Source organism: Humulus lupulus, chromosome 4, assembly GCF_963169125.1.
Source record: "Humulus lupulus chromosome 4, drHumLupu1.1, whole genome shotgun sequence".
In the NCBI taxonomy this organism is placed as follows: Eukaryota; Viridiplantae; Streptophyta; class Magnoliopsida; order Rosales; family Cannabaceae; genus Humulus; species Humulus lupulus.
The window spans coordinates 58,976,165-59,048,253 of NC_084796.1; the positions used below are offsets into that span (position 1 = coordinate 58,976,165).

Sequence of the window (72,089 nt, forward strand, 5' to 3'; positions counted from 1 at the left end):
GTTGCCTAGGTCGACCTTGCTTGTAACTTTGAATTGTAATGAATTTTCTAAAGAGTATTTTGGGATCCCAAATGGATAACTCTTTATGCTTTCAATGAATGACCACATTTTTATATTAAATGTCTTAAAAGGACTTTTATTTCAATTTAGCTATACTTTTAACCTAAAACCTCGATTAGCGAGCTGATGACACATTTTTAACTCACATAGTAACGACTCTAAGGAATTAGGGCATTACAACTTGGTATCATAGCAAGGTTTATGGTTCCTGGAGATTGACCGAACATGTACGCTCACTGCCAGTGACACACTCAACTCAAGGTTGGTTGGTAATTAATGAATTATATGCTTGATTGCTTGTCTAAGTTGCCATGTTTGCCTCACTATATATTTAAATAGAGCATGATGAATAAGTTGATATATGCATGATGCTAGGGCATGGCCCCCTTGATTGTTGTATGCTATCTGTGATATGTGGATTTGCTGGTTATGATTGGTTGATGAATTTGGGAGGTGGTTTTGGATGTTGATATCATGCTTGATAAGCGGCATCATTGATTGCAGGCATATTGTGGTAATGTCTCGGTGATCAATCAGACTCCACGGCAATAGGGCCGAGGATGACAACCAGGGTCAGGATTGTTGGGGTTTTATGCCCTAATTAAAACCAAATTTCTATGTAATCTCATTTATTATCAATAAAAGAATAGAAATCATTTTTTGACTTGGTCAATCATTTTGCTCACATATTTTATTTTCATGATTATTTGGTTAATATAAACTTCTATTAAATCCAGAGCATATAGTTAATCGTTTATATAGTGACGTAATCATAGTGGAATATAAATATGATTATATGTTCAAAATAAGTTAGTCCTAAGATTAGTCAGTTCACAAGATTTACACTGACTTGCCAATCTACGATATGATCTACTTACACATTGCAGTGTTATGTTCTTTCCAGAACATTAGCAAGGTAGATAAGATCAGATGTATTTGTTACATAAGACTAGACTGATATTGACAGTTGATAGGATAAGTAAACATACTGTTATTATCTATTCTAGTCATATCATATAGTTGACCATAGGTCAATTCAATCTCAATTCTGAGTGGTTAGCATTCTAACTGATTGTATTATTTGAGTTCTTTGACTTGTTCGTTACCAGCTTACCCTACGAACTAGCCCATACTTACATCTTGGGAACTCGGTAGTATAATTGAGTGAGAGTGTTAATCATAGATATAAACATCTATAGCTTCTGATGAAGAAGTGAAACAATGGTTTCCTTTTAGTTTGGTTCAAGGTGTTAAATGATAGAGATCTCATTTCAATAATTAATATTAGTTTACTGAAATATCATTTACAAGGAACTAAGTGTTTGAAGGATAAAATACAATGAGGGGTAAAATGGTATTTTAGTCCCATCTCATTGTAGACCATCTATAGAGGATTGAGTGACAATTATGGTTGTAACAATGGATAATTAATAACGTATCTATATTGCTTATACAGTGTTCTATGAATTCAAGAGTGCAATTTCGAGTCTTTAGTGGAGTCACGAGGAATTAATAAGTTAGTAAATTTATTTGTTAGATTTATGATAACTTATTGGAATTTGATTTCATAGGCCCATGGTCCCCACTGTACCTTGGATAAAATCATTTAAATAGTCTCAATTAATTGATTTAATTATCAATTAGAATTATCAAAGTTGACGAGGTCAATTTTTGATAGTTTCACAAAGTTATACAATTTAGAGAAGAAAAGAGAAATTATAGTAGATTTATTAATTAAGATAAATTGGTATCTAAATTAATAAATTAGTTTAAATCAAGGTTCAAATTATAAATAATTAATTTGATAAGGGGTTTGAATAATTATTTAATTAATTAAATCAATAGAAAATAATACAAGCCTTGATTTTAAGTCCAACGGGCTTATAATTAAATGGGAAATTTCACGAGCCTAAAGCCCATGATAATTTCGACCTAGGGCTGTTAATTGACTATTATTTTATTGATTTTTTAATTAAATAAATGATCTAATTGAGTCTATAAAATGAATGCTAAGAGAGAGTTGAAAAAACAAGTCAAGTTCAGATTTCTGAAATACAAGATTTTGATAGGTTTTTTATTCTCTCTAAACATAAGTCATTTTCTAAGCCTTATTGTTCTTTTCTTTTCTTCTCTCTGTATCTATCTCTTGTGTTGAGAATTGCCCACTCTAGTCTAGGTGATTCCAATGATACTTTAGAAGGTTGTGAAGAAAATTGAAGATCAATTCAGTTTCTTGGTAACACTCCGCGACATAAATGATACAAGGGTTAGAGAAACTGAAGGAATGACTCATTCATGCCACTGCGTATAATGTAAGTATTCTTATTATTATTATTATTTTTCTTTGAATTCAATTTTAGAAACATGTTTTAGGTTGTCTCATATTAACTTGTTAAATATTAGATCTACATGAAAATAAATAAAGATCATGTATAAGTTTTCCCAACAACTGGCCTCACAGCCTTTGGTAAACTTTATTTTCATGCATGAACATGGTAAAATTGAATATCTGATGTGTTGAGTAATTAAGTGGATTTCATGTTTTTTATGATGCATATTGAATTTTATGTGATTATTAGCATATTTTGGTTATTTTGTTGTGTTTTATTTGCAAATCATTTTTATATAAATGCTTTATTTGATGTAAATCATGGTAAAAAATATTTAGAAAACGTTTTTGGCTTGAAAAATTGCATAAATTTTTTTTTCTCGGTCACTGGCTGCAGATTGGGTACCACAGCAGCTAGTGGCCGCGACCACCATAAACCTTTGGGCGCGGCCAGTGCACAAATAGTGCCCATAATCGTCCCATGGCCGCAGCCACCCACTTTCACTGGCCGCGGCATGCATTAATTTTTTTCTTAAAATTTGATTTTTGAATATATTTTTAATAGGTTAATACAAAAATATCATATATTTTCTATTATTTAAAAATATCCTTTTTGAAATATGATATTTTTGTTGTTTGATCTTTTAGAAATATATATTTTCTACAAAAGATTCAAATTCAAATTTAAAAATAGGTTAACTAATTAATTTTAAATATTTTAATATATTAAAATATAAGAATTAAGTTATCAGATATTTAAGATATTTTTTAATACTTGATATTTTTTTTAATTTGATATTTGAAAATAATATATCTGATTATTCTATAGATTTTAATATTTAAATTATTTGAAATTTGAAAATTTGTTAACTAGATATTTTTAAAGATATTAGAATTTGTTTAACTGTTTAAGCTATTTTTTGAAAAGCAGCAGATAATATTTGTTTTAAAATTGATAACTGGTTAGATTTTTAAAAAGATCACGTTTTTCAAACCAATTAATAAAATATCTTTTAATAAATGAGATTTAAATTAACTTTGGTTAATTGTTGATAAATCCTATTTAAATTAAATTAATATTTTTCAAATTAACCTAAACCAAGTTGATTGTTGATAAATGAAATTTAAATTAACATTTGTTAATTGTTGATAAATTTCATTTAAATTGACTTATTGTTTTTTTTTTGTAAAAAATTAATTAATTCGAAGTTTTGTTAAATTCTAGATAATTAATTGTGATATTTTTTGAAAATGAAATCAATTGTAGTATTTTTGCATAAATTCATAGACTTGCTCATATAGTAACATTATTAGGCCATCCAATTATAACATGTCTGTTTGCATTATATGTGGTATTTTTGCAATTGGGCTTAGATGCATATAGTGGCCCATATGTTTGCTAGACAAATGGATTTTTTCCAAATAAAATATTCATAAAATGATAAGTTTTATTTGGGCCCATTAGAAAATGTAACGTTTAAATCCCTCTCTTGTGGGTGATTCCACTTGTGAATGTCCATTTGCTTTACATGACTATATCGGGCCTAATCAATTAATAAAATGAATGTTTAAATTCCTGTCTTTTAGACCTTGTATGGAAGTAAGGGGGCCTTAGTAGTGAGAACGACATATTGGACCCAACCCTCCTCCATACAAGCCCAATTGCTAAGGCTCATTTACCTGAGTTGGACTTAATTGTATAGGTTCATTATATTAGTTAAACCTAAATATTGATTAGCAACAAATTAATTCTAAATTAATTGAATTTGTTTCGATGTGGCACTTTAGAATTAATAGGAAATTATAGGACTTTAGTTTTAAAAATGTAATATTTTCAATTTTTTGGAGAATCATAGTCATTAATTTTCTAAAAATAAATAATAAAAAAAATATTTTCTTTTTATAATGAGCTTATTTTAAGAACTATATTCGATCTCCACCGTTGGTTTAACAAGGTCAATAGCTTAATGGGGCCTCGAGACGCTTTGATTCGTCCTCCCTACGGAAGGTGTTCATTAGTTATTTTGACAAGGTTAGATTTCGAAAGATAGATAATTATAGGTTAAATTTTACTATACCCACCCCTACGGTGACTACTAAGACTAAATCTATGATTATCGAAACCATGGGTCTAGATCATAAAATAAGAGATTTTGTTTTCTTATTTTGATCGAATAGTAGGTTGTTAATAATGGTGTCCATTACTAAATGAGTTTACAAATTTATTTAACTAGTGATATTTTTTACTCTCGCCAACTGGGACAAGGATATCATAGATTAGTTAAAAACCTAAAGAAATAGATATATGATTATTTTGGTATTTTTTTTCTCATATCTTACATATTTTTTATATATTTTGTGCTATTTCTTGAAGTTTGGTGTGAATAGAAGTTTTATTGAGAAAAAGTGATTGATTTCTATTTTATTGATAATTGGTAGTTTTTAGTATGGTTGTGTCTACTCCCATCCTTTCAAAACTTTCGATGGAGAAATTCACTGGAGAAAACTGTTGGGAAACTTGTACATGATCTTTATTTATTTTCGTGTAGATCTAATATAAAAAAAATTAATATGAGATAACCTATAACATATTTATAAAATTGAATTCAAATAGAAATAATGATAAGAATACTTACAATATACGCAGCGGAATGAATGAGTCATTCCTTCAGTATCTCTAACCCTTGTATCCTTTATGCTGCAGAGTATTACCAAGAAACTGGAACGATCTTGAATTTTCTTCACAGTCTTCCAAAGTATCCTTAGAATCACCTAGACTAGAGTGGGAAATTCTCAAGACATGAGATAGATACAAAGAGAAGTAAAGAAAAGAACAATAAGGCTTAAAAAAAAGAATTATGTTTAAGGAGAATCTAAAACCTATTAGAAAACCAGTGTCTGTCATCTTGTGTTTTTTACTTGTGTTTTCAACTCTCTCTTAGCATTCATTTTATATACTCAATTAGGTCATTTATTTAATTAAAAAATTAATAAAATAATAGCCAATTAATAGCCTAAGGTCGAAATTATCATGGGCTTTAGGCTCGTGAAATTTCCCATTTGATTATAAGCCCGTTGGACTTAAAATCAAGGTCTATATTATTTTCTATTGAATTAATTAATTAAAAAATTATTTAACTACTTTATCAAATTAATTATTTATAATTTGAACCTTGATTTAAACTTATTTATTAATTAAGATACCAATTTATCTTAATTAATAAATCTGCCCTAATTTATCTTTACTTCTCAAAATTACATAATTCTGTGAAACTATCCAAAATTGACCTAGTCAAGTTTGATAATTTTAATTGATAATTAAATCAATTAATTACGACTATCTAGATGATTTTATCCAAGGTATAGTGGGGACCATGGGCCTATGAAATCAAGCTCCTATAAATTATCATAAATCTAACAAATAAATTTACTAACTTATTAATTCCTCGCAACTCCACTAAAGACTCGGAATTGTACTCTTGAATTCATAGAACGCTCTATAACAAATATAGATACACTATTAATTATACATTGTTACAACCATAATTGTCACTCAATCCTCTATATATGGTCTACAATGAGATGGGACTAAAATACTGTTTTACCCCTCATTGTATTTTATCCTTAAAACACTTAGTTCCTTGTAAATGATATTTTAGTAAACTAATATTAATTACTGAAATGAGATATCTATCATTTAGCACCTTGAACCAAACTAAAAGGAAACCATCATTTCACTTTTTCATCAGAAGCTATAGATGTTCATATCTATGATTAACACTCCCACTCAATTATACTACTGAGTTCCCAAGATGTAAGTATGGGCTAGTCCGTAGGGTAAGCTGGTAACGAACATGTCAAAGAACTCAAATAATACAACCATTTATAATACTAACCACTAAGAATTGAGATTGAATTGAAACAATGGTCAACTATATGATATGACTAGAAAAGATAATAACGGTATATTTACTTATCCTATCAACTGTCAATATCGGTCCACTCCAATGTAACAAATACATTCGATCTTATCTACTCTGCTAATGTTATGGAAAGAATATAACACTACAATGTGTAAGTAGATCATATCGTAGATTGGCAAGTCACTGTAAATCATGTGCACTGACTAATCTTAGGACTAACTTATTTTGAACATATAATCATATTTATATTCCACTGTGATTACGTCACTATAAATATGATTAGCTATATGCTCGGGATTTAATAGAAGTTTATATTAAACAAATAATCATGAAAATAAAACATGTGAGCAAAGTGATTGACTAAGTCAAAAAAATGATTTCTATTCTTTTATTGATAATAAATGAGATTACGAAGAAATTGAGTTTTAATTAGAGCATAAAACCCCAACAAACTCCCACTTGTACTAATTGAAACTAATGTCTTAATTCTACTAATCTCATTTCTTTGATATGCTTATCACATGTAGCTTCTGGCAGTGTCTTTGTAGATGGATATGCAAGATTGTCTTCAGATGCAGTCTTCATAACCTTCACATCTCCCCTTGCCACATATTCTTGAACAATGTGATACTTCCTTTCTATATGCTTACTCCTCTTATGAATACGAGGTTCTTTTGAGTTGGATATTGCTCTTTTATTGTCACAAAACAACACAAGCGGTTTATTCATTTCTGGAATAACACCAAGATCCGAATAGAACTTCTTTAGCCAGACTATTTCCTTAGCTGCTTCTGACGCGGCTATGTACTCAGCCTCCATGGTGGAATCTGAGATTGCAGACTGCTTTACGCTTCTCCATATCACAGCTCCATCTCCAAGAGTAAACACTATTCCAGAAGTAGACTTCCTGTCATCGACATCAGTTTAGAAATTTGAGTCGATGTAGCCTACTGGGTTCAGAACACCACCTTTGTAGACTAACATATAATCCCTAGTCCGCCTTAAATACTTCAGGATATGCTTAACTACTATCCAATGTTCCGGTCCTGGGTTTGACGGATACAAGCTCATTATTCCCACTACATAGCAGAAATCTGGTCTAGTACACAACATAGTATACATCAGACTTCCAACTACAGATGCATAAGGAACTTTTCTCATTGCATCTTCTGTAGGGAAACTCATACATGATCTTTATTTATTTTCATGTAGATCTAATATTAAGAAAATTAATATGAGATAACCTAGTACATGTTTCTAAAATTGAATTCAAAGAGAAATAATGATAAGAATACTTACATTATACGCAACGGAATGAATGAGTCATTCCTTTAGTTTCTCTATCCCTTGTAACCTTTCTTTCGCAGAGTATTATCAAGAAACTGAACTGATCTTCTATTATCTTCACAGCCTTCGAAAGTATCCTTAGAATCACTTAGACTAGAGTGGGCAATTATGAACACATGAGATAGATGCAGAGAGAAGAAGAGAAAAGAACTAAGAGGCTTAGAAAATGACTTGTGTTTAGAGAGAATCTAAACACTATCAGAAACTTGTGTTTTTTACTTCTGAACTTCTGTTTTGACTTCTCTCTTAACATTCCCTTTATAGACTCTATTAGATCATTTATATAATTAAAAAATCAATAAAATAATAGCCAATTAACAGACCTAAGTCGAAATTATCATGGGCTTTAGGCCTGGGAAATTTCCCATTTGATTATAAGCTCGTTGGACTTAAAATCAAGGCATGTATTATTCTCTATAGATTTAATTAATTAAATAATTATTTAAATCATTTATCAAATTAATTATTTATAATTTGAACCTTGATTTAAACTTATTAATTAATTTAGATACCAGTTTATCTTAATTAATAAATCTGCCATAATTTTTCTTTTTCTCTCAAAAGTACATATCTATGTGAAACTATCTGAAATTGACCTCGTCAACTTTGACAATTGTAACTGATAATTAAATCAATTAATTGAGTAGATGATTTTATCCAAGGTACAGTGGGGACCATGGGCCTATGAAATCAAGCTCCTATAAATTATCATAAATCTAACAAATAAATTTACTAATTTATTAATTCCTCGTGACTCCACTAAAGACTCGGAATTGCACTCTTGAATTCATAGAACGCTCTATAACAAATATAGATACACTATTAATTATCCATTGTTACAACCATTATTTTCACTCAATTCTCTATAGATGGTCTACAATGAGATGAGACTAAAATACTATTTTACCCTTCATTGTATTTTATCCTTAAAACAATTAGTTCCTTGTAAATGATATTTCAGTAAACCAATATTATTTACTGAAATGAGATCTCTATCATTTAGCACCTTGAACCAAACCAAAGAGAAACCATCATTTCACTTCTTCATCAGAAGCTATAGATGTTCATATCTATGATTAACACTCCCACTCAATTATACTACCGAGTTCCCATGAGTTAAGTATGGGCTAGTCCGTAGGGTAAGCTGGTAACGAACAAGTCAAAGAACTCAAATAATACAATTAGTTAGAATACTAGCCACTCAGAATTGAGATTGAATTGTAACTATGGTCAACTATATGATATGGCTAGAATAGATAATAACGATATGTTTACTTATCCTATCAACTGTCAATATCAGTCCACTCCAATGTAACAAATACATCCGATCTTATCTACTTTTCTAATATTTTAGAAAGAACATAACACTACAATGTGTAAATAGATCATATCGTAGATTGGCAAGTCGGTGTAAATCTTGTGCACTGACTAATCTTAGGACTAACTTATTTTGAACATATAATCTTATTTATATTCCACTGTGATTACGTCACTATAAATTCGATTAGCTATATGCTCAGGATTTAATAGAAGTTTATATTAAACAAATAATCATGAAAATAAAGCATGTGAGCAAAGTGATTGACCAAGTCAAAAAAATGATTTTGATTCTTTTATTGATAATAAATGAGATTACAAAGAAATTGAGTTTTAATTAGGGCATAAAACCCCAAAAAACTCCCGCTCACACTAATTGAAACTAATGCCTTAATTGTATTAATCCTATTTCTTTGATATGCTTATCAAATGTAGCTTCTGGTAGTGTCTTTGTAAATGGATATGCAAGATTGTCTTTAGATGCAATCTTCATAACCTTCATATCTCCCCTTGCCACATATTCTCGAATAATGTGATACTTCCTTTCATTATGCTTACTCCTCTTGTGACTACGGAGTTCTTTCAAGTTGGCTATGGCTCCTGTATTGTCAAAAAACAACACAAGTGGCTTATCAATTTCTGGAATAACACCAAGATTCGAATATAACTTCTTTAGCCAGACTATTTCCTTAGCTGCTTCTGACGCGACTATGTACTCAGCCTCCATGGTGGAATCTGAGATTGCAGACTGCTTTACGCTTCTCTATATCACAACTCCACCCCCAAGAGTAAACACTATTCCAGAAGTAGACTCGCTATCATCGACATTAGTTTGAAAATCTGAATCGGTGTAGCCTACAAGGTTCAGAACACCACCCTTGTAGACTAACATATAATCCCTAGTATGTCTTAAATACTTCAGGTTATACTTAACTGATATCCAATGTTCCAGTCCTGGGTTTGACTGATACCTACTGTCTACTCCCATTGCATAGCAGATATCTGGTCTAGTACACAACATGTGATATATTAGACTTCCAACTGTAGATGCGTAAGGATCTTTTCTCATTGCATCTTCCTCTTTAGGAGTTTGGGGAGACTGCTTCTTTGAAAGATGAATTCTCATTGCAAACTTTTCTTTCTTGTCCAGCTACTTTAAATCCTTCTGGTTGATCCATAAAAATGACTTCGTCAAGCTTTCCATTAAGAAAAGCTTTCTTGACGTCCATTTTCCAGATCTCATAGTTGAGAGCGGTTGCTATGGATAAGAGGATGCGAATGGACTTAAGCATGGATACCAGACTAAAAGTTTCCTCATGGTCCACGCCTTCTCTTTGGGTATAACCCTTTGCCACTAATCGAGATTTATAAGTCTCGATATTTCCATCAACACCTCATTTCTTCTTGTAGATCCACTTGCACCCAATGGCCCTAAGGTCACTAGGTGCTTCCACATGATCCCAGACGGAATTTGAGTACACGGAATCTATTTCCTGTTTCATGGCTTCGAGCCATAGTTCATTTTCAGGGCTAGCCATTTATTGTTTGAAAGACAACAGATCATCATCACTAGTGTCACCAACTACCATATTGGTTTCACCATTCAAACCATAACGAACTGGGTTCCTAGAAACCCTCCCACTACGACGAGGCTCCATGATTGTTTGCTCAGGAACAAAGGTAATTTCTTCATTTAAATCAACCTGCGTCGGTTGGACGTGAAGAGTGGGAATTTCATCATCAACTCGTGTTGATGACGATGGAACATTGGTTGGAGTCAATTCTTTAACCATCTCCTCTAAAACTACTTTGCTGCGTGGTTTGAAGTTTTGGACATAGTCATTTTCCAGAAAAGTAGCATTCCTAGAAGTAAACACTTTCTTTTCTGAATGACTATAGAAAAGTCCACCCCGAGTACCTTTAGTATAGCCAACAAACATGCAAACTTCAGTTCGCGATTCTAGCTTTCCATCCTTTTTCCTCAGGACGTGGGCGGGACACCCCCAGATTCTATAATGGCGTAAACTAGGTTCACGACCATTCCAGCATTCTAAAAGTGTTTTGGGGATTGATTTAGACGACACGATATCGATAATGTCGTTCGCGGTTTCAATTGCATGTCTTCAGAATGAAGTTGGTAGAGTTGAGTAACTAAGCATGCATCTGACCATTTCTAATAAAGTTTTGTTCCGGCGTTTCGCTACACCGTTTTGTTGCGGAGTACCTAGGGCAGTAAGTTGTGATAAAATCCTAAGTTCAGTTAAACGATCTTGGAACTGCATATCAAAATATTCTCCACCCCTATCAGATCGCAAGATCTTTAACGTTTTATCTAATTGGTTCTGAGCTATCGCTAGGAATTTCTGAAACTTTGAAAATGTTTCTGATTTCCTATGCATTAGGTGAAGACATGAGTATCTAGAGTAATCGTCAATGAAAGTGAAAAAATACTCAAAACCACCCCTGGCTTGTACATTCAAAGGTCCACAAACATCTGAATGCACAAGTCCAAGTGGTTTTTTGGCCCTATCACCCTTTGCAGAGAATGGACGCTTGGTCAGTTTGCCTTCTAGAAGAGATTCACAGACAGATAATTCACCTAGGGTGAGTTCCCTCAATGACCCGTCCTTTGTAAGTCTTTGAATCCTATCATAGCCAATGTTACTAAGTCTCAAGTGCCATAAATACGTCATATTATCGTTATCGGTCTTTTGACGTTTATTGGTCTTAGGTTTAGCTACTTTGAATGAATCATTGTTAAGAACGAGGGGTTCGTTAGGTCGCAGAATATAAAACCCATTTTTCAAACATGCAATACACAATTGTGATACATTGAAGGAAATAGATATTGTAAAACTTGTGAAAGTCATAACAAATTGTTCTATTTGAAACATGGAAACTAAAATTAAATTTATACTAAAATTCGGAATAAAAAATACATCTTTTAAAATTAAGTATTTATTTTCGAACTTCAGATGAGCTCTTCCTCTAGCTTGTACTGCAACGAACGCTCTGTTCCCAACTCTAAGCTTTAAGCCGCCTTCGCCCACTTCCTCTCACGATTCAAGAAGCTGTAAAGAGTTGCAAGCATGGTTTGTAGACCCAGAATCATTAATCCAAACAGACTTATCATTCTCTAAAACACATGTTTCTAAGATAAATGGACGATAATCATTACCTTTGTTTTCGCTGCTAGAAACTTGGGGCAATCCTGTTGCCAATGCCCCTTCTCTTTGCAGTGAAAACACTAACCTTTACCTTTCTTGTTTTTCTTGTTCTCCCCCTTAGGCGTCTGTGCATTTGGTTGTGCACTCGTCTTTGCAGCCTTTGCAGGCTTGGAGTTGTTGTTTTGTCCACCTTTCCTCTTATTTCCAGCTTTCGAAGACGAAGCTTGTTTTGCTTTAGCCTTACCTAGATCAGCAACAACAGTAGTAGTCTTATTTTCTCCTCCCTTACTAGGTCCACCCATGATAAGCTCTAAAATCTGAAGCTCGTTCATGAGCTACATCAGACCATAGTTGAGTTGATCATGAACATGTAGACACGGTGCCATTCGAGCATTCACGGTGTCATTACGTATGTGCGAAGACGGTGCTATCCAAGTATTTACGGTCCCATTACGAGCATTGGCGGTGCCATCACGAACGTGTGGACACAGTGCTTGTTCTGGGGATTCCTCAGTCATGACGAAATCAGAGTTGTTACAAATCAACTCTATGTTGATATTCTGCTTCCAATTAAGGAAGTTTTCTCCATCGAAAGTTGAGAAAGGATGGGAGTAGACACATACACTACTTAACTTAAAACTACAAATTATCAATAAAATATAAATCAATCACATTTGCTCAATAAAACTCCTATTCACACAAAACTTCAAGAAATAGCACAACATATACCAAAAATATGTAAGATATGAGAAAAAGAAACCAAAATAATCATAACTCTATTTCTTTAAGTTTTTAACTTATCTATGATATCCTTGTCCTGATTGGCGAGAGTCAAAAATACCACTAGTTAAATAGAGTTGTAAACTCATTTAATAATGGAAACCATTATTAACAACCTAATATTCGATCAAAATAAGAAAACAAAATCTCTTATTTTATGAGCTAGACCCACAGTTTCGATAATCACAGATTTAGTCCTAGTAGTCACTGTAGGGGTGAGTCTAGTAGAATTTGACCTATAATTATCTATCTTTCGAAATCTAACCTTGTCAAAATAACTAATGAACACCTTCCGTAGGGGACGAATCAAAGTGTCTCGAGGCCCCATTATGTTATTTACTTTATTAAACCAACGAGGGAGATCAAATATAATTCTTACTCATTATAAAATTAAAAATAGTATTTTTATTATTTATGTTTAGAAAATTAATGACTATGGTTCTCCAAAAAATTGAAAAAAAAATTAAATTTTTAAAACCAAAGTCATATAATCTCCTATTAATTCTAAAGTGTCACATTGAAACAAATTCAATTAATTTAGAATTAATTTGTTGCTAATCAATATTTAGGTTTAACTAATATAATGAACATATACAATTAAGTCTAACTCAGGTAAATGAGCCTTAACAATTGGGCTTGTATGGAGGAGGGCTGAGTCCAGTATGTTGTTCCCACTTCAAAAGCCCCCATACTTCCATACAAGGTCCAAAAGACAAGAATTTAAACCTTCATTTTATTAATTGTTATTAATTGATTAGACCCACTATAGTCATGCAAAGCAAATGGGTCTTCACAAGTGGAATTACCCACAAGAGAGGTATTTAAACTTTACATTTTCTAATGGGCCTAAATAAAACCTATCATTTTATGAATATTTTATTTGGCAAAAACCATATATCTAACTGTTGACGCGGTTCTTCGGCAACAGATAATTAATAGAATAAAGAGTGGGATTAGTGCTAAATAATGAACCATAATAGATGAATGATCTCAAAGCAAACTGATAACATGAATACTTTTTTAGGTGGTTCAAAGGTTAAAATATTTCTAGTCCACCAGCCAATATTATTGATACCTTTATGATATTCTTTATAGGGTATTTCTTTACAAAATAGAATCCAATCATTTGCAACTCCCAGGGTCTCCATATTTATAGGGAGAGGGCACCTAGGGGTCGGCAAGGGAGGTCATCCTGTGACTTTCTTACCCATCATGTCACTTCTGTGACATTCATGATTAATTCCTAAAACCTGACAACGAAGTGTGGTCTAATCAATAGGTAAGGGGGATAATGGGCCGCACGGCCCAACCCAGTCGTGGGTGCTTGAACACGCACGTTTATGCTGCGTGTCCGAGAATTCAGGGATGGATCAATGCACGTTTACATTGCGTGGTTGACTTTATAAGGGGTCAGAGGTGCCAACCCAAGCTCATATCTCGAGCTTGATGTAGCCTCAGCCCGTGGTGTCCATACTTCTGACTCGACTCCTTAATAATCCCATTGACTTATATTACATCGAGCTAAAGAGGTAGGACCTTGTAACAGCAGCTCCGGGGACATGATATCCACGTGGCTGATATAATTATGCCTTTTCTCAGCTCGCTAATAGCTCGTGGATATTTAGGGCGTACATTTGCCCCCCAAGCCCCTGCTCGTGGCATATGACGTCACCTGGGGCCACAGTGGGGGCTTTTAGGCTCCTTTGTGGACTCTTCACATTCTGCCCATTACGTTGGCGTCGAATACGTGGAGCATCGTGGTTGGTGACGGTACGTCTTCCGAGAACCGCATTAAATGGCCTAGCCTATATTCGACTGTCGTTTCGTCCTTCGAGTAGTGATCCTCGTATCCTACATCAAGGCGATCCAACAACCCTCCTCCTTTGGCCTTTTACGTATATAAAAGGGCTGACCACCTTTCGCATGGGCTACCCGTTCATTTGAAAATTTTCTCATTTTCTCATCTTCTTCTTAGTCTCAAAATCCTCTCTTTCTTCCGGTCACTGTTCCCAGCATTCCAGAAATTCAGGCACGAGAGCTCCTTCGAGACTCCGGTACCAGCAATCCCAGCAGGATTCCAACCCAGACGACCCTTTCAGTCTCATCACAGCAAAACATTTCTGTAAGTCCTCCGTTTGTGCATGTTTTAAATGTTTTCCTTCACTGCTGCTTAGGTAAACTTTCTCTTTAATCGCATGCAGTAGGTTGCTTGTTTTTTGCTGGTATTTTATGCGTAGGTTTTTATCCTAGGGGCATCGACCGTAGGAAAAACCATTTAGGAGCATGACTCATAGGATATACTTTCTGGGGTGATTTTCTGGGTAAAATTTTGTATGCCTGTTTGGAATAACCAGTTCTTAGGGTGCAAAAATCGAGTAGCTTAGGGGACACGCTTCATAGGCGGTTTTGCCTACTGTTGCCTACTGGAACTTTCCTTCCAAGGCAAACTTTTATTTTGACCCTCCTGACACACGGATTCCGAGTAATCGAGGACCCGTTGGGAGCACAGGCGCGTGTTCATAGAACCGCGTGGCCTCACTCGCCACGGGCTGAGATTACCTCAGCCCGTGTAAAGGAAACACTTCGCGCTAAATTCTTTCTTATACTTAGGTCGCCTTTTCTAAATTTTCTTCTTTGTTCGTTAGGCGACCAGATGGGACCTAAGAAGAGCGCACCCAAAAAGAGTGCTGGCAGCTCGTCTTCCCAGCAAACCAACAAAGGAAAGGAGGTGGCCATGGACTCCCTGATTCCCAACTTCGGTCTAGCTGTGGAGAAGGAGGTCGAGGTGGGGCCCGACGCTTTCTTCGAGGCCGAGAGGATCGCCTCGAAGGTCACCACCCAGGGGAAAGTGAATAAAATCTTCCTTTCCCATAACATCGAGATAGGGAGGGGCGCCCTGGACGCCCGACCTCCCCTTGAAGGTGAGCGGAGCTGCGCACTGCTCGACGAGGAATATGCCTCCTGGAGCGACGAGCATCTCAAGGCTGGGGCCTTCCTCCCATTGGACCATTACTTCGCGAATTTCCTAAATTACGTGAAGCTGGCTCCCTTCCAGCTCCCCCCTAACTCATATCGTCTGTTAGCGGGGTTGAAGTATCTATTCCTGAAGCAGGAATGGGAGGTCCCCACACCGGCGGACATCCTCTACTTCTTCTACCTCAAAGCCAGCCCGGAGCAGCAGGGGCGAGGCGACGGGTTCTACTACCTGACCCGTTTTCCAAATTCAGCTGCGGTCATCGAGTTGCCCAGCCACCCCAACGACTTTAAGGACCAGTTCTTTATGTCAACGGAGTTCCGCAACTGCGAACACCATTACTTCAACCGTCCTCGTAAGTACCTTATACTCTTAGCTCGTAAGTTGATTGCTGATTAGCTTCTTTCATTCGTTCCTGACTTAGAAACTATCATGCAACCATTTTCGTGAGGACGGCCAAGTCAGTGACCCTTGGGGGTCAATATGAGACCTTGGCGGGGCTCCCCCCAAGTGAAAAGGATTATTGCCAGCTCGTGTCCGACGAGACGATGCTGGCGTGTAAGTTAATTTCTCCGGGCCAGACTCTGGCCTTGAGGAGATCGCGGACCATCCCCGTTGCTCGCGAGATGGCGCCCATCCCCGAGGAGGAGGCCGCGAGCGAGGATGAGGACGAGGTGCCCCTCGTGCGGCGGAAACGGGCTCCGGAAGTCGCCCAGGAAGTAAATGTGGAGAGGGCCCAGTCTGGGGCAGCAGCCGGCCCCTCCGGCCAAGGTAATCCTTATTTATTTAGGGATTTAGATAGGTCCACTACAGACTTAAGGCTTGCTAGGTTTAATCCCGGCCAAATCGTTCACCGCCACCGAACAGACCCAGATTGCAACACCACTTTACTCCAGTGTGTTGACCAGCTCGTGTTGCGTAATGAAATGGGTTGCCCTAGGGGAACGGTAGTAGTAGACAACACCCTAGCCTTTAGGTTGACCTTCTTTGAGGAGTATGGGACCAATCTTAGGTCGTGGCCCTCCCTCCTGGAGGGTGTAGTAGCTCCAGGTCTTAGGCAGTACGTAGAAGAGTCCAGTCCCAAGGCAGATCCGGACCCAGAGCCTCTTCTAGCTCGCGAAGTCGTTATCTTAGACTCCCCTGTTGAAGCTCCGGGGCCGGAGGTTGTGACCATAGATTCCTCCTCTAGCTCGGAGGGTAGGACCCCTTTCAATACATACTTGAGCTCTGTTTTTTTTTTTTTTTTTTTGCACAAATATTTTTACCTGTATATTAATGCTTTGTCTTTGTTTCAAAAGAGATGTCGCAGGCCAGGGATGACAACTTGCGGGCCATGTTCCATGGGGGAAATCCTCCCTCCGGGCCTTTGGTGAAGAGGCTCCGGTTGACGAAGAAGGCTGTTGGGACATCCTCTAAGTCCCCGGTTAAGGGGAAAAACCCAGGCCCTTCTGCCACTGAAAAGGTGCCTCCACCCCTTCCTGCCGCAGAGAAGATGGCTCCACCTCCACCGCGACCTCCCGTCTCTGCTCGGGAAAAGGAGGCGGCCACTGGGACCTTGCCAACTACGCCCTCGAGGTGCGCGTCCCGGTCAATCCCCGGGCCTTGGAGAAAATCCCCGATGTCTTTCGGGGGACGGTCTACGAGACAGCGAGCTACACCGTGGACCACTATTACAACGCCACTCCGAGGGACTTGCGGGAGATCGAGATGGAGTCTTCATTGGGGATGACCCTCATGGTAAGTAAGCTCTACCATTCGTTTATTTTCATTTGCTTTATTTCTAAGGCATCTGCCTTACACATTTTTTCTTTCTCGCAGGCGTCTTTGGCTCTTCATCAGAGCATATCCCGATCTAGGGCCAGGCTCGAGGAGATGAGGAGCGAGCACCAGACTGCCCTGGCCACCCTTGCGACTGCCCAGAAACAGGAACAGGATGCCAAAGACGCCCTGGCGACCGTGCAGGCTGAACTGGACGCATCTCGACCTAAGCTGCTGGAGGCCGAGTCTACCAAGGTCATCCTGGATGCCGCGAGGGTGGAACTTGAAGAAGCTAAGGCTGCCCTTGCGGCGGATAAGGCAACCTCCACCACCTCCATGGAGAACATGTTGTACCATTGCTGGGCCTTCAACCCGGATGGTGACTTTTCCTTCTTGGGGACGGAAGCGTGGGAGTCCTTCCTGGGGAAGTTCAAAGCTCGCCTCCAACAAGAGGCGCCCTCCGAGACCGGGGAAACTCCGGCTGCAACCGAGCAGGACGGCGAGGTGGTGACTTCAACGGAGCGACCTGGCGGGGCCTAGGAATTTTCTCCTCCTTCTTTATTGTTTATTGATTTTTGTAACTTTATGTGATGAGGTTTTTTAACCTCGAGACAATTGATTTCTTCAACTTTATTTTTAATTGATTTACATATTTTTTCCTCTATCTCATTTCTCTTCTATGCATTTTGTAAACATCCTGTTGACCAACCTCTGGTATGTAGCTCCAGCGTTCTTCAGCCCGAATGACATGACCTTGTAACAATAAACGTTAGTTGGGGTCATGAAGCTAGTGTGCTCCTGGTCTGCTGGATTCATGGCGATCTGATTGTAGCCCGAATATGCATCCATAAAGGACATGAGCTCGTGCCCCGCCGTGGCGTCTACCAGAGAAGTCGATGCAGGTCCGAGAAGTCGATGCAGGTCCGCCATTTCCCATTGGGCTTCGAGACCAACACAGGATTGGCGACCTAGACCGGGAACTTAGCTTCGTGGATAAAGCCGCACTTTAACAGTCGGGCTACTTCCTCTTCTAGGGCTTCAGCTCGGGTTGTTCCCAGGCGCCTTTGTTTCTGGGATTTCGCAGGCACACTCTTATCCAAGTGGAGGGTGTGCATGATGACGCTTGGACTGATCCCCACCATGTCCTCATGAGACCATACGAACACGTCCAGGTTCTCCTGCAGGAACTTAATCAGCTCCGCCTTCCTTTCGTCACATAGATTTTTCCCGAGCTATACCATTCGCGAGGGATTCTGTATATCGATATTTACCTCCTCAAGCTCCTCGATAGCTTGGAGCTCGGATTTATCCTCGCCTATTCTGGGGTCAATATCATCACTTAAGATGATATTTTCCCCTTCGACATTCTGAGGTTTTTCAATCTCAGGATTAGGCACGAGTTCCTAAGATTCCTCATTTCCACCTTGGACGGTCATCGTTAACTGCTCGGGTTTTAATTTTCCCTTCATAGAAATGCTGCAGCATTCCCTGGCAGCAAGTTGATCACCACAGACCGTGCATATCCCCGTGGAAGAGGGGAATTTTAGCGCGAGGTGGCGGATGGAGGTAACGGCTTCAAACGCTATTAGTGTAGGTCGACCCAAAATGGCATTGTACGCGGCGGGATAGTCGATGACCACAAACTCGAGGAGTTTCGAGACTGTCTGAGGTCCCTCTCCCAAGGTGATCACCAGCTCGATCGTTCCTATTGCCGCCGGTCCTTCTCCAGAGAATCCGTAAAGCATCATGGAGGTGGCTTTCAGCTCGGTGACAGACAAACCCATCTTTTCCAGCGTGGACCGGAACAGTAGGTTTACCGAGCTCCCATTATCGACCATCACTCTCCTAACCCTCCGATTAGCGAGCTGCACGGCTACGACCAGAGGGTCGTTATGAGGGAACTGGACGTGGCTGGCATCTTCTTCAGTATATATGATTGGTTGCCTCTCCAATCGCTGCTGCTTTGGTAAATGCTGCTCAGGGACGAACTCCACTCCATTGTGAGCCTTAAGCTCGTTGACGTATCTCTTTTGGGCACCTCTACTCGTGCCAGCCAGATGGGGACCTCCAGAGATTGTGGAAATCTCTCCTCCTATCACGGGTGGCGGGACGTCCTGATCTACCTGAGACCCGGGCTGACTGACCGGGACTTCCGAAGCTAGATGGCCTGCGGGAACTCTATTCCGCGCATACTGAGCCAAGGGTCCAGCTCTGATGAGAGTTTTGATCTCATCTTTCAGGTGCCTACAATCATCGGTATTGTGGCCATTGTCGTTGTGGAACCGACAAAACTTGGAAGGGTCTCGCTTACCCTTCTAGTGCTTTCACTTACCAAATGAATCAACTGAGACTTCCTTGTGAAAACCCTAGATATCATACTTATTATATAGGCAACTTAATGAGCTTTATTTAAATTTAAATTAATTAAAAATAATAGACAAAAAAAAAGTCTTAGGCTCCCACAAATGGACTTGGATCCAATATCTTTGTTTTGAATTTAAATCCAAATTGAGCATAAATTCAAAACTTTTTATTTATTTATTTTTAATTAATTAATTAATTAAATTCTTATTCAAATTTACTAATTATAATTTGAAACATGATTTAATATTATTTATTTATATTGACACCAATTTATCAACATTAATAAATTTACCCAAAGATTATCTTTTATTCTCTAAATCTCATAAATTTTTCAAAATTGACCTAGTCAATTTTTAAAATCCTAATTGATAATTAAATCAATTAATTGAGACAATCTAGATGATTTACTCAAAGGTGATGTGGGGACCATGGATCCATGAAATCAGATCCAATAAGTTACCGTAAATTTATTTACGAATGATTTCACTACCTTATTAATTCTTCATGACTCCACTATAGACTCAGAATTAAACTCTTGAATTCATAGAACGTATTTTCCAACCATAAATATGTTATTCATTGTTATAACCATTACAGTCAGTCAATCCTCTATCGATGACTTACTAACGAGTTGGATGCAAATTACCGTTTAACCCCTCATCAGTATTTTATCATTAACTCTCACTAAGTTCCTTATAAATAATATTTCTGTGAACTTAATCACAAAAATGAGATCTCAATCATTTAACATTTTGAAGAAAGCAATTAAGGAAATCATATTTTCACTTCTCATATAGAAGTTATAGATTTCATATCTATGAATAATACTCCCACTCAATTACACTACTAAATCTCCAAGATGTAAGTATGGGTTAGACCGTAGGGTAAGCTAGTAACGAACAAGTCAAAAGATTTAAATAATATAATTAATTAGCATAATATCATCACTCAGAATTAAGATTGACTTAACCTACGGTCAACGTTCTGACATTGATTAGATTCGATAACAACGATACTTATTTATCAATCAATAATCAATATCGATCCTAGTCTGATGTAACCAAATACATCCGATCTTATCTACTTGGTCAATGTCTTGGACAAGACATCACACTCAGAATGTGTAAGTAGATCATATCATAGATTGTCTCATCAGTGAAAATTCAATGCACTAATTTAATCTTAGGACTCGTTCTTTTGAACATATAATTACAATTATAATCTACTATGACCTAATCACTATAATTATAACTATCCATATGTTCGAGATTTTATAAATGTTTGTATTATTTCAATAATCATATAATAAAACAAGCAAGCAACATAGTTGTCAAACTAAATAATTTATACTACTATTATAGACAATATAAATTCGCGTTACATGTCCGACATAGGTTTATAATAAAACACAACATTAACTACTCCCACAACTATGAGACTGTAAACAGGCGTACAGAACTCAGTTTGCCTCTTTACTTCCACTACATTTATATGTGCGTGTATATATATAAACTTTACTATATAATGAATACATAGTAAGCACGCAACATTGTTTGTGTCGGCCAACTTTAAATATGATAAATATATCTTATCTTATGATCAGCCTCTTCATTTCTGGGCTGGACAAACATGAAATAACTTCTCAGTTCTACTCTCATTGTGTTGCTATTAATAGTAATAAACCTACCAAAAACCACATTGGTCGGTGGCCAACAAGTGCGTCTATCGTTCTAGAACCTTGTACATCTTTCCACCATGTCAACATGACAGCTAAGCTAGCTAAAACCAGTTGAAAATTTTATTGGACATCAAGGGATGTGTCTATTAATTATTCACTGGTCCTATATCAAAAATAAATAGAAAAACATGTACAGAAAGAGACACATTGTATAAGTTGGGTTTAGAACCTTCACTAACAGGTTCTTTTCTTTGAAAGAAATTTGTAAGTAATGGTTTGGTTTGTATCAATTTCAATCTGATAGAAAGGTGAAGACGATATGAATAAAACACTAATAGTTGAGTGAGCTAACATGGGCTTTCTTGTTAGAGCTGCCTTTTGTTTTTGGCCACAAATAGTGGAGAAAGCTCTCTTTTTCTCTAACTTTGTAGCTACCACTTTTGTTAATCTTAAACAAGTAGATGAAAGATGCATCAGGTTCTTTAAATATATTTGGCTCAATACAACTTGAACCTCTATATATCAGTAATCAACTTGGGCAAGTTTGTATGTTAAATATTTCAGGTCTTCCATTCAAACCCAAGTGAAATAAGCAAGTAATATTCTCTTTTATTTATATGAATTAGAAAGTAGAAGAAGAATATTCTAATTTTACACATGATAGAGACATGTGTAGAAGAGCCTACTACAATCTTTAAGAATCAAGAATAAGAATATAAATAACCATGTAATGATGAGACTGCGAAAACTTTTTAATCAGAAAACTTAGGCAGGAATTTTTTGCTTATCTGATCTTCAGAATTTGAGCCAAAAGAAAGTGACAGCACAAGCATATGAGTTTATCACACGATAATCAAGGTATCAGTGTGCAAATAAAGCTACATATCTCTTGTGAAGAAACTAAAAGAGAATAGAAGAGAAACAAACCCATTCGATTAATCACCATTTCATCTTAATCTTTTTGGTCATTGAATTGAAGAAGATAGAATTTTTTTTATTCCATTCCTCACAAGTCTGGACAAAGACAAGTAGATTCTACATATATTATACGAAGAAGCAGACAAAAACTTCAAATTGCTAATACCATTTTCTATTTTTGTATTGACAGACAATTGAAGTAAATGTTGAACTGGTGTAGGACTAGGGCCCAGCTTTTGAATTCTCTATACTAGCCACTCATAGTTGGAGATCATGCACCCCCACATGAACGAATCTAGATCATATCCACATGTCTTAAAAATATCAAGAAAATATGGGAATTCATCAGGTGGTCTAGAAAGAAAACCGACACCATCCGGCAACAACATGAACATATGACATCATGAACACTATAGAAGACTCTAGCAGTAAGAAGTTAATTCAGTACCAAGTTGCAAGCACATTTAATAGAAATAGGACATGAATTGTGTCAAGATATAGGAAACCAAACAGTTTTATAGAAGCCTCCCTTTAGATTTTGGGATGGGGGGACTACTGGTCAGGACAGGTCAGAATAGTAGGAAGAGAGTGACATAGCAAGAGGAAAAAGGCTTTGGTCTGTGGAAGACTTAACTATGGGAATGGGATGAGGTTTTGGGACACCTGTGAAATTACCACTACAAAATAGAAAAGAGTGATTTTGGGAGTGAGTGTGGCAGTGGGGCATCCCTGAAAAAGTTAAATTCTAACTTTACCTTCCATCTAAGCATCATACCCCATATGACCATTTAATCCTCCAATCAACTTGCATCTTTTTGTTTATATTTCATTTTGGGACCTACAATTTCCCTACCACTTCAGGAATGTCGACAAGTCACAACATATCATGAACTGTTCATGAAATTGTCCAATGCCAAATCTGATTCCAAATTCCCTAAATCAGCTCTTTACACTTGTGTAATCAACTTTAATTTATTAATTATTATTCGTTTTGTTTTGGTGAAAATGGTTCACATTATCTATTTCTAGTAAGTCTGATCTACCTAGAAACATTATAATAGAATATTGAAGCCAGTGAGAATAAGTTAAAAATCAAAAGTTTTATTAGTGGTATGCTTTGGTTCTTCATTTTACTCCTCTTCATCATTCTTAAGCACAAATCTTTTGTAAAGGACATATAATGATTTGGTTCCCTATTTTACTCTCTCATCTTCCCCTTAATACTCTCTTTAATTTTATTTTTCTCTATTTTAAAGGGGTAAAACCTGTCAAAACATGATGATTTAAATTTCAAACTATAACAGAACTTGTAGGCTGACTAGTCATTTTCATGGAGCCTAGATCATTCTAACATGTTTGGACCACTGTTTCATCAATCTATAAATACCACTCCATTGCTCTCTCTCAATGTGATTTAATGATTTCTCAACCAAATTCTTCTCAAATCATTCTATCATCTCCCAAAACTACCTCCCTCACACCTCAAAAGAGAATATTTTATCACTCATCATAGAGATTCCAAAAGAGGTCTTAAACAGATGGTGGGGTTACACCTAATAATTTAATTTTTTTATATCTCAGACTGTCTTAGTTTGATTGAAAGTTTTATTCATCTTAATGACTATTGTAGGATATTGAAGTACATCAGTTAAACACATGGGAAGGCTTTGTGGATTGGAGAAACAGACCTGCCTTAAAAGGCCATCATGGGGGCATGACCGCAGCCTCCTTTGTGTTAGGTTAGAGAACCTCATATCATCCTAGAATCAATTTTTTTTTTCTTTTCTTTTCTTTTCTTTTCTTTTCTTTTGTTGATAATCATGCACATAAGTAAACACTCGGTTATTGGAAAACCAACTTAACCTCTTTTTTTTCTGCATGTGTAGTGTGTTTATTATACTTAGTATTGAATATCACTCGTAGCATGTAATATAAGTTTTCTCACCTTTTATGTTAAAAACTAACCACAGCCGTGGAGATATTGGAGAACCTAGCGTTCTTGGCCAATGCAAGCAACCTTGTGCTATACCTGTCGAGGTTTATGCATTTTTCTCCTTCCTCTGCTGCCACAATGGTGACCAATTTCATGGGCACAGCCTTCCTCCTTGCTCTCCTTGGTGGCTTTCTAGCAGATGCTTTCTTCACCACTTACTCAATCTATTTGATAAGTGCTGGAATTGAGTTTTTGGTGAGTGACGTGAAAAACAAGGATTGAACTTGTATTGCTTTTTTCTCCATCCATTTTCATATCCAGGATATGCTAATCATTTTTCAAGTGAACATTCATAATTCAAGAGTAGTAGTTCCCTGAAAATATCAAGCATAATGCTGTTAGGAAGAATGTTTCAAAGCCAAATTGCATGTGACACAGAGACTAGTGGCATGAGTTAGACAGAAAAAATTAGTTAGCCGTTAATCATGATAGGTCTCATTCGAGAACACTATCAAGTAAATGGTAGGACTCATCTTTGTTAACAAGGATTAATAAGCATACAACAAACAATTCATCCATGGACGGTTATGCCAATTCTATGGTTGAGGTATGCAAGTGGTGATGGACAGATACTGCAGAAATGGTACAAATTTGGCGCTATATCTGATAGCAATCCTTCCTACCATCACTATCATATTACTGTCATTTTCCAAAATAAAAGTTTGGCACCAGTAGGAAGGTATTGAATGCAGCCAAATGATAGTACTATTAGAATTGGCCAATCAGAATTTGCGGTCATGACCTGGCTAGTCCCACATGTAGGAATCTAGTCTCGTCCCACTAAAAATTGACAAAAGCAGTTAAGTGGACAGCTTGGGTGAGTGGAGTGAAAGAGAAGAAAAAGAAAGCTTGTGATAACACCAAATAATCAAGTTGGTTAAAGACAAACATAACTAATAAATTTGACCAAGCCTAACTTAACAAGATAGCTAGTATGAAACTACCTATATTGCGTTTACACCTATATGTTAAAGGTTATTTGACACTGAAAATAAATCTGGAATTGAACAGGGACTGTTAATACTCACAATTCAAGCTCAAATACCATCTCTGAAGCCCTCACCATGCGTTTCAGTAAAAAGCTTCTTCAGTCCTTGCCAGGAAGTGGATGGATGGGAAAAAGTTATGTTGTTTGCAGGCCTTTATTTGGTGGCACTCGGAGTTGGGGGAATAAAGGGCTCACTTCCTCCACATGGTGCTCAGCAGTTCGATGAAAATACCCCACAAGGAAGGAAGCAAAGATCAGAATTCTTCAACTACTATGTTTTCTGCCTCTCTTGTGGAGCTCTAATTGCAGTGACTTGGGTCGTTTGGATTGAAGATAACAAAGGTTGGCAATGGGGTTTTGGGACTGCCACTGCAACAATACTTGTATCTATTCCACTTTTCCTCCTAGGCTCCCCATTTTACAGGACCAAAGTTCCAACAGGAAGCCCTATCACAACCATGTTGAAGGTAATATATCCTTAACTAATATGATTATTTTATAAAAGAAACTTGATTAGCTAAGCTAAAACTTAACTTAGTCATTTTGTAAAACAGGTTCTGGTCGCAGCTATATGCAATTCGTTCAAACCCCGAAATTCAAACAATGCCATAATGAGCATGAACACAACTGAAACCAGCGAAGGAAAAGAGAGCACTACTAACAAAAACATCTCAATTCAAATTCAAACAGAGAGCCTTAAATTCCTAAACAGAGCTTTGAAACACAACCCTGCTCATTCAAATCTACAATGCACCATAAAACAAGTCGAAGATGTAAAGATAGTGATAAAGATTCTACCCATTTTCATGTCCACGATAATGCTGAACTGTTGCCTTGCTCAACTCTCCACCTTCTCCGTCCAACAAGCAGCCACCATGAACACCAAGCTCGGCTCCCTGAAAATACCACCAGCCTCACTCCCCGTCTTCCCCGTCCTCTTCATCATGGTCCTAGCTCCTGTATACAACCATGTCGTTACACCATACTTCAGAAAACTAACCAAATCCGAAATGGGAATCACTCACCTTCAGCGCATCGGAACGGGGCTAATTCTCTCGATCCTGGCCATGGCGGTGGCTGCTCTAGTCGAAATCAAGCGCAAGAACGTAGCAACTCAAACTGGGCTTGTAGATTCGATTCATAAGCCTCTGCCCATTACTTTTCTTTGGGTGGCTTTACAGTATTTGTTTCTGGGATCGGCTGATCTCTTCACTTTAGCTGGAATGATGGAGTTTTTCTTTACGGAAGCTCCGTCAGGGATGAGGTCTTTGGCCACAGCTCTCTCGTGGGCCTCGCTCGCTATGGGTTACTATCTCAGCTCAGTTCTTGTATCAGTCGTTAATGGAGTCACCAGTACATATCGTCACGGTTCTCCATGGCTCTCTGGTGCGAACTTGAATCATTATCACCTTGAGAGGTTTTACTGGTTTTTGTGTATTCTTAGTGCACTCAATTTCTTGCACTATCTCTTCTGGGCTTCTCGCTATAAGTACAGATCAACAAGCTCTCACACTTAGTAGAGAGATTTTCTTGGTTTATCTACGTACTTTAATTGATTAGTACTAAAGAATAAAAAATCCAAGAAATTAATTTTCGCTGTTCTCAATTCTATGTATATGTATCATGTATTTAATGATCAATTTTAGCTAATTAATGAAAATATCTTCTAATAATCTATATATATAAATGTGTTGTATAGTCATTTGGTTAGGATTTAGTTTAGATATTTTTGCATGAAAATGCATGAGCCAAGAGCCTTTGGACGTTAGTCATTAGTTTAGAGAGGCCTACATAGCCAAAAAGAACTATTGCACTTTTTCCCTTTTCGAGAGTAATATAATTAATGGAGTTAAATTATGTTGGGACCGGGGTATGTTAATTAACTTGATTAATAGATATTTATACGAATCGATTTCGCCTTGATTTTACAAGATAAAGCGCAAGTTGCAAGAGAGAGTAGGAAGTTCCCGGCAGACCACGGCAAAATGATTGGTGTACGAGCTAAGATACCTTATTAATGAAACGCAAATTTATCTAAGGATGGACAGTGTCAGATAATTACTGTCTTAATTGAGTTAAAATAATTTATGACTTTTGTATTTATATACCCTCATAGTTGGGTTGGGGCCATCAACTATAGGCACTTATTAGTGTTCAGAATGAATGAGATGACAGGGAGATTTTGTTTTGTTTTGTTTTGCTTACAAATTTTTGGTAATATAAATAAACATGAATCCAAGGTCAACGCAGGGGATGTAGCTCAGATGGTAGAGCGCTCGCTTAGCATGCGAGAGGTACGGGGATCGATACCCCGCATCTCCATTTTTTGTTTATAACAAAATATATCTTTTTTCAAGAAGTTTTAACTTTCTAATTTCCGAAATAGTGAATAACTAATGGTAACTCCATATTCTATACTCTCACTTTATAACTAAAAAAATGTTTACAATATCTCTTTTTTCAAGAAGTTTTAACTTTCTTATTTTCAAACTAGTAAATAACAAAAGGTAACTCCATATTCTATACTTAAGTCATACTCTATAACTAAAAACTGTTCACTATCTTTTTTTTGGGAAGTTCCCTGGCATTAAAAACGTTATTAAAGTATCTCCAATGAAGTGTCAAATTGATGATGTATTACTAAAATATAGTTTAATTAAAAAAATTTACTCAAATAGTGTGCTAAAAGTTGTGTCAAATTTGGCACACAATATAGCATGGTGCGTATTTTGCATATCATAAATGCTACACATTTTTATTTACTTTTATGTCATTTTTATTATTTTAGTATTATTTTTATCTATTTGCATTAAATACTATACTTTTAACCTTATTATTATCCTATACTATTAACAATAAAATATAAAGAAAAATGATTACTTTTGTATATTTTCAATAAATATCAAATTAGCATTAATGAAATATTAAAATTTACAACAGTTTTTACAATTGTGCATTGAAGCATAATGCTAAAAATTGTGCTAAATATATAATATATTGACTTTTTGCGTCGAATATAGCACACTATTTACATTTTTCATTGGAGATGGTCTTATTATAGGGGCATTTTCATTGTTTTAATTTGAAGCCCAATTGCATGAGGGAGAGTGCAATGCACTCTTGCACTAGGTGCATGTGTACACTACACGCGCAAGAGAAACAGAGTAGAGAGAAGTAAGCTGATTTAGTGGGGCCCAGGCGCAAAGAAAGGAATTGATATTTGTGTGCGACATGTGTCACGAGCTGGAGCATTGGCATCTCTTGGACCGTATGGGCCTGATTGGTATTCTTTAGGCTTTGAGGTTACAAAAATGCTAATTTCTATGTTTTTGGTCTCAAAAATGTCATTTTCTTTATTCTTTTTTAATTTTGATTCTTTTCTTATTTTCCAAATTGTAAAACTGCACTATTTCTCTAGAAGATATAGTCATAAATTATATGAGAATTAAATATTTTTATTTATAAATATTAATACATATTTATTATTATTTGGCATTTATTATTCTTAGTTGTTTTGGTTATATTCACTAAGACTATAAACGTTTTGCATCTAAGATATTTTTTATAATATTATATTTAAAATCTTAATAGTTTAGGTGTAGTTTCTCACCATATTGTAGGCATAATTATTTTTATCTAGTGTGGTTTATGGTCGAACAAATAATGTCTATTTTTTTTCCATTGTATTGATTTTGACTTCATTATCATGGTTTTGTTTTACTGAAGTTAGCAGGTTTTAGATCATTTTAATGAGTTTATCTCACTTTTTTTAATCAATTTTGGAGTGAATCTCGTCATATATATTCCTTAGGAACGCATTTTATATCTGTTTACCGAGTTTTTTGGAAACTAGAATTATAAAAGATAAGAGAGCTTAAGAAGAAAGGATCATAGATAATCGCACAAGGCATTTTACGTGGTTAGGGCATTAAAGAGCCTTAGTCCACGAGTCTGTTGTATTAGAGCTTAAGGAGCTTTAGTAATGGAGTTTTCTCTTAATTTGAGCAGAGTGTATGCTTACAAGAGAAAAATCGAATCATTTCCATAGTGCACAACTGTTCATATTTATAGACAGTTGAGTGCACTGGGTTTGGGCCGGACTAATCCGAGCCCAATAAGGGTATAAACATTTTTTGCTCACTGGTGGAGGCTTAATACAAATGATTTTATTAAATAAATTACACTAATCAGGGTCCATTGGGCCGACCTGAACATAACCACGTTGTAAGACTGACAACAGTACGCACCTTACCCAATAATAGTCCCGAAAACACTCCCGGGGGCAAAATAGTCAATACCTCCAGAATTTCCCCTTGATCTTACTAACTTCCAATTTATCATCAAATATTAATTCTCATTACCCAATAACTCGGTAATGCTCTAAATACCCCTTGACCCACTCCGAGTCAAGAATAAATCCTGTTGTGACTTTCCCACTAGCTTACCTCCTAGGATCGTCTCGTGCTGGGTAACCCTGGCATAACCAAATAATAATAAAGCACCACACACATTGTAGCGCCATATTTCCTTAGAGCCATTACTAAGTGAGTTTAAAATCGTGCTTTCAACTCGCTAATTGAGGTTTTAAGTCAAACCGTGTAACTAAGCCATAATTAAAAGAAAACGTTAGAGATAGTAGTTTTTCATAGCAAATCATAAAAGTTTACACTTGGGATCCCAAAATACAGTTTAGAAAATATTTACAACGCAAAAATGTTCTGAGTCGACTAAACGACAAAATCTAAGTTCATTTACAAGCATCACCCAAAATCCCCTGACTGTGGCAGCCAGGCTGGCCAAACATGTACACGTTGCCTCACGCCTGCTATACTCATGGTTGGTTGATCTTCTCCTTACCCTTACCTGCACCACAGAGCATCTGTGAGCTGAAGCCCAGCAAGAAAACCCACACACAAATAACATATGCAATACACAAGTCAAGCGTATAAATAGGCCACCAACGGCTAAACACATACGACCTAGCTGTCCCAGGCGTTTACCAAGCCCTGGGTTCGCGGACCACACCGTGAGGATATCCCAGGTATCCTTCTAGGGACTCGCCCTGGCAACTTGCACCCCACGTGCTCAACGCTACTTACGGCCCCTTGCCGTTCTCGGCCTTGCACTCAACATGCCTGACGCCGTTCCCGGCCCCACGCCGTTCTCGGTCTACATCGTTCCCGGCTCTTGCCGATCACACACTTAATATCATACACGATATAATAACAAATACATAATTCAAGCATAAAAAGATAAAGAGCTACGCTATGCAATTCTAGCATATAAGGCTCGACCCTGCATATCATTTCCATTCAACACATTGGGCTCAGCCCTGCACACAAGCTCTATGGAAACAGGGGTTTTCTTACCTGAATTCTGAGCTTCCTGAGCACCGATGCCCCGAGCATAGTCCTCTAACGTGAGCCTCACCAAAACCCTAGTCACAACACATTAACAATATCCGTCCATCAAATTCTAACCCAATAAATAACTCCGAGCCATAATCCTTAACCTCCGGGACCTTGAATTCTATCAATCCGGATGATAAAATCCATCCCGAGCCTTACCCCTTGAGTTCCCAAGCCTAAAATATCATTAAAACCCAAACTGACACTAAGGGCCGTGACCTCACCCACAAGAGCCGCGGCTAGCCTCGAAACAGAGGCTAGCTCCCCACTGACCCCCACACGGGCCGCGGCGCGCATGAATCTCTCGACCTCCCATGGCCGCGCGCACGCGCGGACCGCGGCGCACCCCTCCTAGGGCCGCGGCGCTCGACATCGAACCCAGATTTTTCACCATTTTCCTAAGCCTTTCTCCAAGCCAATTAATCCTAAAACTTGACTAATATTCCCAGATATCCAACACAGTTAATCCAACTCAGAAACAACACCAAGACCCCATTAAAATATGCACCAAAACTTAGCTAGAACCCCCAAAGAAAAATCAAGCTTAGCTAACATGCAATCTCCTAGAACCAGCAGAAATTTAAAAACCAAACCTTAGCAATTAAAGCTTACCTTGCTGAGCTTAATCCCTGAGTTAGTCCTTAATCCACAAGCTTCAAGTCCCTAGAGTATCCCAGCTGAAATCCTCCTAATTCCCAGCAAATTCCCTTGAATTCCCCTCAAGTTTAGCCTTAGAGAGTGAAAGAGAGAGAGATAAGAGCTATTCTTCAGTTCAAGAAAATATGTGTCGGTTCCCTAAGTTTCTAAACAATTCTCCTTTTTTGTTTTATTTAACTTAAGTCTAAAGAGTTACCTCAAGGCTCGGGCTACCAAAACATCCCCGAGGGCAAAATGGCAAATTCCCCAAATATTCCCGCCTAGACATTCTATCCTCAAATATATCTCCAGATATTTATTTTCATGTCCCAATAACCCCATAACTCATCTAATACCCAAATTACCCCTCGACTCACCCCGAGTCCAAATCTCAACCCCGTTGTGACTCTTTGGCTAACTGCTCCCCAGGACTGTCTCGGATCATGCTGTACAGACATATCACACATATACAACATATATCTCATTTATCACATTTATGCCCCTAATATCCAGACAGGGCCCACATGCACATTTAACTCAATTTAAACATGCATCATAGTCATATATACACATAAATTCACATATTAACATATCAAACCACTTATTGCCCTCCAGGCACACTAATCAAGGCCCTAAGCCTGATTAGTAAATTCGGGCCATTACACACATATCACATATATGCCAAATATGCCAAATATGCCCGAAATGGCCAAAATATGAAGATCACCCAATTACTCATAAATGGGTTCAGATGCATATTTAATACACCTAAACATGCATATAATCATTTAATAACATAATAAATCAATTATGGCCCTCCCGGCATCCTAATCAAGGTCATAAACCTTATTAGGAAATTTGGGGCATTACAACTATCCCCTCCTTACAAAAATTTCGTCCTCGAAATTTATATGAACCGCCCGGAATATAAATTCCGCACAACTGATCTCAGTTTTCCCAGATCGTTCCCTCGACCCCACTGATTCTATAACATACCTTAACCCAAGGTATAACTTGTTCCTCAGAACCTTATTCTTCCTGTCTCATATCTGGACTGGATATTCTTTACAGGATAACTTAGCCTCAAATCCCTAGATTCTCATAACTCAACTCATGAGTTTCTTTTAACCCATGCCCTCAGCATGGAAATACAGAATACGCTGTTCCCAACTGACAGTGCCAAAGATAAGGTCGATCCAAAGTCAACCTGACCGATCCTATCCAGGATTCAAACTATTATACTACTCTAGGGCTCAACTTGCCCTTAACTCCTCACCCCTTTCCATGGTGATACTTTAAGGAAGATACAATCTTCTACTTGGAACTTCATGTTCCTACTTTTCAATTCAGTAACACTTTTCCATTTTCTCTGAGAAGTGAGCATCCAAGCTCTAACCTCTAATAATCTCAATGATCCCCTGAACCACCTCAGGATCTAAACTCAACACCTCACTCATCTCATTCCAATGAACTGGTGCTGAATATTCTTAAACATGCATCATCTCATAAGGTACCTTTCCAATATTGGGTAACTCTCTCTCTTTCTCTCTCTGACTTACCATCAGTCTGAGAACAATGAACTGTACTGAATCCCATCTATATACTCATCGCCTTCTTAACCCTTCCATGACCTGGAAGCAACAACATAGTCTTCATCTGATAAGATAGACCTTGAGTTCCATGAAGGCGCACTATTTCTTTCTCACATAGAGATCTGAATACTGATTAGTTGTATTATTTACTCTCACTGATAGAAGTGAACTCACTTTAAATATTGGTTTATAGTGACCCAATGCCAACTCATACTGACCCACTAACCTGGGCAATCCCATCGCGAAACCCATCGCGATGTTTTCCTATTTCCATTATAATGTACTCAAAGGCTGCAATGGACTTGCTGATTTCTGATGCTCTGATCTGACCTGCTAACAGGTTAAGAACTTTGCCACATATACCATAATGTCCCTCTCCATCCCAGGCCATCACTATAAAGCTTTCAAACTCTGGTACACCGCCATGATGCCTGAATGAAGAGAATAAGAGAGTAGCATGAGATTCATCCAGAATCTCCCAATTAATCCCAGTGTCCATCGGATTCCAAATCCGATCCTTATACCATAATAAATTCATACCTGACACTGTACAATTCTTAGCTAAGACTTTCTCACTCAACCTTTCCTATCTGTGGTTCACTTAGTCGTCTTTCCTTTTGATCTTCTCTAAGATAGTATTCTCAAGCATAAAACTGGCCACCCAGCCCACCAGAAACTCTACTCTAGTTCTGGTTAGATACTTTAACCAACATGTTGCATAAACAATCACTTCTCCCTGTGTCACCGAGGTGTCATAACCACCTAATAACTGATTCTTATCTACAAGAAGACTCAGAACTCTTTTCCAAGGCACCTGTAATATCCTTACCACCCAAGGAAACTCCTGCCCCTAAGGCGTTCCTTGACCTTGGAAAATCTCCGCAGAGAATAAACCACAATACCATCGTCCAAGACGATCACAAATACCATTCAAATAATCATTTGAATGCTTTGTCCATCTAATTCATCAAGATAACTCGACATTAATCAAACTCTCAAATCATAGCTCAGCACTAATATCATCTTTTGTTTATTCTTTTCCCTGATCTCTAGCTGGTACGAACCAGATCGTAGATCCACCTTAGAAAATACCATCTTACTCACTAGCTGAACCTTTAATTCTTACAACTCCGCTGAGCCATTCAAAACATCGCCGTAAAAACTGTTTCCATTCCTGGCACCAACCATTTACCATTTTATCTCTTCACATAAAGGAAACCCTGACAAATCCCCTGGAAGCACATCCAGAAACTCACAGACTAATCCAGTCTATTCTGATTCCACTGGCATAATCTAAGTGGTATCCACCACATTAGCTAAGAGTTCCATGCATCTCTCTGCCATAAAACTCTAGCTCTCAGTACATATGTCATCAACATACTAAATCTATGTACAGTGCCAACTACCACAAGGCTTCCCACTCTCAAGCCCAAGAGTTACTACCCTTTCCTTGCCATTTAGCATTGCTCCGTAATTACTTAACTAATCCATATCCCAGATCAAACCAAAGCCAGTCATAACTAGCTTTAACAAAACCATTGAGGAGTCCTTTTCATCATAACATAACCATGTGATTTGCATAACATCTTTATGCTTCTATATATGCAACAAACAAAGGAACAACATGGCACCAAAACCAGTCAGCATAACTCAAAACTCAGAACTAGAAAACTGACCTGCCACCCCTGAGGAACTAGTCTCAGTCTCAGACTCTGACTACCTCAGAATAAACACTCGAGCTGGAGTCGAGTTGTCTATCCTTTCTTGCTCATCCTTCTCTCGACTTGGGCAATCATTTATGATATGCCCAACCATTCCACATAAGAAACATGTCCTTGGTCTACACCCCTTTAAATGACATCTTTTGCACTGAGCACATACTGGATAAGTCTTCCAGCTCTCCTTTTTGCTTGCTCTAATAAGTGGAGATACCACTATCTGAGCTCTGTGCTCTCTGGCACTCTTCTTCTCATTTCTTATGCTCTCAACAGCAAGAGCCTTCTCTATCATCTGAGCATAGGTAGAGATTTCATACACTGGGGCAACTCTAATGCCCCGAGCTATTCCAGGATTCAATCCCTGAATAAACCTTTCCTTCCGAGCTACATCTGTGGGTACCACATCAAAAGCAAACTTGGACAACCCATCAAATCTGTTAACATACTCGGTTACTGTTACCTTACCTTGAACGAGATTCAGAAACTAATTCATCTTAGCGGTCTTAGCTACATCACAATAATACTTTTCATTAAATAGCTGCCTAAATTCTTTCCAGTCCATCACAGCTGTGTCTCGTGTCTGGGATACTACTTCCCACCACGTCCGGGAATCATCCTGCAATACAAATGTAGCACAGATCACCCTATCGTGACCTACTAGCCCCATACTGTCCAGAAGGGAACTAATCATGCCCATCCATTGCTCAGCTCCGAATGGATCTAGGCCTCCCTCGAAGTCTGGAGGGTAATACTCCTGAAATCTTCCACAGAGAAATTCCCATCTGTTCTCAACCCTAGGCTGAGCCAAAGCTGATGCCACTCCTGGCATAACCAAGGAAGAAGTGCTCCCCAAAAAATTCCACTATTGCTTAAGACACCTAATCTCTTCCTCATGCCTCTGCAATCTTGATCGCAAATCTGAGAACATCTGCTGAAAATTCATAGGAGCAGATGAAGAATTGAAATCCTGGCTGTAACTCCCAGCCTCTGTATAACCACCACCAAACCTCATTATCTGCCTTGAATATAAACATGCTGATTGAATCTGCAGTCAATAACTTGACCCATTAATCATGATGAGCATATCAAGAACTTTTTCCCCATGAAATCAATCTTACCACACCACATTTACAAACCACTTGTAGTGCTAAAAACATGCCCATGGCATTCATACATCAATTATAATCCCTGCTCTTCCAACATTCAAACCATGCCTCCAACTCTAGCATGCAGATATCACAATTATATATTCACAGAGCAAGTAATCATATGATCACATTCATAAATATATTGATGGAGCATATAATCATATAGTCAAGAGCCAGGCTCTATCAGAATCTCATGCTCCCTAATACAATGTGCAGGTAAAGCATTTACATTCTATTTAAGCAGTTAAGCACATAACTACAGAAATAGTTACCATTCCCTGAGTGAAGCTATCTTTAGTGACGAGTGTACATGCCCGACTTGTCTTTAGGAACCATAAACATTGGCAAGCTCTGATACTAAGTTGTAACGCCCTAAACTCCAGGGACTGTTACGGTGTGCCTTGTAAACAGTGCTAAACGCTAATTGAGTCATTTGGCCAAAATCGTGTAACTAAGTATGATTAGCGGTTTAGGGATTAAAAATTTTGGTTAAGATATAACGTTTCACTAGAACATTTACTGTATACATTGGGATCCCAAAAATATAATTTAAAGGTCTATTACAAGAAAATATTTACAACTAGCCGATCTAAGCGGCAAAACAGGGTTTAACCCTAGTTCCTCTTTCAACCCTCGACCGTGGCGGTCGAGCAGCCGCATATATACACATCGTCACCTAAGCTCTCCAACTCAAGGATGGTCTAGCTTTCTTTTGCCTTTACCTGCACCACATAGCACCCGTGAGCCGAATCCCAGCAAGAAAACTCAATATGCTCATGAACAATCATATCATGATATCAAATCATATTTGGCATGCCTAGCAAACATAGCTTTATTCAAGCATGCAAATAAATTCAGATAATGTTGGGGAATCAAGGATAAGAAATCTTGCCCTCCTGATTGGATGACTATCAAGTCAATCCTAATCAAATGAGAGATTTAACACTTGAGGTTCTGGTAATCCATACTGAGTGACTGACAAGCAAGTCACTACGGGGCTCAGTACCCAAAGCCATGCAAATGATGATCAGAGTGATCATACAGAGCTTATAGCCTTGAACAGATGGGTGAATATCACTTTGAGGTTCTGTTAAACCATAATGAATGACTAACAAGCAAGTCACTATGGGGCTCGGTGCCCATAACCGTGTAATGAAACCGTTACCTGGGCTTTCCTGCAATGGCTCTAATCTGATGAGTGATTGATGGGTAGTCCTAGCTTAAACAGATGAGTGACTGGTGGGTAGCCACTAGCTTAAACAAATGAGTGACTGATGGGTAGTCACTAGCTTAAACAGATGAGTGACTGATGGGTAAGTCACACAAGCGCTTTTAGTTTTCATCGAACTTGAGGTCGGTCCGGCATTAACGCTCTTGTTGAGTCATCTAATGCAGATGTTGATTAGATCTAATCTTTGTTGGCTTGCGTTGAATACACTAAGGCCATTCCTGACTTATGAGTTAGCACTATGTGACCAGTGCCCAGTACCACTGCCGAACTTGACTAATCAGTCACAGCTTCACAGTTGATACTGACACCTTTGCCAATTCTGACTAATGAGTCAGTGCCATGCACAAGTAAGCAATGCTACCAAACATGTATTGTATGTCAAATATCCAAATACAGGGCATTCAACGCGCTTACTTAACAATTGCTAGTATAATTGGAATCATGCATAAACACAGAGACTCAAGCTCTGAACAATCTCATATTCAATATTCATAGCATGCCCTAATCACATGTTTCTCGTGCAGCACATGCATCACATTTAATCACTTGACATGCCTCAACAATAACCATGCATGTCACATTTAATCACCCAACATGCATCAAGAATAACCATGCATGTCATATATACACAGGGTGTAGTTTTCTTACCTTTGGTCCAAGCACAAGTTACCAATAAACTAGACACAAGCACGATCCTCACACCAAGCCTCTAGTGATAACCTAGTCACAACCAAAAATGGTGATCCAATGAGTTCAAGTTCTAAAACCAATCCCGGAACCAAGACCTACCCTCCGAGACATCAAATCCCACTAAACCGGGTATTAGGAATGATCCCGAGGCCTAAGGTTTGAGTTCCCATGACTAAAAACCCACTTTGGTCACTTTTCCCCTTTTTGAGCCGCGGCCCCAATCATTAGAGCCGCAACCCCACTCAAGTCAGGCCCAAAAATCTTATCTGACAGCAATTAGAGTCGCATCTCTACCCAATAGAGCCGCAGCTCAAATAGCCCATCAGCCCCAAACCACCAGCTTCTTCAAGCTTGAGCCGCAGCGCCTAAGAACAGAGCCGCGGCTCAACCTCGAACCCATCCATAAAACCTCCATTTCTTCATTTAAAAACCTTCCAAAAACCTACCCAAACATATCCAAATCCCAAAATCAAAGTTCCTAAACATCCCCATGATCCAAAACCAACAAAACCCAAGCCTCAATCAAATCAAAAACTCATCAAAACACAAAATCCAATTCAAGCTTAAGAACTTTAAAAAAACTTAGGACTTAAAACTTGAATTACCTCTGATTGAGTTGTTTCCAACTAAATCCTTCGGCTAATAAGCTTCTAATCTTCCCTAGGATCGCTATGCCTCGATCCTTGCTTGAATCCGAGTCCTAGAACTCAAGTTTCCTTCAAAAATGCGATCGGGAGACAAAAATGGAACTTCGAGGGAGAGAGAGCGTACAAAATGTTCTTTTATTCTTTTAAAAGGTTACTTCAAGCTTAAGTAGCCTCAACCAAACCCTAACGCTTGGGGTCCCGAAAACACTCCCGGGGGCAAAATAGTCAAAACCTCCAGAATTTCCCCCTGATCTTACTAACTCCCAATTTATCATCAAATATTAATTCCCATTACCCAATAACCCGGTAATGCTCTAAATACCCCTTGACTCACTCCGAGTCAAGAATAAATCTCGTTGTGACTTTCCCACTAGCTTACCTCCTAGGATCGTCTCATGCTGGGTAACCCTGCATAACCAAATAATAATAAAGCACCACACACATATCACATATATGTCAAATATGCCCGAAATGGCCAAAATATGAAGATCACCCAATTACCCATAAATGGGTTCACATGCATATTTAATACACCTAAACATGCATATAATCATTTAATAACATAATAAATCAATTATGGCCCTCCCGACCTCCTAATCAAGGTCCTAAACCTTATTAGGAAATTTGGGGCATTACACAATGTGTCTGCGAACACATTTTGTTCCCTGGGTATTTGGCGGATGGAGTATTTCTTGAAGGACTGGAGTAGTTCTCAAGCTCGCGTCGCGTACGCTGCCATCTTTTCCCCCTTCATTTGGTATTTCCCTGAGATTTGTCTAACAACCAATTGGGAATCGCTATAGACTTCTAGACTCGCTGCCCCTACCTCCCGGGCCAAACGCAACTCGACCAACATGGCCTCGTGCTCAGCCTCATTGTTCGACACATCGAACTGGAAACGTAGGGCACTTTGAAACTGGTGTCCTTACGGTGATACTAAGATGATCCCGGCCCTGTTTTTGTTCGAGGCCCCGTCTACGAAGACCTTCCATAAGGCTGTTGCGGGGTCGATGGATCGTCATGTTACCCCCGTTTCTTCCCCACACACGTGGCCCCGTACACTAAGTCCATGGGCTATCCTGAAGGGACCCGAGGCCCAGGCCGAGCCCAATAGATGGGGATGGAGTACATCTTGGTGGCCCAAATATCAGTAAGCCCAACATTGTCCTGGAATACAAGTCGGGACCACAAAGTTGGCACGTTTAGTCTTCCCGAACCCAATGTAAGGTGTCGTCCGGGATGATGATAAGGACGAAATTTCCCAAGTATAAAGTGAACCGGGACGATAGTGGATGAACATGGGCTCTGGTAAACGTACTAGGGTCTTGGTAAATGGATCGGGATGTTGGTAAACGAACCCGGATCAGGTGACCGGGTTGGGCGTGAAAAACTGTCCTCGACACTGACATCACCCTGAGAAACACGGAGTTCTGTCTCCTCAACTAACTTGCAGAAGAGGCTACATACGGAATGTACGCCGTTATTCAGAACAGTACTGCCACTACTCTGACGAATCCTGTCTCCTAGATCTCCTTAGAAGCCCGCGCGAACCAGACTGAAGCTGCGTACTATTGTCAGTCTTACAACGTGGTTATGTTCAGGTCGGCCCAATGGGCCCCGATTAGTGTATTTTATTTAATAAAATCTTTTGTATGAAGCCTCCATCAGTGAGTAAATAGTGTTTATACCCTTATTGGGCCCGGATTAGTCCGGCCCAAACCTAGAGCACTCAACTGCCTATAAATATGAACAGTTGTGCACTGTGGAAAGGATTCGATTTTTCTCTTGTAAGCATACACTCTGCTCAAATTTAGAGAAAACTCCATTACTAAAGCTCCTCAAGCTCTAATACAACAGACTCGTGGACTAAGGCTCTTTAACGCCCCAACCATGTAAAATCCCTTGTGCGATTATCTCTAATCCTTTCTTCTTAAGCTCTCTTATCTTTTATAATTCTAGTTTCCGAAAAATTCGGTAAACAACAACCATACTCTTTTTTTTTTTACATTTATTTAGTTCTTTTGAGTTTTATTTTTCCCCGTTATAATATATACTTTATTAGGCACAACTAAAATTCATAACCTTTCTTTATCCAATATGTTTTAAAGCAATTTTATTTATATTAATTATATTTTAGTAGTTTTTTTTTTGTATTACTATATTTAAGTATACTATAGTATTAACTTAGATTTTTCTCATAGAGGTAACGTAAATATATCTTATAATTAAACTAAGATTTTCAATAACTAATCTTAATTTCGAGGGATTTTCTATATCTATTAATTTCAACTTGTTTTCTAAGGTAGTGTTTGGTTGTAAACCGCACACACGTACTACTACCACAACATTTTTAGAAAAAATGTTCAAAATTGTTGTTGTAATGCATCGATCGAGGTTCCTAAAATTTTTTCCAATACTTGTGAGGAATATTGGAGTAGAAACTTTATACTTTAGAGGTTTTTTGATACTATTTGTGTTATGAACTCTAATAACAAAGATATACAAGTCTGCAAAAACTTTTTTTTCTTTTGGTTCTAGACTTGTAACTCATTATCACTCTTAAACTAACAATGTTGTAATTGATTAATTTTATATTACCCAATATCATTATTAGTCATTCTACAATTCTATTAAAATAATTGAGACTAGCAATTGATTTCTAAGTTGAATTTAAATATGAAATGATAATTTTTTTTTAAAAAAAATATTGAAATCACGTCACTATAACTAGTTACAATGAAAAAGTTGTAACTTGTAACCAGTTATAGTATTTCTCTGTTTGAGAGTTGTAACCGGTTATAAGTCTACGATTTTTTTTAGTTCCAGAATTCTAACCCGTTATCACTTTCAAACTAAGAAATGTTGTATTTGGTTACTGCTGTAAAAATGTAACTGGTTACAGTAACAAGATAATAAAAATAACAACATCAATTAATTAAATAATTTTAATATTGTGTTTGACTAGTTTGTCTTACAAGTTTTAAGTAACACACATAATAATAATACAAATGGGTCTCATAATATTAAATTCTTAAGTTTATCTAACATTTTTATGTCATATTTATTGCTCTATCTCTTTTTCATTAGTAACTTATTTATTAAGAAAAAAATTTGTAATAAATTTTCTACTCAAAGCTTATGCCTATATTGCTGGGTGTTATGCCCTTATAAAATCACATTTCTTATGTAATTCATTCATTATGAATAAAGTAGTAGAAATCATTTTGTTCAATCAAATTGCGTTGTTTACATGTTTTATTATATGATTAATTATTATTAATACAAACGTTTATAAAATCTCGAACATATGTATATTTACAATTATAGTGACTCGGTCACAGTGGGTTATAATTGTAATTATATGTTCAAAAGCATTTTGTCCTAAGATTAAATCAGTACACTAGATTTTTACTGATTGGGTAATCTACGATAAGATCTACTTACACATCTGGTGTGATATCATATCCAGGACATTGACCAAGTAGATAAGATCGGATGTATTTTGTTACATTGGGCTGGACCAATATTGATTATTAACAAGATAAGTAAGTATCGTTATTATCTAATCTAATCATATCACAACGTTGACCATAGGTCAATTCAATCTTAACTCTGAGTGATTAATATTCTGCTAATTGTATTATTCAAGTCTTTTGATTTGTTTGTTACCAGCTTACCCTACGGACTAGCTCATACTTACATATTGGAGCTTTGGTAGTATAATTGAGTGAGAGTATTTATCATAGATATGAAATCTATAGCTTCTGTTTAAGAAGTGAAATGACGATTTTCTTATAACTTGGTTCAAGTGTTAAATGATAGAGTACTCATTTCTGTAATTAAATTTACGGAAATATCATTTACAAGGAACTTAGTGGGATTTAAGGATAAAATACCAATGAGAGGTAAAACGGTAATTTGCACCCGTTTCATTAGTAGACCATCTATAGATGATTGAATGACGGTTATGGTTATAACAATGGATAACGTATTTACATTTGGTGTAAAACGTTCTATGAATTCAAGAGTGCAATTCTGAGTCTATAGTGGAGTAACGAGGAATTAATATGGTAGTGAGATTATTTGTTATAAATAAACTCACGGTAAATTATTGGAGCTTGAGTTCATGGATCCATGGTCCCCATGTCATCTCTTATCAAAATGAACCTAGTAGTCTTGAATAATTAATTTAATTTTTAATTATAAAAATATCACATTCACTAGGTCAATGAAAATAAATAATGTTAAATTATTTATTGATATTTTGTGAGAAAAGAAATAGAATAAACTTTGAGGTTTTTATTGTAAAGTTTCAAAAAGAGAGTATTATAGCCAATTTGGGACAATTTTGTTAATATTGATAAATTGATATTAATATTAATAAAATGAATTAAATATATGTCAAAATTATAATTGGTTGATTTTGACAAGTATTTAATTAATTGTAATTATTCAATAATTAAACAAAATGGGTAACTAAAACCTATTTTATATACTAACTGTTGACGCCGTTTTTCGTCAACTTAAATAGTAGAGCAATTAAACAATAAAATATTGGAGCAAATGAATAAAGAGGAAAACACAAGGATTTTTACGTGGTTCAGCAGTTAACTCTGCCTAGTCCACAAGTCTATTTTATTAAGACTTGAGAGTTTTCTGGAAACTTTTCAAAGAAGAGTTGCCCAGAGTTTTCTCTCAAGAAATCAGAAATCGGTTCTTTACAAATGGAAATTCCTTCTCTATTTATAGGGAAGGTTGCAGAATTCATTCCCACATATTTTGGGAAGATATTCTGTAAATCAATTGAAATAATGATATTAAATGCATTATCTCCTACATACACGGAAAAGTCCCATGAAGATCGGGAACGGATAACAGATTAAATGATATCCCTTAAATATTGAGATTGTACAACAATAAACATGTTCACACGTAATGGGTTATCCCATATGGTTCATCAAATCTTCAAGATCAACAATTGGCATTAAGTCTGTCGGGACTGAGTTAATCACGAGCTCACCGCCCAACTTCGCGCTATGCTCGGGAATAGTAGATGTCGATGAAGCTACTACGTCTGAGCTTGTGCTTCCTAAGCTTGATCCATCTCGGCTGAAGCAGTCATGGAAAAATATTTCCATGACTATTGCGAGCTCAGAACATATTCGAGGCTACACACCCTCGAGCTTTCGAGGTCGATGTTTACAGCGAAGCAGTCTGACTGGAGGATCATATGACGACCAAGCATATTTCGAGCTCACACCTGACGAGCCCAGTTTTCGGGATCATAACTCCTTATCTCAAAATCTGGGTGTAACATTTTCCCCCTCAAAAGTATCAGTTCGAATCCCATGAGAAGGAAACTTTTGAACTGCCCTTCTTGGAAACTGTACCATCATTTGTACTCGAGTGTGGAGACGGGTCAGGAGGGTATTCGAAGATCAGAGTACTTGAGTGTCTCTTACACCATGCGCACGTTCATCCGCCTGCCATCTTTTTGCCTCCATTTTCCACGACAACACCTGTTCGTTTGATCAGATATCAAAATTGACCAATGGTCCAGATCATTTCGTCGTTTGGCATCCTTTGGGTATAAATATGCCATCATCTTCCTCATTTTAACTTTTCATTTTTAAGTTTTCAAAGAAAAGGGAAGAACAAAAACCCAGAACTTAAAACTTGTTCTACTGTTGTATGTTCTCCAAGACGAGTAAGCAAAGCACCGTTGGCCTGTTCAACTCTGTGAGGTCGTTTTTGCAACCTCTCCTTCGGTCATCGATACTTTGTACCCACCATCCACTCTGTGTAAGTCTCTGTTCTATGTTCATGTTCATTATGTTTTTCCATGCATGTTTATTGTTGTAATAACATTTAGGCACATTTACTAGTTTTGTATTAGAATGTTCTAGTCAGCACCGTGTATTTTTTAGGCTCTTCTGTTGTTAAGATTTTTCGAACCCAAATTTTTGCATTTTACTGGGTTATCTTGATTTCAACTATTGTATCGTGTAGACCAAGAAACTGGGTACATGATTAGGGTTTTCAAATTGCATGTTTCCCAAAAATGTCACATTTTTGAGTAACCGCTTTTTTCCCTAAAAATCCAGGATTCTAAAAAATAAATCCACTTTTCCCCTTTACGCGAAATGCACGCTCCGAGCCTAATCTCGCTCTTTTGACCGAGCTCGTTCCATAGTCTCAAGCATTCGAGCTCCGACCGTCTTGATTTTTATTATTTATCTTTTGTTCTTTTGGCCCTCACCCTTTTTCTTTCTTGCTAGATGTCGCAGAATTTGGAAAAGCGGTGGGGGTCAAAACTCGCGATTCCTTACTCACTGGCTATTCCAAGCCCGGAGTCACCTTTTACTCGGAATCAGCGCTTGATTCGGGAGCACGAACTAAGGCGTGAGCAAGAAGACACCCGAGCTCACTTTCGACGTCAGATCAACGAGGTCGAAGAAAGGAAAAGGAAGAGACTTAGGGTCGCCATCTACCCAGATCCAGACCCCGAGCCTAGACCAATCCCCCTCGATCTTACTCTCAAAGTGACAGTCGCATTCAAACAAGGCGATCTTCAATTTTCACTGATGGAAGAACCATCAAATCCCCCGTCTACCTCACAGCCAACCACTATTCCCACCTCAAGGGGAGAATTTTTCGAGGCCGAGCATTACTGGAGCTCGATTTCTTCACTAGGGCAGATCTCTGACATCTTGGCCCCCATGGAATTGGACTATCAGGCTCGCTAAGGTGTTAAGCTCCAACCTCCCATGAGCGAAGCTGTCCTGCCTTGGGAGATGGTAATCCCGACAGTAAGTTAAAATATGCGGCTTGGAGCCATGAGCACATGAGGGCAGGGGCCTTATTGCCTTTGAAGTCCTTTTTCGAAGACTTTTTGGATTTTTTCGGGCTCGCTCCCTTCCAACTCAACACCAACTCATATAAGGTTTTGTCAGCCCTGAGGTCACTTTACCACGAGCTAAAGTGGGAAGGACCTTCACCAAAGGAGATTTTGTTTCTCTTTTGCTTGAAAAGTAATCTTTCCCGAGCTCGGGGAGGAGATGGCTTCTATTATCTCTCGAGCTATCCTCATGAGAAGAAAATCTTCGAGGACCTCCCGAACCATCCTCCCAACTTCAAGGTGGCATTCTTTTGGACGGACGTCTTGGCTCCCTCCAGACACTATTATTTCAGGCGAATCCGTACGTATACGATCTTTTTTCTTTTTATGCTCGAATTTTTGGTTAGGCTCGAACCACTCGTAATACATTTACTTCTTCCGCCAACTATCATCGTCCTACTCCCACTGGTGAGATAAAGGAGCATAAGGAGACTTTGCTTCAACTCCCTTATGGCAGACGCTCCCTGTCTTATCTTCTTCATGAAGATAAGCTTTGAGCCTATGGTCTCTTAGAGAAGGATCATTCTACAAACGACTGGTCCAACAAGAAGTACATCTAGTGGGAGTCTGTGCTCTCCCAACCAGCAGCCTTCCCCCGAGGCGAAGCTCTAAGGTACGATCCCCAGTTCGCCGTCCTAGGAGTCCATGCTCGGGGAATGAGGCCAATGATGAGGCTTCGAGCTCGAGTGATAGAGGTACGATCATCATTAGCTCGACTTTATGGTCTCCTTCGCTTCTTAAGCATAAGCCCGACACCTTAAATTGTGTGAAGAGGATAGGAACCACTTTTATGTATGGTCCTGGGTAGATGGGAGGGTCCATAGGTTTGATATTTGGCTAGGGAAGTACGATACGATGTATAGTTTGAACGAGGTCTGGATGGAATAGCCGTCCAGGCACAAATCAGTTTGGAAACTGTCCAGTCCAAGCTAAAGAGAATCTTTGACTGTCGGAAGATGAGTTTGATTTGAATGAATCAGTAACAATGAATTAGTAGAATGAGAGATCAAGAGAGGAATAGGGGGGAATGGCCTAGCAATCATTGGTGGCCCTTCCCTTGAACCGATCACGGAGCTCTCAACTGAGTTGTTTAGGTTCTAGAATTCCATCTCTACGGGACGAATGATTATATGGACCTTTCGAGGTTGACTTCCACATATAGGGAAGGGACTCCCCCTTCCTCTTCCGAAGATGGGGAAATTACGTGGTCGCCGAGCACGAGCTCGGGGGAGAGTTCCAATTAGGTTCCTCGCTACTTGTCCTTTTATTCCTTGACTGTCTGCATTATGCTAACTTTTTGTGTCTTGAAATTTCTTATAATGTGGTGTGACTATGCAGGCACTATGGATTCTGATCTCGAAACCGTGCTCGCCATGGGTGAGGGGGCTAAGAAGAGAAAGCGCTTAAGAGCCTCACAGAAGTCCGATCGACCTGCTAAGGTCTCTAAGAGGACTGAGAAGACTCCTCCCCCAGCTCCCATTGCTGCGAGTCTGGCTGTGGGTCCCGCCTCCCAAGTCGATGCGTCCACCACAGATGCTCCTCCCTCGCCTCCTGCCGTCAAGATTCTCCCCACGCTTGGCCCTCTTCCGAAGAAACCAACGTCCAAAGGGCGTCTGTTGTCGATTTCTACTCATGTTGATGAGTATGTCGTCGACAATGCTACCGGGACCCATGGGGATACACTCGGCTCGGACGTCCTGTCTCGGGTAGGCCAGAGAATTAGCAACTTTGAGGCTCCCCAGTGGCAGTTCTTGAACAATGCTCGAGACTGCAACACCCTTTACGACAAGAGTGTCGAGCTCACTGCTGCGGTAACTTCTCTCACCTTATCATTCATTGTTGTTGTGTTTGGTGTATGTTCTAACTTGATATGTTTGTGTTTCAGTCTCTTACTACATTTGCTCAGCTAAATTACAAGTTGAACAACAAGGTCCACTCGAGCATGTCATATGCTCAAGAGGCGAAGGATCTCCAGCTCAAGCTCGTAGACGAGTTTAAGGCCGAAAAATTAAAACTGGAGGCTGAGGCCGAGCAGATGAAGTTCAGGATAGCAGAGCTCGGGAAACTGAATTCCAGGCTTGAGGAGCTTGAGAAGATCAATGGCAAGCTTGAGGAGGCGAAAAAGGCCACCTTCGAGATAATGGAGGAGGAAAAGGCTCGCCTTCTCGAAGAGTTCAAGGAGAGGAAGGATCAGGCAGTTGACCTGGCCATGTACAGGATCTGGGCCAGCAATATTGATCTCGATACCAACTTCCTAGGCTCTTTTGAGGAGGAGCTTATGGCCAAATGGCAAGCTTGCTTGAAGCGGAGGAGGCTGCTCCGGAGGATGCTGAGAAGGCCAAGGAGGATGCTGAGAAGGCTAAGGAGGGCATTCCATCCTCCTGAATCTCGATCCTGGGCTGTGTCCCTTTGAGACTTTTTGTAATAGTTTTTATTTCTTACTTTTTATGCCCTTGGGGCTAAGACAATTTATAGCTCGTAAAAGAGTTATTTTCTTATGATATTTACAATACCATATTTGAATTTACTTTAATATTTTTGCTTTACATCTCTTAAATCGAAATATTTTAAGCAATTTGTATTAAAAGTTTGTCCTTATGTCTGTTTATTCACACAAACACATGGTGGATTTAAGCTCGAGTTTCAATACATTCATGCATAGTTTACTCGATGTATCCGTATTCGATCTCGTTATTTGTCAAGGTCGGAACTTACTTTTACCATGCACTCAAAAGTACTTATATGGCATGTAAGGTAGGTAGTTTAGTTATATCCTGCTTCTCTAGTTACTTTTTCTCGTCCTCGGGTAGCTCCCCGAGGTTATGAGGTCGAAACTATCATTTTGCAAGATATTCCAGCCTCGATCTCGACTTAGTTTGAGGTGGATTTATTTATATCCCATCTTTTTGTCGATTAGTTTTAGCCAGTTTGTTCCAAACCTATTTAGATCGTGTTTTTGGTTCGTAATCCATACACTTATATATTTTTGATCTAGTTATATCTAGAACGTGCATTTGGTTATATCCAAATTACCTTGGCTCGCACATTTGGTTATATCCAAATACTTTACTTTTAATGTCCAAATTATTTTAACTCGCGCATTCGGTTATATCGAAATACTTCACTTTTAATAATCTGGTTATTTTAGCTCACGCATTTGGTTACATCGAAACAATTCTTTAATAATTTGGTCATGTCGAAACTATCTTAGCTCGCGTATTTGTTAAATCCAAACACTTTTATTCTTTAATAGTTTGGTTATGTCCAAACTATCTTAGCTCGCATATTTGGTTAAATCCAAACACTTTTATTATTTTCGTGTATGCTATTTATTTTTTCAAGCTTACGGTATATATACCACTAATGTCCCCTTAATATCCTATGAGTGTGACCATAAGTTATTAAATTAAGAGAGTTTGCAAAACATACAACATATTGAAACGAAAATGAACTTTATTCCGACTTGAACAATGTATTAACAGAAGCATAGTAAAGATAAACAATTACGGTTACAGGTGACATCATTCCTACACTATTGATAGTAAGGTCGTAGATGTTTGTCATTCCATGCTCGTGGTACCGATTCCCCGTTTAATCTTGCCAATTTGTAGACGCCAGGTCGGATAACTGATTCGATTTGATAAGGCCCTTCCCAATTAGGCCCGAGCACAGCGGCTGGATCCCACGTAGCTAGGAACACGCGCCTTAGCATCAAGTCTCCCAATCTGAATTTTCTGTCCCAAACCCTTTTATTGAAATATCAGGTAGCTCGCTGCTGATAAGCTGCATTTTTTAGTTGAGCGTCATCCCGTCGTTCTTCAATCAGGTCCAGACTTACTTCGAGCTGGGATTGGTTCGAGGCTTGATCATAAGCGTGGTCACGAATGGTGGGTATTTCGACCTTGATTGGTAGCATAGCCTCGCATCCATATTCCAGAGAAAAATGGGTATGTCCTATTGAAGCACGAGCTGTGGTCCGATATGCCCATGTAACGACCCAAAATCACTAATATGGCTTAAGGGCCTTGATTAGTGTGCCGGGAGGGCATATTTGGTCCATGTGTGGATTAATTGATTAAACACATGATTATATGTTAAGAATGCCTATTTGATTATATGAATGTTAAATTGTGATTAAATGTTATAATTGTGAGAACCACATTATTATGTGGGTAAATCTGCAGCGTGCGACCTGAGGCGATCCTAGGGAGCTAGATAGCGGGAAAAGTCACAACGGGGCTTAGCAGTTGACTTTGGATAAGTCAGGGGTATTTTAGGTATCGGGTAGTTATTTAGACTATCGGGTTATGAAAATAAATATATGGAGATATATTTGAGGTTAGGAAGTCTAGGCGGGAATATTGGGGAATTTTACCGTTTTGCCCCCGGGGACGTTTTCGGCACCCCAAGCCTCGTGATTGACTTAACAGGATAAGGATAGGCTAAAATTAAAAGAAAACAGTAGAACAAAAGTTAGACCGACACTTTCTTTCTCATCTCTTTTCTCTCTCTCTTTCTTAAGGAAAAACACAAGTTAAACACTGGAAATTTTAGAGGAATTCAGCTGGAATTTAGTGGATTGAAGAGGGATTTAGAGGCTTAGCTCAAGAATTATCCAAGGAACTTAATCAGGACTAAGGTAAGCATTGAATTCCCTTCTTTGTGGTTAGAAATTTTGAGTTCTGGCTGGGTATTGAGATAATTGTGATTTTGATGTTTAAGGGCAGAATTAAGGTGGAAAGCTTGGGAATCAACTTGGGTTTTTCTTGGAGAAGTGGTTCAGCAGAAGAGGTAAGCTTCAATTTGTGAATTAGAGGTTTGAATTCGGGTTTTGCATTGCTGGTTTTAGTGTTTGAAGTTCTTGAGTTTCAGAAATTGAAGATGGGATTTCCATGAGTTTTAGGTTGAGTTTTTAGTTGAATTATGTTGTTTAAGTCATTCTAAAAGTGTTGGGATTAGTTGGTTTTGAATTAGGAAGCTTTGGGATGATTTTGGGTAAGGTTTAGGTGTTGAAAATAGTGGAATTTCTGGGCACGAAGGGAAGGGCCGCGGCTCTGTTCTAGAGCGCTGCGGCCCTAGGATGCAAAGGAGCCAAGGGGGCTCGGCTAGGGGTGAGCGCCGCGGCGCCCAAAGCAAGGATCGCGGCGCATGTCTTCTTTCAGGGAGGCCTTAGGTTTTTTTTTGGGGTAGGGCCATGGCTAGGCTTCAAGGGCCGCAGCCCTTTGGTGCATACTTGAACGTTTAGGGTTTTTAGGCATGGGAATCTAGCCTGGAGTTCTCGGGATCGATTTCACCACCGTGCTTGGTGGGATTCGATTTCCCGGAAGCTAGTTTTGTACCCGAAAACCTATATTTGAATATTAATGGAACCCAATACCTTGGTTGTGATTAGGTACTAAAGCTAGGGCTCAGGAAAGGATCGTGCACGAGGGACGTCTCTTGTAATTAATAAACGAAGAGGTTAAAGGTAAGAAAATTACACCCGGTTGTATATCTGAAACGGGACTAAGGGCTCCCTAATATGTGTATTTGAAAGAATGGTATTATGCCATGTAAATAGTAAACCAAGGGCCTAAGCGTGCCAAGGTTAAACTAGTGCACAGGGCGCGGCTCGGCCACTAGTAGTCGAGGACAGCTTATTATGCACTGAGCTCGGTTTAAGTGGGCCGGAGTCACTGGGTTAAACAGAGGGTGCGGCCTAAGTCATCGGCCCTGATTATTGTGTATTTTGGCTATTAAAGATGATTAATGTGACTATTGGGCAATCTGATTGTTAATGGTGTTTACTTGTGTCTTGGATTATGATTACATGCTATAGAGTTGATATGAACATTGAGTGTTTGAACATGCTTAAAAGGTTACTTGTTTGCTAATACTGTGTATGATGTGTATTGTGTTTTCTTGCTGGGCCTTGGCTCATGGGTGCTGTGTGGTGCAGGTAAAGGCAAGGGCAAGCTCGATCAGCCCTGATTTGGAGAGCTCTGCGAGCTGAATGTACATGACCGGCTGCTCAGCCGCCACAGTTGAGAGGGAAAGCAGGGACGAGAGGACCGAAATTGCTTACTTTGCCTTAGTATGGCTGATGATAGTCTTTAACTTTTGAGATGTTGTAAACCAACTTTTAAGCACTATTTCCTTTTTGGGATCCCTTGTGTAAAACTGTATAATTTTATAAAATGTATCTTTTGAGACCAAAACTTCTTTTAACCCTAGCACACCTATGATTAGTAACACAATTTAATTAAATGACTTGATTAGCAAGTCCTACACCTTTACAAACACACGGTGTAACGGTCTTGGCTATCCAGGACGTTACAACCCATAAGACTTGGGGCAACTCCTCGGGCCATTTTCCCTTAGCTTCTTTCAATTTCTTCTTCATAGAGCTCTTCAGAGTTTTATTCACAGCTTCGACTTGGCCATTCGCTTGGGGATGGGCCACAGAGGAAAAGTTCTTTATTATCCCATTTTTCTCACAAAAATTGGTAAATAGTTCACTATCGAACTGAGTACCGTTATACAATACTATCTTCCTTGGCATTCCATATCGGTAGATTATATTTTTTACCACAAAGTCCAAAATTTTTTTTGAGGTAATTGTTGCCAGAGGTTCGGCCTTGGTCAACTTTGTAAAATAATCTACCGCGACTACTGCGTACTTAACTCCGCCTTTGCCAGTAGGCAACGAGCCTATGAGGTCAATTCCCCAGACCGCAAATGGCCATGAGGAGGTCATCATATTTAGCTCAGAAGGTGGAGCTCGTGGGATCATGGCGAACCTTTGACACTTATCGCATTTCTTGACGTAATCAAATGATAGTCTACTTTGATAGTGGGCCAGAAGTATCCTTGGCGTATAATTTTCTTTGATAAGCTATGCCCCCCGGTGTGGTCCCCATAGAACCCCTCATGTATCTCTTCGAAGGTCTTTTTGGCCTCGGGTGGAGTCACACATCGGAGTAGTGGCATAGAGTATCCTCTCCGATATAGCCTTCCTTCCACAATAGTGTATCTAGGGATCTGATACATCAGTTTTCGAGCCTTGTTCCGTTTTGCTGGGAGAACACCGGTTTCAAGGTACTCAATTATTGGGGTCATCCAGGTTGGCTCGGATTTGATCATGCAAAAATCTTCCTATTCCGGCTCGCTAATACTGGGTGTCGACCGACGCTCGATTGGCACAACATTCAGCTCGTCGACCTCGGTAGACGTGGTGAGCCTGGCTAGGGCGTTTGCATTCGAATTTTGCTCTCGGGGAACCTGCTCTATTGTGTAGAACTCGAAATTTTCGAGAGTTGCTTTTACTTTTTCTAAATATGCAGCCATTTTTGTCCCACGAGCCTTGTATTCCCCTAAAATTTGGTTGACCACCAACTACGAGTCACAGTAGCAATGTATCACCTTAGCCTTGAGTTCCTTGGCTATTCAAAGTCCTGCCAGCAGAGCTTTGTATTCAGCCTCATTGTTAGATGCTTTGAAGTCAAATCTCAAGGCAGAGTGAAATCGGATTCCAGTTGGAGTGATCAATATGATTCCTGCCCCCGATCCATTTTCGTTGGAAGACCCGTCGACATAAAGTTTCCACAGCTCGCGAGCTGGGGTTATAACTTCGTTGTCAGTCATCCGGTGCATTCCACTATGAAGTCTGCCAGGGCCTGTCCTCTTATGGTTGTCGTCGGATGATAAGTGATCTCGAATTGTCTGAGCTCAACAACCCATTTTAACAATCGACCCGAGGCTTCTGGCTTTGATAAGACTTCTCGTAGTGGTTGGTCAGTCAGTACATGGATGGGGTGTGCTTGAAAATAAGGTCAGAGCTTTCAAGATGAGTGAATTAGGCTAAGGGCAAATTTCTCCATTAAGGGGTAACTCGATTCTGCCCCAGTAACCTTTTGCTGACATAGTATACTGGCTTTTGCACCTTCTGGTCTTCTCGGACGAGCACATGCTAATGGCGTGCTCAGTTGTAGCGAGATACATGTACAAAATTTCTCTTGTGATAGGTTTCGACAAGATAGGAGGCTCCGCGAGCTGCTTCTTGAGCTCCTGAAATGCTAGCTCACATTCCTCTGTGCACTCGAATTTTTTTCTCCCACTCAAAAGGTTGAAAAATGGAAGACAACGGTTTGTAGATTTCGAGATAATTCTACTTAATGCCGCCATCCGTCCAGTCAAACTCTAGACATCTTTATGATTTCGAGGTGAGGATGTCAATTAACGCTTGGATCTTGTCAGGATTAGCCTCTATTCCTCAAGCATTCACAATAAAACCCAGGAACTTCCCTGACGATACTCCAAAAGAGCATTTATGGGGGTTAAGCTTCATGTTGTACTTCTGTAGCACGTCAAAGCATTCTTCAAGGTCATCCACATGGTTATTGTTGTGTTTAGATTTAAATAACATATTATCAACATAAACTTCCATGTTATTACCTATCTGCTCGGAGAACATCATATTTACGAGCCGTTGGTACGTTGCTTCAGCATTCTTGAGCCCGAACGACATGATGTTATAGCAGTACAACCCTTTATCTGTCACAAAACTTGTATGCTCTTGGTCCGGCGCATGCATGGAAATCTGGTTATATCCAGAATAAGCGTCCATGAACGACATAAGTCCATGCCCGGCTGTGACATCGACGAGCTGGTCGATCCGAGGTAGGGGAAAGCAGTCCTTAGGACATGATTTATTGAGGTCTGAGTAGTCGCTACACGTTCGCCATGTTCCGTTAGGTTTTGGAACTAGGACCGGGTTGGCAACCCAATCAGGGTAGAAGGCTTCTCGTATGAATCAATTCGCCTTTAATCTATCGACATCTTCCTTCAGGGCTTTCTTCCTGTCATCATCCAATAGTCTTCATTTTTGTTGCTTTGGGGGGAAGCTCTTATTGATGTTAAGGGCATGGCTTATCACATTTGGGCTTATCCCCACCATGTCCGAATGTGACCATATGAAGACGTCCTGGTTCTTCCTCAGGAAGCAGATTGATTGCTACTTTGTTTCCACCGACAGGTTTTTCCCTATCTTCACAGTTTTTGGGGGATCGACCTCTTCAAGTTCTTCTAGAGGCTTGAGATTAGCCCTTTCTTCTACTCTTGGATCAAACTCTTTGTCTATTTCCGAGACTGTCCCATCCTTATTCTGAATTATGACAAGTGTTTGTGCACTTGTCTGCTTCTTTCCTCTAATGGAAATGTTATAGCATTCCCTTCCTGTGAGCTGGTCCCCTTTCAGAATCCCGATGCCACTAGAAGTCGGGAAATGTACAGATGTAACTGCTCCCAGCCCTACTAGGGCGGGTCTCCCGAGCAGTACGTTGTAGGCCGATGGAAGATCCACTACTACAAACTCCATCATCTTGGTTATCGAGACTGGGAAGTCACCCAAGGTTACGGGGAGTTTGAGGGATCCCATACAGGCAATCCCTTCTCCTGAAAAGCCATACAGTGTCGTTGCACAGGCCTTTAGGTTGTGAAGCGCGAATCCCATCTTTTCTAAGGTAGCCTTGTAGAGGATATTTACTGAGCTCCCGTTATCAACCAGGACTGGGTGTACCCTCTTGTTCACGAGTTGAAGGGTGATGACCAGCGGGTCATTGTGAGGAAACTGTACATGAGATGCATCGTCCTCAATAAAGGTTATGGGTTGAGATTCAACCCTTTGCTGCTTTGGAGCCCTGAGTTTGGGTTCATAGGGAGACCCGTCACCAGTTTTTAGTTCATTCACATATCGTTTCTGGGCATTCCTGCCCAATCCTACAATATGTGGTCCACCCAAAATGGTTATGACATCCTCTCCATCAATCGGAGGGGGTCGTTCATCCTCCATTGCTCGGGAGTTATTATTCTGAGCAGGTGGTTTTGCTGCTGCCCTCTGGCTGGTGGAAGCCTGATTGGGGTTTTGGTTCTTAACATATTGTCTGAAATATCCTCTCAAGATCAATCCTCCAATCTCATCTTTTAATTTCTTGCATTCATCGGTTGTATGTCCGATATCTCTATGAAATCTGCAGTACTTGTTGGAGTCTCTTTTCGCCTTTTGGTTCCTCATAGGGTCGGGCCGTCTGAAAGGGACCTGGTTTTCATTAGCCAAGTAGATATTCTCCTGAGACTCATTGAGCTCGGTATACACCTTGTATAAGGAGAAATATCTCTCTCCTTTCTTCTTCTTTCCCCCCTCCGCCTTGGGATCATTCCCTTCATTCTTCTTCCTTTTAGAAGGGTTGTCCCCAGGGGGTTTTGAGGTCGTAGGATCCACCGAGGTCGAGGAAGAGTTCACATTTGTTGTAGTTATGGGCTAAGAGGTCATATTCAATGCTGACCTCGCCTCTTCTACATTAAAAAATCTCTGAGCTCGTCGATTGAACTCGGTTAGGGACCTTACGGGCTTCCTCTGCATATCCTCCCAGAGAGGACTTCCAGGCATTACTCGGGCTTGGACAGCCATTAAATGGCCATTGCTGTCAACGTCACGAGCTCGGGCGACTTCCAAATTAAAGCTCGTGAGGTAACTTTTCAGTGATTCGTTCGGCTGCTGTCAAACATTGGTCAATGCAGACGCCTCGGGCCTAATGCCAACCATGGCCTCAAATTATTTCTTGAAATCTCTTGATAATTAATCTCAAGAAGCAATCGAATGTCTCTTATACTTCTCAAACCAGTTCTTTGCTGGTCCCGTGAGCGAGGCTGGGAACAACATGTATCTGAGCTCGTAGCCCACATTACAAGCTCGTATGATTGTGTTGAATGTTCTTAAATGACTGTGTGGATCTAAATTCCCATCAAATGGTGGGACATGAGGAATTTTGAATCCCTGAGGAAACGGGGTGCTAGAAATATGCGGGGCAAAGGGCTCGAGTTCTTCATCGAAATCTTCGTCTCGTTCCTTACCTCGTTCATTTTGTAAGTGCCTGAACGCTCTTTCCAATTGTTCAATTCTTTCTTGGACTGGATCTACGGGGGGTCTGACTTGAAGCAGCGGGAACTGGTTATCATTGATTACTACTCCAGTTTTGCACCTCGGTACAGGGTTCTTGTGCCCATTGAGATGATCCCTCAGATCTGGGTTTGATGGATAATCATTCCCCTAGTTATGGTTCAGGTGTTCTCGTAAATCTGGGTGATTTCTTCGATTCCTAGTATTTCTACATTCCTGGTCATACATGCTGACTGATCTAGTGTCTCCCGAGCCTTCATTGACATGGGTCATTGCGTGATTGTTTCGAGATGGGTTTCTTGTCGGTTGCCTCGTCTCAATAGTGTGAGACCGAGACATTTGGCTTCTCGTGGGTTGAGGAACCCTATGCTCTCTAGCAGTCTCCCCATTTTCACACCTTCGCCCAACTCGCTTTTCCTTATCACCATGGGTCGGTTATGTGTTCCTCCGAGTTGGTGAAGGATACCTTATTGGCGATGGTGTGTTCCTTATTGGTAATGGTGGCTACCATCCATTACGGGGCCTAGAAGGTCCTGAGTTCTCCTAACCAGGTTCTGTAGCATTTTGCGTGGTACCAGGATTTTGGGTCCGAGCCTCTGAGGGGGCTCTATTATTCCCTACTCTGGCTGGTGCCTCCGCAGTTGGGCTGGCTGAACCTCTAGCTCGGTTACTTCTCCGGGTTCTCGGCGAAGCAGGCTGTTCTGCTGGTGGCGGAGGTCACTCCGTTCTTTGGGTGGTAGCATTTTTGCGTGGCTGCCCTCGAGGCCTATGTGGCAGAACATAAACGTCCTACGGAGGCGAAGCCTGATCCTCTGGCGGAGGTGGGGCTTGAGCCGCCTGCGCCTCAGTAGCTAGTCTAGCTAGCTCTTCATTGCACTTCTTGGCCTCTGCCAACTACTTTTGCAGTTGAAGATTTTCGAGCTCCACTATTGGGATATATCATTTAAGATTGTAGTACATGTCCTCCTCATCCCTAGGGGCTGGTGGCCTCCAAGAATCAGATGAACCACTCCTCTCATCAGGGTCTTAGTTCACCATGGGTTGCTTTCCAGGGCATCGGGGGTAGTTAGCTTCATCTAAAATTTCCTCCTCAGGAACATTGGGATCATTTGCTGCCATTGTTGATTTGGGAGGTTCTTTGACTGAACAAACTCATGCACATACTATTTAACAGCTCTCAATGAAAGCACCAAACTGTTGATGTCGTTTTTCATCAACCTAATCAGTAGAGCAATTAAACAATAAAATATTGGAGCAAATGAATAAAGAGGAAAACACAAGGATTTTTACGTGGTTCAACAGTTAACTCTGCCTAGTCCACGAGTCTATTTTATTAAGACTTGGGAGTTTTCTGGAAACTTTTCAAAGAAGAGTTGCCCAGAGTTTTCTCTCAAGAAATCAGAAATCGGTCATTTACAAATGGTGATTCCTTCTCTATTTATAGAGAAGGTTGCAGAATTCATTCCCACATATTTCAGGAAGATATTCTGTAAATCAATTGAAATAATGATATTAAATGCATTATCTCCTACATACACGGAAACGTTCCATGAAGATTAGGAACGGATAACAGATTAAATGATATCCCTTAAATATTGGGATTGTTCAACAATAAACATGTTCACACGTAATGGGTTATCCCAGATGATTCATCAAATCTTCGAGATCATCAATTGGCATTGATTCTGTCGAGATTGAGTTAATCACGAGCTCGCCGCCCAACTTCGCACTATGCTCGGGACAAGTAGATGTCGATGAAGCTGCTACGTCCAAGCTTGTGCTTCCCGAGCTTGATCCATCTCGCCTGAAGCAGTCATGGAAAAGTATTGCCATGACTATTGCGAGCTCAGAACATATTCGAGGCTACACACCCTCGAGCTTTCGAGGTCGATGTTTACAACAAAGCGGTCTGACTGGAGGATCATATGACGACCAAGCATATTTCGAGCTCACACCTGACGAGCCTAGTTTTCGGGGTCATAACTCCTTATCTCAAAATCTGGGTGTAACACTAGCTAATTGCTTAAATATACTAGTGTTATAGAATGCATTTTAAAAGCTGAATTTGACAAGGTAAAAATTCACTACTAATATTCTATACCTAGCCGCCCACTCTCTCTAGGAAATCTCTTCTCATGTGTTGAGACTTGCCCACACAAGCACTAGGTTGTTTTAGAGAAAGACTTGGAAGAATGTGGTCATGTTTCAAAGCATTTTGGATTCCTTGCAATACCTAACATTCAATAAGGACAAAAGGTTAGGGAATCCAAAGGGTGTAGTCATTGTTCCACTACGCATCTTGTAATGCCCCGAATTCTCTAATGTGGTTTAATAGCGGGATTAGTAGGCCGGGAGGGCCATACTTGCTTAATTATGCCATTAAATGATAATATGCATGTTTATGTGAATTATATTATAATATGATGTTATAAGCATGCATGTGGGTCCACATTCGAATATTAGGGTGTTTTTGATAATTTGGCCCGTTAAGGGTATATTTGTGTATTTGGGTGCATATTGATTTGTAAATGAGATCCCATTATTATGGAGAGATATTCGAGCTATTCGGCATGAGACGGTCCTATATAATGGATTAACAGTTTTGTCATAACGGGGTCAATTATTGGGTAATGAGAATGTTATTTGATGATAAATAGGGAGTTATTGAGTTCAGGATGGATTTCTGGAAGTTTTGACTATAATGTCCCCGGGGGTGTTTTCAGGACCCCAAGCACTAGGTTTTATTTGAGGTTACTTAAGCTTGAAGTAGCTTTTCAGATAGAACATACGTTAGAAAAACCTCTCGTTCTCTTCCCGTAGTTCATTTTTACCATTCGAAGCGTATTCGAAGAAATCTCGAGTTCTAAGAGTCGGAATCAAGCGAGGATCAAGGCATAGCGATCCAAGGAAAGATTAGAAGCTTCTTGACTGAAGGATTTGACGAGAAACAACCTAATCGAAGGTAATCTAAGTTTAAAGTTTTGACTTTTTAGAGTTTCTAAGCTTTGAATTGGACTTTGTGAATTGTTGAGTTTTTGGTTTGATTGAGCCTTGGGTTTTGATGGTTTTGGGCCATTGGGAAGCTTGGGAACTTTGATTTGATGATTTGGTAATGTTTAGGAATGATTTTGGAGGCTTTGGGATGTTGGAGAACGAGTTTGGGCATGTTCTGAGTTGGGGGCCGCGACCCTTGTTTCAATTGTGGCTGGGGGCCGCGACCCAAGGTGCCAGGGCCGCAGCCCTTGAGCAGGGTTGACCCCATTTGAGTGTTTTGACCCCAGGAACATAGTTTTAGGCCTCGGGATTGTTCCTACTACTTGGATTAGTTTGGATTGATGTCCCGGAGGCTAGATATTGGTTTAGAAACCTATGTTAGTCATTTTTATTGATGGTATCCTATATTTGGTTATGCCTAGGTGACCGCTAAAGGACTAAAGGTTGATCGTTCTCAAGGGTCGTTCTTTTAATCATTCTAGCTTGAATCTGAGGTAAGAAAACTGCACCATGTGTATGTGACATGCATGATTGTTATTGAGGCATATTGGTTGATAAATATGGACATGGCTTGCATATTAAATGCTAGCGAATATTGTTTACTTGTATATGGCACTGACTAGTCAGGGACACTGACCTAAGAGTCAGAAATGATATAAGCGTCCTGAACGTAGGGCCGAATGAAGATTAGATCTAATCGATATCAGCGTTTAATGGCTCTAAGGCATTAATGCTGGACTGACCCTAAGGTCGATGAACTTATAAGCACTTGGCTAGTCTAAAACTAGTTACTGAGAGCCAGGGCCAAAGGCCTAGGTGACTGCTTGTCACATGGCTAGGGAACGTTGTTCCAGGGTTATGACTCTATGGTCATGAGGAAGGTTATATTGGTGACTAGTCACCGTGCACCTGTCCTGTTTAAGCTAGTGAAAGGTTCACTTATCTGTTAAGCCCTGGTGACCCTATCGTCACAAGGCTAAAGGGAATTGTACCCACTGTAGTGACTTTTGCGACTGTCACCTATCTATTTTGGACTGAAAGTCCTGAACGATTATTATGATCATTGTTGATATTATATCATGCTATATTGTGTTTTCTTGCTGGGCCTTGGCTCATGGGTGCTATGTGGTGCAGGTAAAGGGAAAGATAAGCTCACTCAGCCTTGAGTGGAGAGCTTAGGTGGTGATGTGTACATATGCGGCCGCTTGACCACCACGACCAAGGAGTTCTCAGAGGAACTAGGGGGTTTACCCTATTTTTGCCGCTTAGGTCGCCGGGGTTGTAAATTTGAAACAGTAGTGACCTTTTTATACTATAAGCAACTTGTAAATGTTTTGATTAGTTCATGAGAAGTTTATATACTTAATGAAATATATCCTTTCCTTTTTATTGGTTTTCCACCTTAGCCTGTTAATAACACTTAGAGCAAGTTTTTAACCAAAAGACTTGGTAGCGGGTCAAATTTTCGGTTCACCGTAACTATTCTGGGGTAACTAGGGCATTGCAACTTGGTATCAGAGCGTGCCAAGGTTAGGGTTCCTGTAGACTGGCTGGGCATGTACACACATCACTGAAGTCAAGCTCGACTCATGGTTTGGTAACTATTTATGTAGTTATATGTATAACTGCTTAAATATAGTATATATGCTTTACCTGTATGCATGAGACACCATGTTAAACCTGTGCCCTAAAATATTATATCCTCAGCAACTGTGTGCTTATTCGTACTGAGATTGCTGGAACATACTTATTAGCACTGTTGTTTATGAATTATTATGTGATACATGTTGAGTGCTAAATGTTATAGACATGTATCTGCCTGTATATTTGTATGACTGTGGAATGTGATAATTGTCTGCTTGTTCTTGGACCGTAAGGCGGCAATAGGTTTAGTTATTACTACCTGACTGGCCGTATTGACCATTGTTTCAGCAAGGTATCCAGGGCAGACAGATACTTCAGCTGGCCAGAGTGATCAGGGCCAAAATAATAATAACAGTCAGGGTCAGGAAAATGACCAGTCATAGATTCCACAGCCAGCTCCTGTAAACTGGCAACAGATAGTCATTGTTCTGCAGGCAACAATGTTAAGAGAGGGAGAGGAGCTTCGTCTCCTGAAGCAACAGTAAGTGCCTGCAGTGGCTAGTGTATCAGAGGCACCTCGTGTGTCGGTGCCAACAGCTGGGCAGCAGCTTGAGGTTGGAAATAAATGGGAGCCTCTCTATGAAAGGTTCAGGAAGCAGCAACCTCCAGTATTTGAGGGCAGTGCAGATCTTGCCAAGGCTGAACAATGGATGAGTATGATTACCACTATCCTTGACTTTATGAGGGTAACTAGTAATGAGAGGGTGGCCTGTGCCACTTATATGTTTCGGGAGGATGCCCGGATTTGGTGGGAAGTGATTACCCAAACCAAGAATGTGAATGCCCTGAGTTGGGAAGAGTTTCAGACTCTATTCAATGAAAAATATTATAATGATGCTATCAGAGCAGTGAAGGCCGAGGAAATCATTAGGCTACTTCAGGGAAATTTGTTAGTCACTGAGTATGCCTTAAAGTTTGATCGTTTGGCAAAGTTTTCCATGGAACTGGTGCCCACTGATGGGACCAGGAGAGAGAGATTTTTGCAGGGGCTACAGCCCAGATTAGCCCGTGATGTACGTATCACCACTGTGGCTGGGGTTACTACCTATGCACAGGTGGTTGAGAAGGCACTCACAGCTGAGAGTGCAGAGAATAGAATCTGGCGTGACAGTGCAGCCAGAAAGGAATTCAAGAGGCCAGGTCCTCCATTTGTGGGTTCAGGTAGGGGTGGAGGCCCCAGTGATCAGAAGAGGAAGGTTCCTGATACCTTCCCAGTTCCAGGTCTTGATAGGCAGCCCCGTGGTATTTCTATGGGTCGTCTAGGTGGTGGTGAAGCCTGGAAGTCTTATCTCGAGTGCCCTAGATGCAAGAGGCATCATTTGGGAGAGTGTAGGGCAAGGTCCTGCTTCTCATGTGGAGCAGTGGGTCATCTTAAAAAGGATTGCCCTAAGGCAAGAAAAGAAGAACCTAGGAAAGCGAACAGCTCGGCCCCAGCTCGAGTGTTCGCATTGACTCAAGCAGAAGCTGAGTCTTCTCCCTCAGTTGTTACAGGTCAGCTTCTTAGTGCTGGAACCCCTTATAATGTTTTGATTGATTCTGGTGCTACACATTCTTTTGTTACTAATAGTGTTATTGATAGACTGTGTAGACCCTGTGATTTTTATGCTGTGGGGTTTGGTACTTTGTTACCCACTGGAGAGTGGTATCTAGGAGATGGGTCAGATCTTTGCCAGTTACAGTGGAGGGCAGAGAGTTGTCAATGGATTTGATAGAGTTGGTTATGACTGGCTTCAATATGATATTGGGTATGGATTGGTTGGCAAAGTATGGGGCAACCATTGATTGCAGAAGGAAAATGGTCACCTTTGAGCCTGAAGGTGAGGATCCTTTTGTGTTTGTTGGTGCTGTGCATGGACCCCGCATTCCTATGATTTCTGTGTTGAGGGCTAAGGATTTGTTGCAAGGAGGTTGCATTGGATTCTTAGCCAGTGTGGTTGATACCACTCAGGTCGTGCCAGTGAGACCAGGGGATACTAGACTGGTTTGTGAATTTCTGGATGTGTTTCCAGTGGATTTTCCAGGGTTGCCACCACACAGAGAAATTGAGTTCATTATAGAACTGGCACCAGGGACAGAGCCAGTGTCTAGAGCGCCTTACAAAATGGTCCCAGCGGAGTTGAAAGAATTACAAGTGCAGTTACAGGAACTGTTGGATTTAGGTTTTATCAGACCTAGTTTCTCACCTTGGGGTGCGCCAGTTCTGTTTGTAAAGAAGAAGGATGGTTCTCTGAAGATGTGTATTGATTACAGAGAACTGAATAAGTTGACAATTAAGAACAAGTATCCTTTGCCAAGGATAGATGATATGTTCAATCAGTTGCAAGGTAAAAAGGTATTCTCAAAGATCGACCTTCATTCTGGTTATCATCAGTTAAGGGTCAAGGAGGGAGATATACTGAAGACTGCTTTTCGTACCAGGTATGGGCATTATGAGTTCCTAGTTATATCTTTCGGATTGACTAATGCCCCTGCTGCTTTTATGGATCTGATGAACAAAGTGTTCAAGGATTATCTGGACCAGTTTGTGATCGTCTTTATCGATGATATTTTGGTATATTCTTAGTCAGATTCAGAGCATGAGCAGCATCTGAGGTTGGTTCTACAGAGACTGAGGGAATACAGACTGTTTGCTAAGTTCAAGAAATGTGAGTTCTGGTTATCTCAGGTATCCTTTCTTGGGCACATTGTCAATAAGGAGGGGATTAAGGTAGATCCAGCAAAGATCAAAGCGGTCAGAGATTGGCCAAGGCCAAAGAGTGCTTCTGAGGTTAGAAGTTTCCTTGGATTGGCAGGTTATTATAGGCGGTTCGTGGAAGGGTTCTCAAAGATTGCTAGTGCTTTGACTGAACTGACACGCAAGAGCCAGAAATTTGTGTGGTCAGATAAGTGTGAGAACAACTTCTAGGAACTGAAGCAGAGATTGATTACAGCTCCGATTTTGAGTCTTTCGACAGATCAGGAGAAGTTTGTGATTTACTGTGATGCTTCTCATCAGGGTTTGGGCTATGTTTTGATGCAATCAGAGAGGGTGATTGCCTATGCTTCTCGTCAGTTGAAGGAGTATGAAAAGAGATATCCCACTCATGATTTAGAGTTAGCAGTTGTGGTCTTTGCTTTAAAGATATGGAGGAATTATCTCTATGGAGAGAAGTGTGAGATCTATATAGACCACAAGAGCCTGAAATACTTCTTCACCCAGAAGGGCTTGAATATGAGGCAAAGGCGTTGGCTGGAGTTAGTGAAAGATTATGACTGTGAGATTTTGTATTATCCAGGAAAAGCCAACGTGGTAGCTGATGCTTTAAGCTGGAAGGGTCCGGGACAGATTTATGGAATGAGGCTGTTAGCCAGAGAGTTAGCAGATGATATGACCAGAGCTGGTATAGAGTTGCTGGTGGGCCAGTTGGCTAATATTACGCTACAATCTACGCTGTTAGAGAAAATTAAGGAGGGTCAATTGAGTGATCCATAGCTGATCAAGATTAGAGAGGATGTTCTGGCTGGAGCATCCAGAGATTATACAGTGTCTGAGGTAGGCCTGTTGAGATACAAGGGCCGGATATGTGTTCCGCTAGACACTGCTTTGAGGTGAGAGATTCTGGATGAATCTCATACTACACCTTACTCTTTGCATCCAGGCACCACGAAGATGTATCAGGATGTGAGATCATTGTATTGGTGGCCAGGGAAGAAGAGAGATGTAGTGGAGTATGTGGCTAAGTGCTTGACATGTCAACAGGTCAAGGCTGAGCATCAGAGGCCGGCAGGTTTATTACAGCCTCTGGATATCCCAGAGTGGAAGTAGGAAGACATCATAATGGATTTTGTGGTGGGCTTACCTAGGACTGTTGGTCAACATGATTCTATTTGGGTGATAGTGGATCGCTAAACCAAGTCAGCTCATTTTCTGCCAGTGAGGACTACTTATACAGTTGATCAGTATGCAGATCTCTATGTGAGAGAGATCGTGCGCCTCCATGGAGCACCTAGGTCGATCGTGTCAGATCGGGACCCTACCTTTACTTCCAAGTTTTGGGGAAGTTTGAAGAAGGCCATGGGGACATAATTGAAGTTCAGTACTGCTTATCATTCTCAGACAGATGGGCAATCTGAGAGGACGATCCAGATATTAGAAGACATGCTAAGAGCATGTGTGCTGGACTTTGGTGGATCTTGGAGTAAGTATCTACCTTTGATAGAGTTCTCCTACAATAACAGTTATCAGTCTACCATTGGAGTTGCACCTTATGAGATGTTGTATGGTAGGAAATGCAGATCTCCCATTCATTGGGATGAGACAGGTGAAAGGAGATACTTAGGTCCTGAGGCAGTTCAGAGGACCAGTGAGGCCATTGAGAAGATTAGAGCTCGGATTCTCTCTTCTCAGAGTAGACAGAAGAGCTATGCAGATCCCAAGCGTAGGAATGTGGATTTTCAAGTGGGAGACTATGTCTTCCTTAGCGTCTCGCCATGGAAAGGGGTGAGAAGGTTTGGGAAGAAGGGCAAGTTGAGCCCCAGATTCGTAGGTCCATTTGAGATCCTGGAGAGGATTGGTCAGGTGGCTTACAGGCTGGCTTTGCCTCTGGCGTTGTCGGCCGTGCATAATGTGTTCCATGTATCAGCTCTTCGGAGGTATGTATCTGATGTGAGTCATATTTTGAGTTATGAAGATCTGAAGCTTGAGCCAGATCTCTCCTTTGAGGAACAACCAGTTCAGATACTTGACAGAAAAGATAAGGTCCTCAGGAATAAGACGATACCTTTGGTTAAGGTATTATGGAGGAACAGCAAGGTCGAGGAAGCAACCTGAGAGCTGGAGTCAGATATGCAGAGTCAGTATCTTGAGCTGTTCAGGAAAATTTCAAGGACGAAATTTCTGTAAGGAGAGGATAGTTGTAATGCCCCAAATTCTCCGATGTGGTTTAATGGCGGGATTAGTAGGCCGGGAGGGCCATACTTGCTTAATTATGCCATTAAATGATAATATGCATGTTTATGTGAATTATATTATAATATGATGTTATATGCATGAATGTGGGTCCACATTCGAATATTAGGGTGTTTTGATAATTTGGCCCGTTAAGGATATATTTGTGTATTTGGGTGCATATTGTGATTTGTAAATGAGATCCCATTATTATGGAGATATATTCGAGATATTTGGCATGAGACGATCCTATATAATGGATTAACAGTTTTGTCATAACGGGGTCAATTATTGGGTAATGAGAATGTTATTTGATGATAAATTGGGAGTTATTGAGTTCAAGATGGAATTCTGGAAGTTTTGACTATAATGTCCCCGGGGGTGTTTTCGGGACCCCAAGCACTAGGTTTTATTTGAGGTTACTTAAGCTTGAAGTAGCTTGTCAGATAGAACGTACGTTAGAAAAACCTCTCGTTCTCTTCCCGTAGTTCATTTTTACCATTCGAAGCGTATTCGAAGAAATCTCGAGTTCTAGGAGTCAGAATCAAGCGAGGATCGAGGCATAGCGATCCAAGGAAAGATTAGAAGCTTCTTAACTGAAGGATTTGACAAGAAACAACCTAATCAAAGGTAATCTAAGTTTAAAGTTTTGACTTTTTAGAGTTTCTAAGCTTTGAATTGGACTTTCTGAATTGTTGAGTTTTTGGTTTGATTGAGCCTTGGGTTTAGATGGTTTTGGGTCATTGGGAAGCTTGGGAACTTTGATTTGATGATTTGGTAATGTTTAGGCATGATTTTGGAGGCTTTGGGATGTTGGAGAACGATTTTAGGCATGTTCTGGGTTAGGGGTCGCGGCCCTGTTCTTGGGCGCCGCGGCCCTAGCTCGAAGAAGCAAGTGGCTGAAGTTGTGCCTGCTGGGTACCGCGGCCCTTGTTTCAGTTGTGGCTGGGGGCCGCAGCCCAAGGTGCCAGGGCTGCAGCCCTTGAGCAGGGTTGACCCCGTTTGAGTGTTTTGACCCCGGGAAGATAGTTTTAGGCCTCGGGATTGTTCCTACTACTTGAATTAGTTTGAATTGATGTCCCAGAGGCTAGATATTGGTTTGGAAACCTATGTTAGTCATTTTTATTGATGGTATCCTATATTTGGCTATGACTAGGTGACCGCTAAAGGACTAAAGGTTGATTGTTCTCAAGGGTCGTTCTTTTAATCATTCTAGCTCGAATCTGAGGTAAGAAAACTGCACCCTGTGTATGTGACATGCATGAATGTTATTGAGGCATGTTGGTTGATAAATGTGGACATGGCTTGCATATTAAATGCTAGCGAATATTGTTTACTTGTATATGGCACTGACTTGTCAGGGACACTGACCTAAGAATCCTGAACGCAGGGCCGAATGAAGATTATATCTAATCGATATCAGCGTTGAATGGCTATAAGGCATTAACGCTGGACCGACCCTAAGGTCGATGAACTTATAAGCGCTTGGCTAGTCTAAAACTAGTTACTGAGAGCCAGGGCCAAAGGCCTAGGTGACTGCTTGTCACATGGCTAGGGAACGATGTTCCAGGGTTATGACTCTATGGTCATGAGGAAGGATATGTTGGTGACTAGTCACCATGCACCTGTCCTGTTTAAGCTAGTGAAAGGTTCACTTATTTGTTAAGCCCCGGTGACCTTATCGTCACAAGGCTAAAGGGAGTTATACCCACTTTAGTGACTTTTGCGACTGTCACCTATCTGTTTTGGACTGAAAGTCCTGAATGATTATTATGATCATTGTTGATATTATATCATGCTATATTGTGTTTTCTTGCTGGGCCTTGGCTCATGGGTGCTATGTGGTGCAGGTAAAGGGAAAGAAAAGCTCACCCAGCATTGAGTGGAGAGCTTAGGTGGTGATGTGTACATATGCGGCTGCTTGACCACCACGGCCAAGGAGTTCTCAGAGGAACTAGGGGTTTACCCTATTTTTTTCGCTTAGGTCGGCGGGGTTGTAAATTTGAAACAATAGTGACCTTTTTGTACTATAAACTACTTGTAAATGTTTTGATTAGCTTATGAGCAGTTTATTTACTTAATGAAATATATCATTTCCTTTTATTGGTTTTCCACCTTAGTTTGTTAATAACACTTAGAGCACGTTTTTAACCAAAAGACTCGGGTGGCGGGTCAAATTTTCGGTTCACCGTAACTGTTATGGGGTAACTAGGGCGTTGCACATCTTGTAAGTACTCTAATGATTTTATTGTTGTATTTACGAATCCCTGTATGAAAATTACTTCTATGCATGTATTTATGTTTTTCTATTGTATGTTATTTTGTGTAATAGGGAGTATGCATATAGACTTATATAAATAAGATCCTACATATATATGTGTGTATTATACGAATGGAATGAAGGTGGATTTGAACACAATCCAGTGAAATGAAAGCCCAATATTTTTTTGCATTTTCCAAAAGTACAAATTCATTTATCAAATTCATAATATTTCTCAACTATTTTTTTTTTGTCATGTAGATTAAATAATTTCTTTTGAGGAAATGTAGTATAGAGTTGCTCCTCATACAAAGTTTTTTCGTATGTATTATACTTCTAATTCAATTGTGTGTCTACATTATAAAATATGCTTTGGTGATTGAGAAATTTTTCTCGAGAATAATTACAAATTATGGAATTTGGCGGAACAAATAATTTGTGGTACAATTATACATTTGGACCATTTTTTTTTACGTATGTGATGTAGTTATGGATTAATTAGTATAAATATGGCATTAAAAAAAGTTTAAGAATATGGGTAAAACAAGTGGGAAAAATAACAAAATAAAATGTTTGAATTTTCATTTTCTTGGAGAAAAAATGTAATTTAAAAAAAATTAATAAAAATGGTGGAAAAGGAGAAAGAAAAACTTCATTGATTAAATTAAAAATTTTAATTGAATATAAAAAAATTGTGAAAAATATAAAAACAATTTGAATATGTGTTTAAACAAAAAATATAACAATAAATAAACTACCATTAAACATATTACAACCTAAATAAGTCACTAACTTATAACTATGGTTTATTTTCTAAAACTTTTATTTACATGGGAAAGAAAAAGCAACATATTTGAAAAGATTAAAAAAAAAAAAGCCATAGCAACAATAACAAATTACAAATCCCAAATAAATAAACAAATGAAAAAAAAGTCATAGGAGATGTAAATTCTTCTATTTTAATTGTGCCTAATTAAAGTATTGACTATAACCGGTGAAAATAAAACTCAAAATAACTAAATAAATGTAATAAAAAAAAAGTATGCAGGTAAAAGGTGTTCCTAAGGAATATATGTGATGAGACTCTTCACTCCAAAATTGATTAAAAAAGTGAGATAAACTCATTAAAATGATCTAAAACCTGCTAACTTTGCTAAAATAAAACCATAATAATGAAGTCAAAATCGGTACAATAAAAAAAATAGACGTTATTTGTTCTGCCATAAACTACATTAAATAAAAACAATAGCCCACACCATAGTGAGAAACTAACCTAAACTATTAAGATCGTAAATATACTATTAAAAAATAAATATCTTAAATGTAAAACGTTTATAGTCTTAGTGAATATAACTGGAACAACAAAGAGTAATAAATACCAAATAATAATAATAATAATAATAACAATAATAAATATGTATTAATATTTATAAATAAAAATATTTAATTCTCATATAATTTATGACTATTTTTTAGAGAAATAATGCATTTTTTACAATTTGGAAAATAAGAATAAGAAAAGAATCAAAATTGAAAAAGAAATAAAGAAAGTGGCATTTTTGAGACCCAAAACATAGAAATTAACATTATTGTAACCTCAAAGCCCAAATAATACTGTTGTGTAAATTTAAGCTAAGTGCAAGTGTACACTGTCAACAACAAGTAATATAGTAACAAGTATCAGATATCGTATCCACAATGACTGTTCTTTAAGTTTTATTTGTGAAACTAAGTTTTAACAAAATGATTTAAAGGCACTAAGATTAATTAAAATTATTGTGTTCTAAAAACTAATTAATTAAATACTAATTAAATGCAAAAAAATAAAAGAAACAACTCAGGAAACTTGATTCAAGGAGTACAAATGGTATAACGACAACTAAGATAATTATCCCCCTAATATGCAATTCTGACACTGATGCTGGACTGATGCTACAGCAACTGGAAGTCTATTAGCCCAGAATTTTAGTTAATTTTCATAGGCTTTCGTCAAAGAACTTTGACTCTAATCTTTTAATTAAATAACATATGTCTATGTTAATTCAATTTCAAATATTTAATTTAAGCATCAATTCCATAAGGCTATGCATGGTAATAATATATGTCTATATCACTACAATCTTGAATTCAAAGAGTTCAAGCATGCACCATTCAAATTATGTGTCCATTAATTTCAACCTTTTCAGAATTAAAAATTAACCCAATTACCTACTAAAGGTGATCAATCAATAGCAAGCATTAAACATAATAAATATTTGGATGAATAAACATCAAGTTGCATAAACATCAATACAAAAGTGTCAATACAATCACATATTAGGATTCTAATTATCCTAGCTATTTAGAGTTTATCTCATACTCATAATCTCAAAAATACCCAAATAAATGCAATCCATAATCTGAAAATTTAGATAATAAACTAAAAGGAAATAGAAATAAAGGTAAGAATTCAAGCCAAAGTGATGTCTCAAGTGGCTTTGTCCTCTTGCTTTTCCCTCTTTTATCCTTCCTCTCTCCTCTTCCTTCACATTAATGGCTGCCAAAAATGGGTATATTGATTTCACCAGGTGGCTGGGTGTGTTCTTCTTAGCCTGGCTGTATATCCCTCTTAGAAAAGAAGACTATTGATACATTTAGGTCATCCCATCCTTGGGTCACGTGGGCCTCTTTTCTTTATCTCTTAATTTTTTTTATTTTTTATTTTTTGTCTTCTTTACCACAAACGGACCAAGTACAATAAAAGCCCAAATATCCTTGTATCAATTACTTTAAGCCCAAATAAGATAATTACAACAAAATGAGTTAAAGACCATAAATTTGAAACTTCACACGTGGACCCTCAAAATAGAGCATCTACCAGGATGCGATGCTGCAACAATGCCACGACATTCCTCAAATTCTGATTCCACTTCACACTTCAATTTTTTTCTCAAATTGCTCCAAACTCAAAGACCACCTATCAACATAATGAACCAACATATTTTTAGAGATTTTCCCAGCGTTACTATACTATTTAATATTATCCTACTTTAATTAATATTTAATAAAAACACAATAAAACTACTACAAAACATCACAAATCACTCTTCCTTGATAAAAAAATATAAGTTTAAAAGCATAAAAATAACTCTAATTCTTATAGTGATCACACCCCCAAACTTATCTCATCGATGACAGAAACAAAACACAAAAGACATAAACTAAATAAAACAACTCAACACAACAAAGACACAAAATCAAAACATACAATTTGGAATCAATCTACAAAGGATATGCAAAAGTGGGGATAATGCTCTCAAATCAATTATGCAAATGATAACTCAAATGTGCTCACAAACCAAATTCCTCAAGTGTTAAAATGCTAACAAAACCAAGATTTGAATGTTATTCCGGTGAGTGTGTGAATAATCCTTTCCAATCAATCCCAAATCCCTAGATCAAGTTAAGAAACAATCCTAAGGTTCAATTCATGTTTTCATATGTTGAACTCGATAACCCCTCTCCACTAATGTAGTTAGCTTAGTAATCTAGATCAATAGGTCTTTATTTTTGGTTGTAATGTAGGCTAGGCTAAAGGTATGGATGAAATGGACATTTGTAAGCTAAAACCTCAATCTAGTTTGCCTTGGACCTCGCAAACATATTGCTCTTTTTTTTCAATAAAATGAACCCTCAAACTCACCCAATAATTCCAGTTTTCCACTTCTTTGAATACAAAACACATGCTCAATTATTACAAATACAAACTATATAAAAACAACTTA

At 39.0% G+C, this 72,089-nt stretch overlaps 1 protein-coding gene and 1 non-coding gene across 2 annotated transcripts; both read left to right on the forward strand.

Annotated features, from left to right (window-relative positions):
- Positions 1-24,014: 24,014 nt before the first annotated feature.
- On the forward strand, positions 24,015-27,283 carry LOC133830467 (protein NRT1/ PTR FAMILY 4.6-like). Its single transcript, XM_062260444.1, has 5 exons — positions 24,015-24,156; positions 24,246-24,354; positions 24,586-24,803; positions 25,620-26,063; positions 26,151-27,283. Exons 1-5 carry the CDS (start codon positions 24,154-24,156, stop codon positions 27,111-27,113), a joined length of 1,737 nt encoding a protein of 578 aa, XP_062116428.1. The 5' UTR covers positions 24,015-24,153; the 3' UTR covers positions 27,114-27,283.
- Positions 27,284-27,845: 562 nt separating this feature from the next.
- Positions 27,846-27,918, forward strand: TRNAA-AGC (transfer RNA alanine (anticodon AGC)). Its single transcript has one exon. It is a non-coding gene; the product is annotated as a tRNA-Ala (tRNA).
- The last annotated feature ends 44,171 nt before the right edge of the window (positions 27,919-72,089 follow it).

What these genes read in the sequence shown, in the direction of transcription:
- LOC133830467 (XM_062260444.1), top strand. An exon ending in GTGCTGGAATTGAGTTTTTG is followed by an intron (nt 24,804 to 25,619) that starts GTGAGTGACGTG and finishes GGAATTGAACAG; the next exon opens with GGACTGTTAATACTCACAAT. An exon ending in CTATCACAACCATGTTGAAG is followed by an intron (nt 26,064 to 26,150) that starts GTAATATATCCT and finishes TTTGTAAAACAG; the next exon opens with GTTCTGGTCGCAGCTATATG.